The sequence below is a fragment of the Ruditapes philippinarum genome, unplaced genomic scaffold (assembly GCF_026571515.1).
Source record: "Ruditapes philippinarum isolate M1 unplaced genomic scaffold, ASM2657151v2 ctg2790_1_1_1_1, whole genome shotgun sequence".
Lineage (NCBI taxonomy): Eukaryota > Metazoa > Mollusca > Bivalvia > Venerida > Veneridae > Ruditapes > Ruditapes philippinarum.
In genome coordinates, this window is record NW_026855317.1 from 26,525 (window position 1) to 91,376 (window position 64,852).

The 64,852-nt window shown below is 33.3% G+C and overlaps 2 protein-coding genes across 2 annotated transcripts; both read left to right on the forward strand.

Moving 5' to 3' along the window:
* Nucleotides 1-11,149: 11,149 nt before the first annotated feature.
* On the forward strand, nt 11,150-33,450 carry LOC132742917 (glycerophosphocholine phosphodiesterase GPCPD1-like). The gene is made up of 4 exons (XM_060731425.1): nt 11,150-11,223; nt 29,784-30,099; nt 31,741-31,901; nt 33,368-33,450. The coding sequence occupies exons 2-4, from the start codon at nt 29,954-29,956 to the stop codon at nt 33,448-33,450; spliced, it is 390 nt and encodes a 129-aa protein (XP_060587408.1). The 5' UTR covers nt 11,150-11,223; nt 29,784-29,953.
* Nucleotides 33,451-33,755: 305 nt separating this feature from the next.
* LOC132742918 (glycerophosphocholine phosphodiesterase GPCPD1-like) lies at nt 33,756-56,044 on the forward strand. Its single transcript, XM_060731426.1, has 14 exons — nt 33,756-33,902; nt 34,968-35,030; nt 37,233-37,343; nt 38,429-38,591; nt 39,776-39,914; nt 44,895-44,949; nt 46,119-46,211; nt 46,738-46,812; nt 47,409-47,439; nt 48,514-48,641; nt 50,586-50,716; nt 51,909-52,044; nt 52,464-52,624; nt 55,570-56,044. The coding sequence occupies exons 1-14, from the start codon at nt 33,831-33,833 to the stop codon at nt 55,718-55,720; spliced, it is 1,509 nt and encodes a 502-aa protein (XP_060587409.1). The 5' UTR covers nt 33,756-33,830; the 3' UTR covers nt 55,721-56,044.
* Nucleotides 56,045-64,852: the final 8,808 nt, after the last annotated feature.

The window sequence follows — 64,852 nt, forward strand, 5'->3', positions numbered from 1 at the left end:
TGTTGGTATTGTTCTTCATGTTTGATGTATGAATACGGAGGTAAGGTGCGTGGTACTCGTTTGTTTGTTTGTTCCCAACAGTATTTCAGTTATATAGGCGGGTAGTTTCCTAACCATCGTTCCTGGAGAGTTACACCAGTACTAGACTACCTTCCTCCGCGCTAAACTACAACTTGTAGCATCTCCCGGGGATCGAACCCACGCCAGAGAGATAACTGGATTAGAATTCATCGACTCTAACCCCTCGACCACGGAACCGGTCTTACGCGGTACTCGTAATTCTAAGATATATCAGAAGTGTAATAAAAGCCTCATTGAATTATTTCGGGAACATTGGATTTCGTTTTTAAAACAGCCACTTTCTTAAGCATCTGTAACACAATAAACGAAAAATATCACTCTTTTATCATTACAGTTATAATTCATATGAAGTAGTACGCTAATAATGTTTATACTGTAATGAAACGTCAAAGGTCCCTTATGAAATAGTCTTGAAATTTAATACTTAGTGTTAACACTAAAAATTAAGAGAGGCACACTAGATTGTTTACAAAATCTTCATCGATAGGATAAGTAGGATCACAAAACATTATTTTTTCACATGGTCATATCAATAGACAGTAATTTTATTCCTATTACCAAAAAGATAACACTCCTTCGTATTCATACTCGGGAAAATTTCAAGTTGTCGAAAAAGTGTTCTTAATATTTTTATAGAAAGATTTTTTAAACTCCGGATACACAAATGTGGAACCTCATTTATTGGAAAATCATACATACAATTATGCATAATCATACAAATATATAAAGATATAAAAAACAAACGTGTGATATGATACAGTTTCAAATTTTCACATTACATTTATATTATAATTTTGAAATGCGATTATATAAATATTCGTTAGGAGAACATTTTAATACGATGGTTTGATATTTATATTGTATGATATTTATAAACAGATGGTTTTGTGAGATATTTTTACATTCATTTATATACAATTTACTGTTGTTTCGTCATCCTTTACACCACAGTGTCCACGACGTATATGTTAGTGTTCATCCGTGCTGTTCTACAGAAATAAGAAACTTCGACGGGAGCGATAGCGACAGGAGAATGTTTCTAATTTCCGTAGAACAGCTACGGATGAATACTAACATACTTAATTAGTGTCAAGCTTTATTTGGCCCCATTATTCTTCACTTAATTACGTCACTACGCGGTGAAAAATAGAAGGCAACTATGAACGGAATTCGATATAGTATCGACTTTTGTTCTATGAAAATTAACATGCACAATTTTTAAGAAATACAGCGTTTTCATCGGCTGACAAATAAAGCTGGACACTATAAACAGATTAGGTCTTCCCGTGGATTATGGTTTAGAAAATGAGTAAAAAAGTATAATATGAAAGTACATGTATAATGTTATGTATAGTTCACAAAATAAATTACATGGTAGGTAGAGTTATAACACCATGGACAAGGATTATCTCAATTAAAATAAACCACAATTCCATATCTCCTAACGGAATAGTTTATCGACATATTTCTATTTTCACAGAATCTTTATATGTATTTATAAGTGTAGCTTAAATTTTAAGAAGTTTCAAAATTCTTGTAAAAGAAGGACAACGAACATAAGCTATGCTTTCTCATAAAGAAGGATAACTACTATAATTTACCTAACATATGTTAACACATTTACTTCCCTTTATTAGAATAACTAAATTCCTTAGTTTTTCTTCCTGGTTTAAGGTAGTTTTTCAAAGTACCCAATTTACATATTACATAAATTTCTTTTAAACAAATAATATTAAAATCAGCCGGAACTGTCTCTGCTTACTCTATCGTGGACCTTTACTCAACCAGAGCACGACCTGGGACCTAGAAGCTCTAACGACAACGCGCGCCCCTTGCCGTGCCAGTTGCAATCCCAACCCTCGACCCCCAATGATGGTCGGGAGTCAGGAATACCACGACTTCACGATGAGTGAAACATGTATTTGACAGTTCCATCAATCTCTATATCTATATTATTTTGTATATTGATGTAAAACATAAATTTGATTGTTTGAAATTAAAGGGATACTCAAGCAAATTATTGACAAATGTATTAAATTAATCTCATGCTCTCAAATCACGCTAAAATGACATTTTTTTTAAAAGTCCCTGTATAAGTTTTTGTTAAAATTCTTTATACATATTAAACGAAAGAATAGACAGAATTTTATATACAGTAGTTCATGAAATAAATAAATCAGGGGTCACAATGCTACTTATAAAGTTATTTGACCTTTAATTTTTTTCTCTTTTAGATTATTATCAAGACTAGAAATCTGAAAAACCATACCGTATATTAAGACGTAAATATTATATGTTATTTTGGTTTTGGAGTGATATATGTGGATATATTACCTGTCAAGATTTTATATCAGGCGAGGGTGATATTTTATCTTGGCAGGTAATATATCCACATATATCACTCCAAAACCAAAATAATAATTTGATCACCCTTCCCCTGCCGAGTTCAGACGATTTTAAAATAAATCATTGCTACTACAAATGAAACGTCGAAATAAGATTCCCTTTAGGGTAACTCTTCATCACTACATGACGTCACATAAAAACATGACGTATTTTCTTTCGAACATAACGAATGTAAACAAGAGAAAAGGAGTACAGTAGTCAGTTGAACGCACTTTTTTTGGAATTAATATCAAGCTTTCACAAGGTCATATTTGTTTTCAATACTGATGAGAATATGTATGATTACTCTATTTTGGTAAATATTTATCATTTGACAGTTAAAAACTGCTTGTAAATCGGAATTTACATCGCGTACAATCAAACCGTATGCGCATCGCCACAGCGCATGTTGTTTAGAACGTGGGGTACCCAACGGGGAAATTTAGTGTGTATATTACCCGTCTGGCTCGGTAATATCAATTTCTTTCGGGTGATTAATATCCAATCAAAAAGGCGGAAAAAATCTGGAAGGGTAATAAACTGACATATAGAATTCATATATGACTAGCATGTATACCGTAAAACCTCGAGTTCATGGTCCAAGAGGACTCAAAATGATTATCGCCTTATACTGTGATTTATGTAATGTGGTATATTTCTGCCAATATCTAAATACATAATTATCTGGACAATTTTCAATACTAAAGCTTGAATATTAAAGGTTTATCTTAAATCGAGCGTAAAATAATGGCCGCGTTTGACCCTGTATACATATGTTTACGCCGTCAATCGGGCAATAAGCATGTGGTGTTAGGTGGTCATTATGTTGCATGGTCCTACTACAGGTTGATGATTTGATAAGAAATAAACACAAAATGTCTCTCAGAAGCAATCGTAATGCCTGATTAGAGACGTGGTCGGTATACTGATCATTTTTCTCAAAGCTGACAAATATTTTGTTCTTTTGAAAATTGCCCTAAATAGCGGCGTGGTCCTATTTTTGGCGTGGACGTTAGGTGGTATTTTACTGTAATTGTTAAAAAAAACATTAATGCGACGTGGCAGTCGGCAACATAAAGTTTAGGTCTTCTTCTATCCGTGCATCCAATTCATGTCAATCCCAATTCCTTAACAACCTGTATAATCACTTTCAGATCCACTTCCTTGAACACCACTTGCCCCTCACCGCTGTGGGTTCGAATCCCGACAGGAACTTTGGATTCTTTCATGTGAGGAAGCTATCCAGCTACAGTAGCTTACGGAACGTCGGTGGTTTTACTCAGATGCCCGATTGTGACTGACATACTGCACGGAAGGGCACTTGAGGTCTTCCTCCACCAGTAAAGCTGGAACGTCGCCAAATGACCTATACTGTGTCGATATGACGTAAAACCCAATCAAACAAACAAACAAACTTCCTTCAACAAGCAATTGCATATGAAGAGAGCGTGTTTTGTTTGAGCTGTCATAAGCTGTAAGCCTAAAGAAACGACATGGTGTTTTTTTTCTTGACTACTAAGTATTACCAGCTCGATTTATTATAGAAAATAAATTGGCCGTTTTAACAACATAATTTAACAAAAATTGTAAAACTATAATAAAATACAAACTCAAAATACGATTTCATACTTTATTTGAAAACACAATACAAGGCAAACATTCATACAAGAGAATCAATAGAATCAAACTCACTCAAAATGTGTTCAACAATTTACATTTTTCCAAGAAGATCGGGGATAAACACAATGACAGTCATCCAGTTTGAATTTCCATTCTTCGATAAACTTTGCTTTCCGCAGGAATCCTCCTTTCATTTTCAGTGTCACATAAACTTCCTCTTCTAATGTCCTTAAATAAGATACCATTTCAATTGCGATTTCTTTTCCAATCTCATTTTGCTGGCCAATTTTTTCAAGTTTCACTTTTTCTCGATTCTCCTTAATTCCGCCGGGAACGTGGATTTCGATATACATATCTTTTCCATTTTCTGGCAGCTGTCCAATCAATACAAACTTCAACATGAGTTTATTTTCATAGACATCATACTTGTATTCGGACCCTATCCAAAAATTGAAGCCACGTGGATTCTTTCGTAGCAAATTTGATGATGATTTCCGTTTGAAGAAAGTGTCCTTTGGTACTGGTGTTTCTGTTTTTGTACCTCGTTCCTCCTCATCTTTGCTCTCGTTTCTCTTATTGATACTGTTCACCAAGTCAAACATCATTTTATTCATATCAACATCTTTATGTTTCCTTCTATGGCACGTGCAATTCCTTCGTCTTTGCTCGACTATGTCTTCTGGAAGCATTGCATTGAATACCTTTTGGAAATTGTTGTCTGGCTGTGCCGGGATGTGTATCGAAGTAAGAATCCCACCAGACGCCATGTCTATTTCAGCGTTTCTATCTTTATTTCCTTTGCGATCATCATCTAATGTTTGAAATACGTCTAATTTCGATGGTCTCTTTTGCGGCGGTGGCCTATTTTTGTCCAAAATAGGAAGAGACTGATCGTAACATGCTTTCCTAAGTCTTTCAGTGCAAGGGGATCTTTGCTGAGGTGCAATCGGTTTGTCTTGCTGCAGGAACGGCCGCCGAAAGACGCGAAACGATTGCCGTCCAAAGTCTATCTCAATCTTGCAAACAGCCATCGTCTTGAAGAGACACCAACAATATAATATGACAATGGATTGAACATGCTTATTTATACCTGTCTTGCTCATCCTTGATGTTTGTGATAATTGCCCCATGAAGAATACAAATGTATATAAAGCAATTACCATTATCTCAAATACATTTCTAAAATGGCATTTTAGGATTGGAGCGGTAACCTTTTCGCATGTATTGGTTAAGGTCTTTGCCTCATAACCAATGGATTATGGATTCGAGCCCTACTCGGGTCACAATCATGTTTCCGCATTGAAATCAGTACTGGTAAGTTCTATGAAGAGGACTCGAAAGTGATTAATATACAAGTTGCAAGAACTTGTTATGCAATCGAGCTAAAATAAATATGTTTAAACTAAAGCCGACATGCAATATTCGATGACGTAGAACTATTTATCATCATACGTTGGATACTAGTTGCACTGCAAAAATGAAATATTATAATCCATATTTTTATATTATATATGATATTGCTAGATTACATACAACTATTTTTTTAATGAAAATTTAATATTTCATTTTTCTTTGTTTTTTAAATGAGATTTCAAAAATAATTGTTTTATTTTAATTACTTTTAAATAATAAAATGCATGTGTAGTTACAAGTTTATATTAAAATTGCGTTTCACTTTAGTTTTATTTTATGTTAAGCTGTCTTACAAACACATCTGCGGATGTTTCTAAAGTAAAAATTACACCATTTTCGTGTTTAAATGTTTGATTCTGCTTAAGCCGTTGCTAGGAGACGTTCACATGTACTTGCACTTTCCATTACCGTCCATGAAAAATCAAACCTAGCCTGCAACATTTTCAACATTGTAGTGTTGGGTTTTCTTTATGGAATCTGTTATTCTCTATTTTGTTAAAGTAATTTCTACCAAGCTTTACAGCCAAGATACAATAAGTGACAATTAAAACATGAATAAACAAGTCTTGATTAACAGTCAGCTTCCTCCTTCTTTCTTTATTGATTCTTATTTTAAGCTGTATGGTCATATGAAAAGGAAATCATCTAAGAACAATTTCTACATTAATGTTTATTTACATATGGTTTAACAGAGTTAAACAAAACTTCCAATTTCAACTGTCCCAGGTATCACTCGAAATTAATTGGACGTTGTAGAAATAAACTGGATTTAAATTAAAAGTGTTAACTCTGTTATTCCAGGTATATACTTTATTATACTTCATAAATAATTATTTTAAATTGTAGCAACTTATTGTATAATTATATGTAATTCGATATAATTTGCAATGTACGAGGGGTTATCCAAAAATTCGTGGACTTTTTAGATATCTCTTTAACGTCAACGTGTATTGTAATTAAATTTTATCAGACTATATTGTAGAATATGACCAACACATTTTGAAAGGAACAGTTAATTGTGCCAATAAATAATGATTTAATATTGCTTTTAAATAAGCACATACACGGCACCCGGCGCACGGTAGAAAAGCGCAGTAAGTCATCGTATATTTTTTGCTGAAAAACTAAAAATTTAACGTACAAAACCCGCTGAGCTCGTACTATTTTAATAGTAATATCATAATTATTTGTATTGTTAAAATGGTACCTCTTATGCAAAATGAGTAAATTATAACCCTTTAATACCGTAATTTTCCCATATCTGTTAACTGAAAGATCAAACTATTGTTAATTTAAATATTGTATTATAAAAATGATTAATTTGATAAAATTGTATAATGTTATTCCAGGGTTCCAATAAAGGACTAAAACCAGTTTGAAAATGATATAAATGATAAAAAAGCGGTATATGGTCCCCAAGTAAAAATTTGCATGAGTCCTGAACGAAATAAAAAAACAATAGATGGAGCTAAATAAAATGGAATTTTGAAAGGGGATCAGAGGTTATGAAGCCTGCATATCACAGACATGACGTCAAAAGACAAATTTAAAAAAGCTGGCCACATATCCTAAGGGTGATTAAATAGTATTCAAGTGAGGAATAATGGAACTACAAATAAAAACGAAAAGAAAAAAACTAAAATATCAAAAGCATAACAATAATGTTTTGCTGAACGATCTTTAAGGATCGAAAATATAACATCACTGATTGAATAAACGCTGCTGGCGATAGAATAGAGAGAGATATAGAATCCCTAAAGGAAGCACAACAAGACAAATTTACAACTTGGTTAACTCCAGGAAGTAGATCCGAAAGTGATTATATATGTTGCTATATAATTACGATTGACATATTCAAAAGAATAATAATAATAATAATAATAATAATAATAATAATAATAATAATAATAATAATAATAACTGTATTTTGAGAAGTTGACATATTAAGAGTACATAATCAACATACAACTTATTTCCAATATGGCCTACTATACATATATAAACAGAAAACAGAAATAACAATCAACAGCAATATAATTACAACAAACAGTCTTACAAAATACATAGCATGTTTGTGGATTGTAAATAATAACATATGGAAATTAGCATCTTAACTTCGTATGCACATACAATCATCAATCAGTGTTAAGAAACAAACAAAGCGCTATATATAGCAACATGTATATAAATTTCTGTTGAAAGTTCAAAAAATCAGTTTAATGTTTTGAGTGCTTTAAGCGTTTTTTTTTTAAATTAAATAATCTTTTAGTTTATCCTAAAAAGATCGTGCAATTTACTTTTATTTGTAGTTTTATGTTAATTGGAAATGTATCCATAAATATGCCGTTTTGTATGTAAATGTTTGTTGCGTATAATTTGTCCGTGGCCATAAGTGAATAAGATCATTATTCGACGAAGAGAGAAGATTATATCTATCATTTTAAGAAAAAAAAACTAGTAGTTCAAATATATATTTTTGTGCGAGATTATGTTCACTTTTAAAAACCAATAAGGCCATGTTGTAATTGCATCTGTTTTCAAAAGTAAGCAGATTTTGGGTTTTAAATACACTTTTTGTTCCATGCTGTTTCAGAAGAACTCGAAGTGCCATCTTTTGTATGATGTATATTTTTCGGTATCCCATTTGCAGTTTTGTCCCCATACGGTATTGCCATAGTCCATTGTTGGCACAATTTTTGAATTGAGTTTATTTATTAAGTTATGAAATTGAGTATACCATGTCACGGATTTATAAATCCGTGACCATGTTAAATTACTGTAAACACATATCCCAAGAATATTTTGACTTGATACATGTACGTTTTCTAATATAGTGTCATTTATAGCAAGTTCGAGGTTTCTAGCCCGCTTAGTTTTGAATGTTGAACCTAATAGCATACACTTGTGCAGAGACATATTATTATTTATACACCATTTGTTGACTAAGTTAAGACTTTTTTTGGAGATCTTTCTCAATAACGAGAATATCAGTATCGGATTTGTATTAAGTGGAGTCATCGGCGTACATGTCAATATTAATAGAATATGAAATTAATGTCATGTCATTAATATGTATAAGAAATGATCCATAATTACCACTGAGTTTTACATTTTTTATTACATACTGTTATTACGTAAGTAGAAGGAAACTTAAACTTTATGTTGCCGCGCCTCTTTTCATTAATGTTCTTTATTACAATAATTGAAAATTATAGAAGGTAAATGTCAAGATAATTCCGTAATTAAAATATTAGCAGAAATATAACACTATGCATAATTCAGAAAGAAATAACACAGTGTGTAAGGCGATTATCATTTTACGTCCGCTTGGTCTACATGTACTATGTACTTAAAGTTGCTGAGTGGCAGCTTTAACATCTAAACCTGTACTTTATGTGAATGTTATATCTGTTTGTGGCCCATTAGAAATATTGAATTCATAAGTTAAGTTTTGGGGGGGATGAATACGTCATTGTTGACACTTTTTAAATCACAATGAAATTTAATTGAATTTGAGTTCCGGAAAGCTCATTAATGTAAAGCAGGAGAAAGTTTCTCTCCCGAGTTTGGCTGTATTTTTCTTTTAGTTTTCATCATTTCGCACATGGACCAAACCTGCAGCTGACAAATTCGGAGTGAAGAAAATGCAAAAATGAAATAGTAAACGTTTCTACAGTTAAAATGTATGCAGAAACCACATATCATACAATGACTGCTATAAGTCTTTACTCAGAAATTGCAGATTTTTGAAAACATTTTTTTAGATAACATTTAAATTCATAACAACTGTTTTAATCTAAAAACTTAAACTCAAATTTATTATCAAGATCAGGCGGTAGGGTTGCTAGTGTGTGAAAAACTATTTGTCGTTTCTACCAATGTTCGTTCGTTGTTTTTTGTTGTTGAGAAAATTGGACTCTTAACGTTTGAATTCGCGTTTAAGCTTTTAACCTTTAATTAATTATTAAAGCTGTCTATAAATTCCAAATATTAACATCTTAAAGTATCTATAGCTGAATGTTAGTCATATACACATACCAGCTATTTCATTCGAGTTTTTTTTATCTTTTCTATCTATAAGAAATCTATAAATGATTCGGAGATACAACAGTTGTGTTAGATTATTTGATAAATTTATAAAATTAAAAAAGTCATGCAAAAACTTTCTAGCTATAACTGGACTGGATAAATCCGACACAGAGAATCTTTTATGCAGTCTTTGATATATTAGAGTAATTTGAAATAAAACATTGTTTGCGAAAAGAAAACTGAAGGAAACAAATAAACAAATAAGTGATTACATTGACTATGGTATGGTGATCATATACATTGTAGTACTGTTTATTATAATATTTTTTTTTAATTTTATGTACTGGTTGGAGAGATAACTCCGACACTAAATCACATACTTTTTGTAATATCTTAATTATCTTCCTGTATATTTTAAATATTGAACCACCTAAATAAAGTTCAGTTCAAAGACTTTACATTACACTACAAAAATTATGTATGAAAATGAGAATTGGTACTTCTTTAAGGTCCTGAAGGAGGTATACAAAACATGGTCTTTTTACCCCTCAACAGTAGATAAAGTCGACACTTAAATTTTTAAGTAAAAAATGACAGGAAAATCAGCATCATTAATTTATTTTTACATCTTAAATGTTTTATCTATTTTTTGTTGATGTAAAAACAAGTTCTCAAAAATATTTCCCAAGTCAGTGGCCTGTGGTCAATACAGTTCTGACTACCTCATTGTAATTTAGCAAAAAGAACGTTTTGAAGCAATTTTTGCCAACGAAAAGTTTGGGTTAATTGAAAAATATTAAAAAGTTTACCAACTTACAAAAAAATCATCACATTGTGTCCTGCTCCTATACTACTAGGTGACCATATGCTTTTTTGTTGAAAAACAAAGTTATAAAAATTATATTTATCAAGTGTCGGGGTTATCTATGCGTCGGAGTTATCTCTCAAAATGTTAGAGTAATTTGAAATAAAACTTTTTTTGCGAAAAGCAAACTGAAGGAAACAAATTAACTAATAAGTGATTACATTGACTATGGTATGGTGATCATATAGTACTGTTTATTATATTTTTTTTTAAATTTTATGTACTGGTTGGAGAGATAACTCCGACACTAAATCACATACTTTTTGTAATATCTTAATGTAACAAAAAGTTTACCAACTTACAAAAAATCATCACATTGTGTCTTGCTCCTATACTACTAGGTGACCATATGCTTTTGCTAAATTACAATGAGGTAGTTAGAACTGTATTGAACACAGGCCACTGACTTGGGAAATATTTTTGAGAACTTGTTTTTACATCAAGAGTAACAGTACTATATGATCACCATACCATAGTCAACATACTTGAAAAAGACCATGTTTTGTATACCTCCTTCAGGACCTTAAAGAAGTCCAGTACAGTAAAGCTATGGACATTTTCAAGAATTTTTAAATACATGTATTTTAAAACTTAATAAATGATTAAAAGTGTTTAATGTAATTCCATGAAATGTTGAAATATGTTACGTATAAGTCTTAAAATTACGGACTATAAAATTGATGTTACTGTACAGTAGAACGGGGAAGGAAAATAATTTAGTAGTGTCCAACCTGTAGAAAAACTTCGTGGCGTAAACCCTGTACAACAACAACAACAAATACAACAACAACAGACGTTTCTGAAAATAAACATAGATGTCAACATGGAAGGTATGTATTGGACCATTTGTGTGTGTTTTTTATCTCTTAAATTCATTGGAATCTACGCTATTATGTTTCATTTTAAACGTAGATCCTTAAACAAATCAGATTTCTACAACAAAAAGGAGAGTGTTTATAGCAGAGAGTGTTTATCAGCAAAGCCTTCGACCGCGTCCTACACAGTCGCTTGCTTGTCAAGCTCCATCATTATGGCATCAGAAACCATACCTTGAAGTGGATTGAGGCATTTCTCACAGGCCGCACTCAGCGCAGAGTTGTTGATGGAGCAACGTCCAACCCAACACCCGTTATCAGCGGAGTCCCCCAGGGAAGTGGATTTCGAGACATTTCGGCCCCAAAACGTATCGGCCCCAAACTACCCAAGACGTTTCGGCCCCGGACGTTTCGGCCCTTTACCAAATCGGCCCCAGAATAAGTAATGTATTCTAAACCGATATATTAATAGCATTTCAATAAAAAAATTAATCAATTAATATATATCCCTGTTTCTCGTATTCTCGGGGTTTCTTGTATTCTCGTGGAATATTTAAATTGGAAGCAACGCTCGCGACTTCCATCGATATCCGAAAACATGTCTATTTAGCAGAGCATTTTAACAAAATAACTGAAAATAATCGTAAAATCTAGAGAATAAACATAAAATTTATCAATTTTCCCTCCAAAATCATCAATTTTATAGTTTTTTTTCCATGTTGCAGAAACCTGTAGCGGGTCTCTGACGCAAGATGCTTCAAATGACGGTCTCACACTACTATTTATACAATACAGCTCAAAATATTTGTACTACGAATAGATAATATAAAAAAGATATGAACTCCAATTAAAAACCAATAAAGAAACATTGTTTGTCCTAAACACATTTCACTTTTGACAACTGCAATGGAAAACAGTAGTATTCATTGTTTAATGTTCATATAACTAATAAGTAACTAATAAATAAACGTAAACTTAATATATATTAGAGAGATAATGTAAATAACAACACTAAATGGAGTTCAAACTATTTTTGGAACAATCAAAATCATTTGGTACCAAAGAGGCGTCAATATGATCCTTAAAGTTTGATATGGCCTGCCAAGCTGTTATTAAAACACAATAAAATTATAGATTTAGGCCATTTAACACTTAATTAGGTGTGGCACTAATGATTTGAACTGGTATGTAGAATAAAATCATCACATAGCGACCAGCCTTAACAACCAATCAAATTCCACGAGAATACGAGAAAGCACCTGCTTCACATAGAGGGTGAAGGTCAGTATATACAAGCAGAAATATCTTTAGTTTTGCTTACAATTACGATCTTTCTTTCTTTGTATTTTGTTAATAAGGTATTTCTCTGTGTATCAGGCTAAAAATACTGTAACAGAATGTTTTATAAATATTATGCAACCAAGTTTAGTCCTTAACCCCCCGAGAATACGAGAAAACAGGATATATTTAATCATTTAGTATAAAAACTAGATTATTATAGTAGTAGGGGGAAAGTAATCAATACAAACAGAACAGAACATAAACTTTATTTGTAAAAATATAATACACACATACAAAAAAAATTATAAACCATATATAGATGATATTGTATTTGAATGATTAAGAAGCAAGACACAAAACAATACTGCCAATAAGCATAAAGTATAAACAGTTAATTAGTTACACTTTGAAGAAATTACGTATAGTTTAATTAAGATCAAAAGATAATGTTTTCTAAGGAAAAATTGTAATTAACTTTCTTAATCAAGAAGTTTTAGTGGTTTGTTTTATAGGTAAGTAACCGGCCTTTATTGTTTGTAACACCTTTAAAAACATTAACGTATATCTAAATGGTTCAAGAGATCATAAGATAATAAATAATTATTCAAAGAATTAAAGTGTCATAATTGTTTAATTGTAATTAATTGTTGTTAATCAATCAAGCAATACACTATAGTGGGGCCGAAACGTCTCGCGGAAAAGGGCCGAAACGTCCAGGGGCAGATTTTTCGACTGGGGCCGATTTGGTTTGGGGCCGAAACGTCCTGTTTGCGGGAAGTGTGCTCGAACCCATACTCTTCCTGGTCTTCATCTATGACCTACCACTTCATGTCACGTCCAAAGCCAGACTCTTTGCTGACGACTGTGTGGTATACCGGGAAATCAACACTGAAGAGGACTGCCACGTTCTGCAGGATGACCTGAAGAAGTTGGCATTGTGGGAGAAACGCTGGGGCATGAGTTTCCACCCAGAGAAATGCAGCATAATCAGGGTCCACAGGAAGAGGAACCCCATCATATACCCGTACTCCTTGAAGGGCCACACACTCGAGATAGACTCGATAACCAAGTACCTCGGAGTCCATCTGTATGGAAACCTCTCCTGGAATCAACATGTTGACAAGATCGTAAAGAAGGGCAACAGCACACTCGGCTTCCTTCGACGCAACCTGCCCATCAGCAATGAACAGGTCAAGAGCACAGCCTACATGTCACTCCTGCGACCAGGCCTTGAATATTGCTCCACCATCTGGAACCCTTATACCAAGGACCTTACATGCAAGCTCGAGATGGTCCAGAGGAGAGCTGCAAGATATGTGACGAACCGTTACCACAACACAAGCAGCGTATCCTCAATGATCCAACACTTGGAGTGGGAGACATTAGAGTCACGACGGACCAAAGCCCAGCTGACCATGATGTTCAAGATCACCAATGACTTTGTGGACATACCAGTCAGCCATTATCTCACCCCTGCCCCGAGCCGCACTAGAAGTGACCACTCCAAGAAGGTCCATATACCATCAACATCTACATCGTACTACAAGAACTCCTTCTTCCCTCGTACAGCCAAGATATGGAACAGCTTACCTGCCTCCGTTGCAGAGGCCCCTGACTTGGTATCCTTCAAGCAGGGGCTATCAGCCCTCACATTCTAAGTCGCCTTAGGGGCCCAGCTACAAGTACCCACTTGTGATATCCAAGGCTGTGCCGGCAGCGGCCACCGTAACCGGAGAGGTTTGGGTTGAAGAGGCGAAATATAGCTGGCCATACTTTTTGTCTATATCTCTACCTTTATACTATCCAACCTCTTCTAACTTTCTATCATTTCTTGTATATTTCTTTTTCTTGACCTAGCACCACCCGTCGCGTCATAATCAAGTGTGATTGCGCCGATGTACAATGTAGATGTAGAATGTTCTTTAAAACAAATGAATTTCATCATGATAAAGCTTAATTGATGAAAGACATCCATGGGTGGAAACTGAAACAGAAAGCAATGTACTGTTGGAGGGAGGTAAGAAAGCATTTGTTCAGAGAACTTTCAGAATCTGTCCGCAGTATTTTATCTTGTGTAAAATCCTGGAACACATTGTCTCCTCCAGTATAACAAAGTACTTTACTAGATCAAACTTGTTCTATGAATTGCAGCATGGTTTCCAAGAAAAACGGTCATGTCAATCCCATTTATTAATGCTTATAGATGATATCCTACTGTCAGTAAATCAGAGATACCAAGTAGACTTAATTCTTCTTGACTTCTGTAAGGCCTTTGGTATAGTCAACCATTAAAAAACTTCTGTATAAGCTGCATTTCTAAGGTATTAGGGGTTAAACTCTTGAATGGATCAAAGGTTTTCTTTATAACAGGTCACAGTCCATGGTAGTAAATGGCTCCACATCCAGCTCCATACCAGTCTCCTCCGGTGTTCCCAAGGGCTCTGTCCTCGGACTTCTCTTATTTCTTATACACTTCAATGACCTTCCTGAATATGTCCAATCCTCTAAAGTCTGCCTATTTGCTGATGACACGGCCAGCTATCTATCTCTGACTGTCGCTTCTCATTCTAATTTCTAGCTTGCTGCAACATAATTTACATCAACTTTAACAATGGAAGACAAAATGGAACATGCAATTTAATCCATCAAAATGCCAGGTTATCCAAATCACAAAACGAAAAACAGTCATTCCAACACAATACCTCTTACGTAACACCACATTATAAACAGTTCTATCTGCAAAATACCTTTGCACTAGGATATCAAATGATTTAACATGGAACATTAACACGTAAACAACATCACAGCAAAGGTGAGTCAAACACTTGGTTGTCTACGCAAAAACATCAAAGTTCTCTCAGAAAGGTTAAAGTCAACTGCATACAAGACACTTGTCAGGCCCCAGCTCAAGTACAGCTCCACGCTCTGGTCCCCCCTTCACAGGAACTCTCATTGACCAGATAGAGTCCATCCAGAGAAGGGCTGCTAGGTGGGCCAAACATGACTTTGACCGTCTGTCGAGTGTCACTGACATGTTGACTTCCCTTCAACGGAGGCGCCTTGACCCTCAGCGTATTGACCAACGCCTGGTCATGTTTCAAAACATCTTGCATGACCAGGTGGCTATCCCTTTTCCAAAGTATATCATCCCTCTTACAAGATCATCTAGAACATCCCATCTTTATGCATTCCAGCAAGTCCTAACTAAAACTGATTACTATAAATATTCATTTTTCCCAAGAACAATAGTCCACTAGAATGCTTTACCACCTGATATCATAAACTTGTCTGGACCCCAGTTCAGTCTGGCTGTAAGCAGGACTGAACATATGTCTCCCTGAAATACCTAAATTCTGTTTTTAACCTGTTTTTAACAATAATCTCATTTCCATGACTTTTATATTTTTTTATTTCAACTTTTATTATTACGTTTTTTATTTGGAATTTGTTAGCATTTAAAGTCGTATTTTAAAGACCATATTAAGATTTTGAATTAATTTTAACATTTAAGGTCTTACTTAAAATATCATAATTATCAAGATTTTGAATTTGTTTACATTTAAGGTCTTTTTAAAAAAGATCATAAGATTTTGAATTTGTTAGCATTTAAGGTCTTATTTAAAAGAACATGCTTATTAAGATTTGAAATTTGTTTACATTTAAGGTCTTATTTAAAAGGCCATAATTATAAAGATTTGGAATTTGTTAGCATTTAAGGTTTTCTTTAAAGATCATAGGATTTGGAATTTGTTAGCATTTATTTAAGGTCTTATTTTGAAGGCTATAAGATTTGGAATTGGTTAGCATTTATCTAAGGTCTTCTTTAAAGATCATAGGATTTGGAATTTGTTTAGCATTTATTTAAGGTCTTATTTGAAAGGCTATAGGATTTCGAATTTGTTAGCATTTAAGGTCTTATTTTAAAGGCTTTAGGATTTGGAATTTGTTAGCATTCAAGGTCTTTTTTAAAAGATCATATGATTTGGAATTTGTTAGTATTTATTTAAGGTCTTATTTTGAAGGCTATACGATTTGGAATTTGTTAGCATTTTAGGTCTTATTTTAAAGGCTATAGGATTTTGAATTTGTTAGCATTTAAGCATAGGATTTGGAATTTGTTAGTATTTAAGGTCTTATTAATGAAAGACCATAAGAGCATTTTAAGGTCTTATTTTAATGATAGTATATCATGTATATTGGAGGGATAGTTTTGTATACCCTAGCCTTATCTGTACTCAAGGTAACATCTTGCTTTTTAAAGGCCAATTAAGACTGAAATGGCAACTGTTAATATTATTTGGTTGACAGAGGACCCTTAGCAATTTATAGCTTTCTCCCAATGAACATTGAAATGTTAATACATAGATTATCAGACCATGTGAAAAAATGTTAATGGTTCATAAACCATTTGAGAATTAGAAATTATTCATAGCTCAATTGATCTGGGATCTTTAAAAAGGATGTATTCACATCAGCCTTGTATAGACAAGATTGTCATGGACAGTGAACATTATTGAAATATTTTATGAAAATGTTAATATGAACATTTATTTTTTTTTATCGGATATATGACAGTAGGTTGTAATTTACATTGGAAAGGTCAGTGTTGGCTTCTTAAATGTCAGCTGGAAAGTTTATAAAGATTATCATGGAGTATTGACTGTTTTGGAATATTATATATTTGCAGTCCAAAGTAGTTGTTCATTTTCAGTGTTGGCTATTTGAATTCTGGTAAACTAAGGATTTATAACTCTAAAAATCAACTGACTATAGTATATGAGTAAGGTAAAAGTTACAATAACTTGATAAAAGCTGTTATCCTGAACTCAGCAAATGTGGGTTTCTCCCACCGAATCTGTAAGTACAAACTCACTTTTACCATTACAGCTTCACGGTGCATTACCATTCACAATAAATTAGTCAACCTGTTGCGTTTATTTTGAAAGCTGTAATTGTTAAAGTTTGTTTGTACTTATATTTTATCTAATGATATAATATATATTCCCTTAAGAAGAGGATAAAATTTTGAATCAAATTAAAAAAATAAATTTGTAGAAGATACTTAATTTGTGTGCTCTGTCTGGGGCAATACACTTTTCCAATACTTCATTAAATATTCATTAACATGTCAGCTACATTAAATATCCGTATAAACATGTCCATATACATGTATAAAAGTACAGATCTATTATGATAATCTGTCAGAAGTTTTCCATTAGTATATCTATACTTTAATGAAGCAGGTGCTCCTGTTTGAATTGCATTATATCATTAAATAATGCTAGGGATACAAAATTAATGTACTCGTTAGTTTCCCCACTTTAAAAGCTGAGATATAACACGGTGATATTACGTAGTTGTTTGGGGAGCGATAGTGGGACAGTTTGATGCAGTTCAAATTTATGTTGCAAGTAAAATCTTGCATAGATGAATGAAATATATAGTTATAATTTCATGGGAAGAGTTAATATATTGATGTAAATACATGTATGTTTCTTAAAAGAACATGATATTTTATAAAAAAGTATTGAAACTTTTTACAGGTTGTTTTTCTGTTTTTGTTAAACAAAAGAATATTTTTGACAAAAAAATCATATTTTATGGAGGAACACAATTTTTTATTCACTGATATAAATGGCCACGGAAAAATAAAGTCAACGATTTATGACATTTACAAAATAAAATACGAATACTTAAATCATCCTGCCATGACTATACATGTACTTTAATTTGCACAATTTTTGTATTATTATATATTGAGATCCCTGACATGATAAATGGACTGTTCCATATTTAAATCTGGACAAGTCAATTATACACAATAAGAGGGGACTGGGTTAATATGGCCAGTATGACATAGCAGCCTTATGACATGACTGGACTGTCAACATACCATGATATCTGAATTTACATGTACCTTGGATACATTGTAGCTAAACGAATTTATAGAAAAAAAACGTAAGTAAAATCTTATTTTATTTTTTTTTTATATTTTTTAATTGGTTATTAAATTTTTTTAAATTTTTTAAAAAATAATATTTTTTTAAAAAAAGAAAAAAAATTTTTTAATTTTATTTTGGGAAAAGTCATGTTGAAAGGTTTATTTATTATCAGTAATTTATATTTTAATTCTTAATTTAATTCATAAATTTTTCAATTATGGAATATAGTGTTTTTTTTATTAAGCTAAGTGTAATAAGTTGGGGTTTTTTTTGCATAATATTTTCACTAATATACAAATCTCTTTCTGGATTGGATTAGATATAAATTTTAAATCTGAAAATAAGTAAGTAATCTTATTGTATTATGTCATATTGTGTTATATTTTATTAATTTTCTTGTAAAATGTGAAAACCACTTGTCATTGAGTCAATAATTTGTAAATTCTTAAATTGATATGGTTGAATGATATATATGTATATTGAAAATTTGATATATTTAGTGTTGTTTTGAGGTTTGTTTCTCTCAAAACAATTTATGTAATCAATGGTTGAGTTAAAGTCTCAGTGAAATTATTGCAAACACTTCATAGTATTCTATGGTCTTATAACACACATTACCAGTGTACCTGGCCATTATTATAAAAGGGACTCCACTGAGGTCTTTTTTGAGATGATGGGACTAAAAATATTTTTTCCAGATAAATGTACCATTTTGATGTAGGTAAAGACCACTTATCTTTGTGCAAAAATTCAAATCATTCAGGCACATCATTTTTCCAGAATAATTATTCAAATTGTAGAAAAATGACTCAAAATGAAAAGCGTTTAAATGCTTTTCACTTAAATCGGGCGAAGAAAAGCATAAAACTTAAAAATTATGATTTTCATTTTTTTTTCAAAGTATATTTCTTAACTATCTTTGCATGTATACATTATCTGTTTAAAGTGCCCAGTAGCTCATTTGTGTAAGAAATTCAAATCCTATGTTTTTAGGCTTTTATACCTCCATCCAGAGTCCCTTTAAGACAGACCTGAGTCTGTACAGGGTGGAGCATTATAAAAATGACTGATTGTTAACGTTAAATTTTGGATATAAAAGCACACAATTTGTAGGCAGTTGCATCATAGTTCTGAATATAAAGCTGGCATAATATACCATTTATCCTTAAACTTGAGAATGCCATATTATGAAGCTTTAATACAATTAACATTTTCCACCCTGGAGTCTATAGTATAGCAGACACTAGGCAAACATGACATAAATATAATGCAAATACTTGAATGATCAGTAGATGACATAATTTTAGCATAAATTCAAACAGACTTATACCTCATGTAAGTTTTTATTTGTTCATGTGTCTGAAATCACTGAGTTTTGATGTATAATTACCAGTATCATTTTGTTTCTGATTTAAGCTCCACTTTTTTTTTTTTTTTTTTTTTGCAAAAAAAACCCCCCAAACTTGTTGTTTGCTTTTTGATTGTTTTTTTTTGTGTGAAAAAAAGAAAACAACAAACCAAAACAATCTCATCGTCGGATACCCACGATTGATAAACATTTTACATAACATGCAATCTGATAAATGTTTATGGTTTGGCCGTGGGTATCCGACGATGAAACAATCTGAGCTATTGCTATAGACTTGTCCCGTTGCTTGCCAAAAACTTACTTAAACATTGGCCATTACATGTATTTTTATTTTATTTCTGAATAGATTGTCTTCATATTTAGACACAACACCCCTTCAAACAAGACCTTCAAGAAGACAAATTTGAATGTGACCTCTACTTATCTATGACTTTGATCTTTTAAAGGTTAAACTATTGAAATTTGCCTGAATTTTGCTATAATTGGCTAAAACTTTGTTATTTATGAATTGAATGTCACAACTACCTTAAGGAGTTTATCTTAAAAAAAGATCAAACTGAATTTGACATTGACTCATAAATGACCTTGACCCTGAAGGTCAAATTATTGAAATTTGCCTGAATTTTGCTAAATTGGCTATAACTTTGTTATACATGAATTGAATGTCACAATTACCTTAAGGAGATAATTTTAAAAAAGATCAAACTGAATTTGACATTGACTCATAAATGACCTTGACCCTGAAGGTCAAATTATTGAAATTTGCCTGAATTTTGATAAATTGGTTAAAACTTGGCTACTATGTATATGAATTGAATGTCTTCATACTTAAGAACAACTACCTTAAGGACAATTTTTGTCAAGAAGATTAATTTTTTTTTGCTATAATTGAGTAATAAATGGATTGTTTCCATACTTATTACATCATTTATGATTTGTTGTGTGTATGAACAGAATAATGTTGAAGTATTAAAGCGTGTTAGAAAATTTTACTGCATGTTATTATTGTAATGGTCAGTCAGAAAAAAAGCCTGTGCCATGTAAGGTTATTTTTAACTCAATGAAAAAAGTTTTTATAGCTATTTGTTATTACATACTACATTAGGTAAGAATAGCCCATTAAATATAATATAATAGCTTATGAAGTTATATGCTAACATAATATTTACAAGTGAAGACATTTCATGACATTTTAAACATTAAAATATCTTGAACTTATTTAAGCAAGGTTTTAAATGTGTATTTTAATCTGTGTATGAACTCATCTTTTAGTGGATTGAGAAGATATTTTAATTGTTTGTTATTTATATGAGGTTGGTATATAGCTGCATGTAATCATAACAAATTGTGGCAGGTAAAATAAATATTGCATCAACAGTTCTAGGTATATGAGGCAACAATTTTATGCTTCAATAATTATATGTGAAATTGAGTAGGTAGACTGGTTAACATATTTAATGTTAATATTTAAAGTGAATTAATCTATAATGGACAACTTGTTGATATTGATAAAAGCATTGATAGAAATGTATCATTTGGATGCAGATATTTTTTTGCAAATGGTGACATTTCTATAGAAGAAAAACTGTTGATCAAGTCCATGAAGTCCTAAGTGATTAATACGAATATTAATATATCATAAATAAGAATATCTCGTTTTAGAATAATATATTGTCTGCTATATAAAGATATGTAATGTTGGAACAATTGTATCCTGCACATATATGTACAACATACATTTATAATTCTTTCATGATTTGTTGTCATAATTTAAGACAACATTATAATTTTACGGAATTTTATACTATCCATTATAGACCCATTCAAATTGTCAAGATGAATTGTCCAATGAAAATTGATGTTACTGACAGGCACTTTAAATAAAAGTCTTTATGAGCCTCGTCACGACAAAACCAACATCCACGCAGTCTGATCAGGATCCATGCTTTTCGCCTACCAACCCTATTACAAGTGGAGAAACTGATAGCGAACAACATGGATCCTGATCAGACTGCGCGGATGCATGCTGGTGGCAAACGCACTATGTTGGTTTTGTCGTGACACGGCTCTTATTATTATTATTGATGTTATAAGATTTTAAGATACTAAATCAATATAATTTTGAATGTTGATTAAATGCTGAACTAAAAAAACAAAAAGAATGTGAATATATATTATTATGACTGAGATGTTGATTAATACAAGGTTTTGGTGTGACATGACAATAAATATTAAAGAGAACACTTTGCATTGTTTCTAGAAAATTATTATTGAACCATGTTTCACCTGACTTGCTCAGTGCAAACCAATAGTTGTTACTATAATTATATTAAGAATCTTAAAAATTTGGTAAGGTAAAGAACTTCACAGGTTGATAATTGTGATGATAAATCAAGACGTCATGTGTCTGTATAGTCAATGGTGATAATCAATCGCAGCCTAATTCAGGACTGGCAAAATCTGGTTTTGACTTGTTTGTCCATTTTATGTGAAGCAGTTGAACTTTATATATTAACCTATAGCTCTTCAGCGCTTCTTATGTAAAATACTTCCAAGTATAATTTCCAGTAACCGTAAATTATACCATACCCAGACTATGGTATAATTTTCAGTTTTTCTGGGCGGAGCAATAGGTTAAAACAGATACACCATTGGTGCGTTGGCGATTTCTGGGTTTGCGTAAATTATACCATAATCACGTGACCTTTCTTATGCAAGACTTCGTCTCGTGAGGTTAAGGCATAAGAAAGGTCACTTGATTATGGAGTGAGGTTGCATAAGAAAGGTCACGTGATTATGGTATAATTTACGCAAACCCAGAAATCGTCAACGCAGCAATGGTATATCTACTACGTAAATTCTTGAAAATTTCCACTTGCTGTGGGACAACCTGGGTAATATGGACAGATGATTTTGCCACCACCATGACCACTGAGTAATTGATTAGACCACATGCAGTTAGCCATTAATTTGTTGTACTGTCATGAATTTATCATGAACCTGAGTTAATATTTGGTTTAAATATGTATGAGAGTACATCAGTCAGCATCATTTATAATTTATTCTATATACAAAGTACAGTGTATATCTTTATGACTGAACATATAATTAAAAAAGGGAAATGGTTTGCGATTTTATTTTCTTTCATTTTAACTGTTGTTAACCAGGTTTTCCGAAGGAAAAAACTGGTTATTAGATTGAGGTATGTCGTCGGGCGGGCGTAAACAATTTCTTCTGTGCGCAACTCCTCCTACATTTCTCAACGGATTTTGACCAAACTTTCACAGAAGCTTTGTCATCAAGTGCCCTGGGGCATATTGTCGGGGTTTTGTGATTAGATAATATTTGACCTAATTATGGCCCTTTGTTTTTTTTCATTATAATAGAATATATAGTGAACAATTTCTTCTGTGTGCAACTCCTCCTACATTTCTCAACGGATTTTGACCAAACTTTCTCAGAAGCTTTGTCATCAAGTGCCCTGACACATATTGTCAGGGTTTTGCAATTGGTATATATTTGACCTAATTATGGCCCTTTGTTTTTAGCTCACCTGTCACAAAGTGACAGGGTGAGCTTTTGTGATCGCTTTATGTCCGGCGTCCGTCCGTCCGTCCGGCGTCCGTCCGTCCGTTAACTTTTGCTTTAAATGACATCTCCTCATAAACCACTGAGCCAATTTCATCCAAACTTCACAGGAATGTTCCTTTGGTGGTCACCTTTAAAAATTGTTCAAAGAATTTAATTCCATGCAGAACTCTGGTTGCCATGGCAACCAAAAGAAAAAACTTTAAATATCTTCTTTTAAAAAACCATATGAGCTAGAGCTTAGATATTTGGCGTGAAACTTCTTCTAGTGAGTGTCTACCAAGTTTGTTCAAATAAAAGCCCTGGGGTCAAAATTGGCCCCGCCCCTGGGGGTCATTGATTTTCCCTATATGCATATAGTAAAATCTTAAAAAATCTTCTTTTAAAGAACCGTAAGAACTAGAGCTTAAATATTTGGCATGAAACATTTTCTAGTGAATGTTTACCAAGTTTGTTCAAATAAAAGCCCTGGGGTCAAAATTGGCCCCGACCCAGGGGGTCATTGATTTTCCCTATATGCATATAGTAAAAACTTAAAAAATCTTCTTTTAAAGAACCCAAAGAGCTAGAGCTAAGATATTAAGCATGAAACATCTTCTAGTGAGTGTCTACCAAGTTTGTTCAAATTAAAGCCCTGGGTCAAAATTGGCCCCGCCCCAGGGGGTCATTGATTTTCCCTATATGCATATAGTAAAAACTTAAAAATATTCTTTTAAAGAACTCAAAGACTTAGAGCTAAGATATTTAGCATGAAACATGTTCTAATGGGTGTCTACCAAGTATGTTCAAATAAAAGCCCTGAGGTCAAAACTGGCCCCGCCCGGGGGGGGGGGGGGTCATTGATTTTCCTTATATGTGTATAGCAAAAACTTAAAAATCTTCTTTGGAAAAACCCAAATAGCTAGAGTTTAGATATTAAGCATGAAACATCTTTAAGTAAATATCTACAAAGTTTGTTTAAATAAACGCCCAGGGGTCAAAACTGGCCCTGTCCCAGGGGTGACATTGTTTTTAACTATATGTGTATAGTAAAAACTTTTAAAATCTTCTTTAAAAAATGCCAATGAGCTAGAATTTAGATGTTTAGCATGAAACATCTTCTTATGGGTGTCTACCAAGTCTGTTCAAATAAACAAATATAAGCCCTTGGGTAAAAATTGGCCCGGGGGTGGGGGGCCTATATACAGGTGAGCGACCTCAGGGCCATCATGGCCCTCTTGTTTTTCATTATATAGAATATATAGTGAACAATTTCTTCTGTGCGCATCTCCTCCTACATTTGTCAATGGATTTTGACCAAACTTTCACAGAAGCTTTGTCATCAAGTGCCCTGGCGCATATCGTCGGGGTTTTGCGATTAGATAATATTTGACCTAATTATGGCCCTTTGTTTTTTTTTCATTATATAGAATATATAGTGAACAATATCTACAGTGTGCAACTTCTCCTACATTTCTCAACGGATTTTGACCAAACTTTCACAGAAGCTTTGTCATCAAGTGCCCTAGCGCATATTGTCAGGGTTTTGTGATTGGATAATATTTGACCTTATTATGGCCCTTTGTTTTTTTTCCTCATACAGAATTGAACAAATTCTTCTGTGCTGAACTATTCCTACATTTCTCAACGGATTTTGTTCAAACTTTCAAAGAAGCTTTGTCATCAAGTGACCTAGCACATATTGTCGGGGTTTTGTGATTGGATAATTTTTTACCTAATTATGGCCCTTTGTTTTTTTTCCTTATACAGAATATATATAGTCAACACTTCTTCTGTGCGCAATTCCTCCTACATTATTCATGGTTTACATTGCACATAGTTACATTGTTTGTTGCTTGTATTTGTATTTCAAATACAACATATTTATCTACAATGGTGATAATTGAAAACCTGGTTTCATGGCATTGCCATGTTTCTTGTTTTTATTATGCCCCCGGGCATATAGTAATTGAACTGTCTGTCCGTACGAGGTTAACCTAGAACGGCAAGTTGGATTTTTCTTAAGTTCTACCTGTACCAATGGCTTCTTAGTTTACACACTTACTTATCAATACAAAGTACATGATCTGGTAAAGTTACATAACTGTGGCTTCCATATTTACCAAGTTATTGCCCTTTTCAGCACTTAGAAAATGAATAATGGTTAACCTAAAACAGCAAGTTGGAAATATCTTAAGTTCTATCTATACTAATGGCTTCATAATTTCCACACTTACTTATCAATACAAAGTGCATGATATTGCCAAGTTATATAACTGTGTCATCCATATTTCCCAGTTATTACCTTTAATGGTCTTCTAATTTTTTGTGGAGTAAGTGGTCTCTAGGGTCAAGGTCACTGGTTTGGAAAATAAATTTAAACATTTTTGTTAATACAGCCTTTATTTTTTGGTTGATGTCTTTCATGTTTAATACAAACATGCCAAGGAAGGTCCTCCTTCTTTGGGTAAAGTTAGGGGTCATTTGGGTCAAGGTCAATGTCACCAATTTCAAGGTCACCAATGTTAAAAATAGATGTTTACATTTTTACAGCTGTATTTACCATATATTCTATAGACAGATGTTATTTATAATTGATAGGAACATAAAATTTGATGGAGTTAGTGGTCAGTTGGGTCAAGGTCACCAGTGCTAAATATAGATTTTTACACTTTTGCCCATACAGGCTTTATTTATTGACAGGTGTATTTCATATTTGGTAGGAAGACAACTTGCATGATATTCTATAGGTGTCATTGGGTCAAGGTCAATGGTGCCAAGTATAGATTTCTTACATTTATATATTGATAATGTTGAATATTTATCACTTCACAAGTCATACCAATGAGTGTCAAGGTCACTAGTGCTAAAAATAGATTTTTTTTTACAGTTTTGCCAATACAGCCTTTATTTATTGACAGATATATTCATATTTGGTAGGAAGATAATTTGCATGTTATTTTACTTTGGATGGAGTTAGGGGTCAGTTGGGTCAAGGTCACAAGTGCTAAAAATAGATTTTTACACTTTTGCCCATACAACCTTTATTTATTGACAGATTTATTTCATATTTGGTTGGAAGATAACTTGCATGGTATTCTTCCTTTGGATGGAGTCAGGGGTCAGTTTGATCAAGGTCATCAATGCTCAAAATAGATTTTAACATTTTTTGCCCATACAGCCTTTATTTATTGACAGGTGTATTTCATATTTGGTAGGAAGATAACTTGTATGATATTCTATAGGTGTCATTGGGTCAAGGTCAAGGGTGCCAAGTATAGATTTCTTACATTTATATATTGATAAAGTTGAATATTTATCACTTCACAAGTCATACCAATGACTTGGCAACTTATATATTTCACAATTACAAAATGCCATGACTCTGTCAAGCTATATAACTTGTGTTTACAATTTTTAGCTCGACTATACGAAGTATATGGAGAGCTGTCCTACTCGCCCCGGCGTCGGCGTCCGCGTCCGTGTCCAGATTTTAGATTAAAGTTTTGGTACAGTAAAATATTTTTCACTATAACTTTGTCATTTCTTAAGGTATCAACTTCAAACTTCAAATATATGTTCCTTATCATCAACCACATCTTATGTGACAATGTTCATAACTCTAGCACCAATATTTTTAGATTTATCTCCCCTTGAACTTAGAATTTTCCTTAAAAAATACTATTTTTTACTGTTACTTCTTTATTTCTGAAGGGATCAACCTCACCCTTCAAATATATGTACCTTATCATCATCCCCATCTTATGTGACAAGGTTCATAACTCTAGCACCAATATTTTCAGATTTATCTCCCCTTGAACTTAGAATTTTCCTCAAAAAATGCTATTTCTTACTGTTTCTTCTTTATTTCTTAAGGGATCAACCTCATACTTCAAATATATTTACGTTATCATCATCCCCATCCTATGTGACAAGGTTCATAACTCTAGCACCAATATTTTCAGAATTATCTCCCTTTGAACTTAGAATTTTCCATAAAAAATATTATTTTTTACTGTTACTTATTTATTTCTAAAGGGATCAACTTCATACTTCAAATATATTTACGTTATCATCATCCACATCTTATGTTACAAGGTTCATAACTCTAGCACCAATATTGCAAGAATTATCTCCCCATAAACTTAGATTTTTTTACTAGAAAAATGTTATTTTTTATTATAACTTTTTTATTTTTAAAGGTATCTACCTCAAACTTCAAATACTTATTCCTTATCATCAATTACATTTTATGTGACAATGTTCATAACTCTTGAAGCAATATTTACAGATTTTTCTCTCTTTGAACTTAGGATTTTCTTTAAGAAATATAATAACTTCTTTACTTTTTAAGGTGTCTACTTCAAACTTCAAATATATATTTCTTATCATTACACAAATGTTGTGTGACAAGGTCCATAACTCTAGCATGACTATTTCAAGAATTATTCCCCTTGATCTTGGAATTTATGTTAACAAATGTTATTTTTTTACTATAACTTAATACATAATTATACATAATTGATTTTTCTTTCGTATTTTGTCCTCCTTACTGCGTCCAGTATTTTATTAGTCGAGCTTCGCTGTCTCTTGTGACAGCTCTTGTTTATGCCCCCCTTCGAAGAAGAGGGGGCATATTGTTTTGCTAATGTCGGTCTGTCTGTCTGTCTGTCGGTCCGTCCGTTGGTCTGTCCGTCGGTAGACCACATGGTTTCCGCTGATTATCTTGAAAAGTATTTATCACAAAGTCTTCATATTTTACATAGTGATTGGTCATAACTAGTAGATGACCCCTATTGATTTTGTGGTCACTAGGTCAAAGGTCAAGGTCACAGGGACCTTAAATGTCAAAATGGTTTCAGCTGAATATCTTAAAAATTATTCATCACAAAGTCTTCATATTTCACATAGTGATTAGTCATCACTAGTAGATGGCCCCTATTGATTTTGGGGTCACTAGGTCAAAGGTCAAGGTCACAGGGACCTTAAATGTCAAAATGGTTTCCGCTGATTATCTTAAAAAGTATGTATCACAAAGTCTTCATATTTCACACAGTGATTGGTCATCACTAGTAGATGACCCCTATTGATTTTGGGGTCACTAGGTCAAAGGTCAAGGTCACAGGGACCTTAAATGTCTAAATGGTTTCCGCTGATTATCTTGAAAAAGTATTCATCACAAAGTCTTCATATTTCACCTAGTTACTGGTCATAAGTATTAGATGACCTCTATTGATTTAGGGGTCACTAGGCAAAAGGTCAAGGTCACATTGGCTTTAAATGTCAAAATGGTTTCTGTTGATTTTTCCATAATTGAACACTTCCATGTACCCATTTTTGGCAAGTTTCTTTAATAAAATTACCAATTATGTGAGTCAATGGCTAGAAAGGGGGGTATATGTGTCGTTCGACATTCTTGTTGGCAATGTTTCTGTCCATAACTGAGTGAATGGGGAAAAATTTTTTGAAATATTGCTACTGACAAGAATCGGAGCCGGGGGCATTTGAGTTTAACAAACACGTTCTTGTTTTTTTTTCCATTTTTTTTTTTACAAGGTGCAATGTAAAAAAGTTGCACTGTACTTGTATTTGATTTGCTGTAACATTTGGTAACATTGAAACTTAGTGTAATATAGTTATAAAATGTTCATAAAACTAAAACAGTACCTATTGGGCTCTACTTGCCATAGCATATATTTAAGTAACATATCTTCTATGGTTTTTGAAAAAAATTCAGCCCAATTTTTGCCCCACTTTTTCCTTGGGGTCGCTTGACAGCCTTAAATTACATAATAAATGATTCATTTCCAAACGATGATATAATTATATATAATGAACTTTTTTGTGCAATATGTAGGTGAAGGCAAGTTTTGAAAATTTGAACAGCAAACATACTTAAAGTCCTTTGGTTAGCACTGTGTAATTTGACACCATAATGCACTGCACTTATTCAGTGACAGTTAATTCAATGCTTGATTACTGAAAAGGTAGCTAAATGGTTCTGGCAAGAGACCAAAATTATACAAACAAACAAATTTACAGCAAAAAATTAGTTGAATGAAATTGTTTTCAAATGCAGATGGGTATTCTGTGTAATATTTGTCAATGTGTAGGAGGAGAGGGCCCTCGATAATGTTGTTGTAACTTTTGGCCCAACCCTTTTGTATATTTACATTAATGTATTCATGTATAATTGTGAAAATTTATGTATGTATATATATATATATATAATAAAATATGTTTAAACTTACTAATTTACTTTATAAAGTTTTATAGATTTGTCTGCTAATATGCTTGATTATATACATACATAATTATTTCTGTATTGTAAAATAATAGAGCAGCTGCGCTATAAAGTAAGGTAGTGTAAAATAGCAAAAGTTAGATGTAACAATTTCTCTTGTTTCTATTTACAGAGACTGGTATCAAACTGTTAGTGCTGGAACAGTCAGAAGTGAATGACAAGCTGGTAATACTCTGTTAAATTAAAGGTGTAATTTATTGCTAAATAAGACTTGACACCAGAGTCAAGGTCTGTGAAAAAGGGGGACTGCAGCAATCATTTAATCAAGGTAGAGAGATCACCATGTTGAAGTCTGTGACATATGAAGTGCTGTTTAATGTTCAGGGAGATACAGATGCTGGAGAGGTGATCTGTGTGACGGGAGAATGTGATGAACTGGGCAACTGGGACCCTGATAAAGCTTTAAAGCTGAAAAAACAAGGAGATACGTAAGTGATCATTACATTGTATAATTGATAGTAGGTATGTAGGTAGGTAGGTGGTAAGGGTATGGTAGGATAGGGGTGGGTGTGGGGGCAGGGCAGGGCAGGGTAGGGTACTTTTATTTCCTCCAGAATTGAAGAGCAAGATGTTAGAGATTTAGAGGGTATAAAGCTGTATTTGACTGTTTATTATAAATACATTTTGCTTTTATCTTTATAAAAATCATACAAGAGTACATATGAATTTGAATCTAAAAAAAAAAAAAAGTTGTTGGTGCATGTGCAAAATAATCATTAAATAATTCATGTGTGTTAAATAAAATGACTCATTTACTAAAAGTTTCTAGATTATGATATTGATATATTAACTTACTAATGACATTTAAAGGCCTTGAATATATGTGATTATACCCCTGCACAACAAAGTTGTAAGGAGGGTATACTGGAATCAGCTTGGCCGTCCCGGCGTCCGGCTGTCCTGCCGGCCGTCGGTTTTTCCTTGTCAGCCCAATAACTTAAGATACCTAAGACCCACAATCTTCATATTTGGCATGGAGGTTAGTCATGATAAGTAGATGACCTATATCGATTTTGAGGTCGTTGGGTCAAAGGTCAAGGTCACAGGGGCCTTGACTGAAAAAAGCTTTTCCGCCCAATAACTTAAGATTCCTTTGACCCACAGTCTTCATATATGGCATGGAGGTTAGTCATGATGAGTAGATGACCCCTATTGATTTTGAGATCACTGGGTCTAAGGTCAAGGTCACAGGGGCCTTGACTTCAAAAAGCTTGTCCGCCCAATAACTAAAGATTCCTTTGACAATCAGTCTTCATATTTCGCATGGAGGTTAGTCATGATTAGTAGATGACTGCTATTGATTTTGAGGTCACAAGGTCAAAGGTCAAGGTCACAGGGCCTTGACTTCAAAAAGCTTGTCCGCTCAATAACTTTTAAGATTCCTTTGACCCACAGTCTTCAGATTTGGCATGGAGGTTAGTCATGATTAGTAGATGACCCCTATTGATTTTGAGGTCACCGGGTCAAAGGTCAAGGTCACAGGGGCCTTGACTTTAAAAAGCTTATTTGCCCAATAACTAAAGATTCCTTTGACCCACAGTCTTCATATTTGGCATGGAGGTTAGTCATGATTAGTAGATGACCCCTATTGATTTTGAGGTCACTTGGTCAAAAGTCAAGGTCACAGGGCCTTGACTAAAAAAGTTTGTCCGGCCATTAACTTAAGATTCCTTTGACCCAAAGTCTTCATATTTGGCATGGAGGTTTATCATGACTATAAGGTCACCGCTATTGATTTTGAGGTCACTGGGTCAAAGGTCACAGGGACCTTGACAAAAAAATAAGTTTTTCCCCTCAATTGCTCAAGAATGCCTGTCGGCAGTGTATTGATTTTGACATTTTCACATTTGAAGCATTTAGAATACATAACTTAGCAATTCACTGGCTTAGTAACCTCAGATTTGGCAGGGAAGTTGTCATTGAGCTCTAAATGGCCACTGTTGATTCTGACAAAGTGGTATGCGGAGGTATTCACGCCATGACAATGGCAGTTCTAGTTATTCTCTTGTCCAAATAAACTGTAATTATTAACAAACCATTATTTATTTTATTTCTGTTAATTTTTGTAGAAATGTGTGGTCAAAGCAGTTGAGGCTGAGATGGCTGAGGCAATCATTAAAGTACAGGTACTTTATCGCTCACCTGTTTCAATCTGAAGATCATGAGGAGAAAGCCACCTTCGTTACATTGTGGGAAACTAGCATTAAACCCAGAGAAATCTCTATACAAGGTATATATACAGGTTTCATATAGAATACAAGGTATATATATGAACAGCGCAGTCTGGTCAGAACCCATAGTGTTCGCTTACATACCCTTTAACAAGTAGAGAAACTGATAGCGAACAGCATGGATCCTAATCAGACTGCGCTGGTCTGGATCCATGCTGGTCGCAAACACACTATGTTGGTTTTGTCATGACGTAGCTCAAATGGTTTAATGAATTGATAGTTGACAATAACTTGCAGCATTTTACACCAATGAAATGGTGTCCGCAGGTGAGCGCTTACAAGCCAATATGTTTGTTTTATTTTTGGCTTACCTGAGCATTTTATTTTTTTCGCCTAGGTGAAGGCTATTTGTATGTTGTGTATTTTTATACACATTTTCTTAAAACAATTAACATCTCCTAAACCACAAGGTGGATCTTAACCAAAATTTACTGTGCAACTCTTCAAAGTTATGTAAAGAAATTTAGTTTGATGCATCAGTTAGTCATAAAAGCTATAAAGAGACTTAAAAATAAAGTCTAAAAATATAAATACTCAAAAGAAAATATACATGTAATGACAAAAGTTTAGAAATTGGAAGGAAGTTCATTTTGTGGTCCTCTACAAAAAATAGATATTATGCATTTGTTCACTGTTGTTAAAATTGCCCTACTGCTGAGGATCATTTAGTTTATATAGACTTATTCATGTATAGTAAAATAACTTGTCTTAGAATTCTTCCTATCTATAACTTGAATGCCCAGAGCATAGATACTTGCCATGTAGCATCACCTTGTGGTCCTCTACAAAAGGTATATGTCATACCCCTTGGTTAAAAATTGGCTCCACTTTGGGGTCAGGGTCCTATTTTATACAGATTTATCTAGGAAAACAAATAAATCTTATGTGAAAATACATTTTAATTTGCTTAGATATTAGATATTTGGCATGTTACATTTCGAAGTTGACCTCTACAAAATTAATATTGAAAAAACTATAAAGCTGGGTAAAAAAAATGGCACACCCAATATGAGATAATTGAGATAAACACAACTTCCATAAGTGAGCTTGATAGTTACATGTAATGATAGTATTCAACATTGCTCTCAGGAGTCCACTATATTGTATAGTGAGATGGATGTGATTTGAAATGAGGAACCTTAAGCACTAGGTCATAAAGGCCCATTTTGTGCTTTAGTTTGAAAAGAAGGATATATCATTAGTGCATTCTGACAGGTAAACATTGGCTCAAAACAAAACTGCTGGCATTCTGTAAGCTGGTTGAATAGATAGATTACAGTCCCTGGCTGGAGTCGAACCACAGGTTTGAGGAGCAAGTGTTCAGATCTCTGTGACTTGTAACCAATTGTAGACTGTATGTCTTTAAATAGATTTTACAAAAGGTCGTCCTCAGGTTTATAACTGAAATACTTCCTTGTATTGTTAGCCAAGACTTCTTCATACAAGCTTTAATGCTTCTTTTCAGATTTTCAGAAAGAGAATGGTACAAACAGTGCAGACGTTTTTGGGTTGAATGGTGAGAAATATTTCTTAAATCAAATCATGTAGACATTATTCTTTTAATGAATTTTTATTAGAATTCAGAATAATACGATTTTCCTTAAAGAAAACCTTGGTTTTTAATTTTTATATTGTTTATTGTTTTGTGAAAATTTCTCTTCTTTGTTGCTAATTAATTTACTCACATATTGAAGCCAATGTTGTTTGTTTTATGATCCATAACAAGTGTATTGACATTTGTAAATTTACCAAAATTGGTAATTTTTGTTAGTCTCACCATAAAAGGTAAGAAGAAATCAAAGAACATGTAGTTGCCTAGCAACAGTTTCCTTTATTATTTTTCGTCAGGTGGTTCACAGCATGTGACCCGAGGCTGGTTAATTGATCAATCACAGATAAATCTACGTTTCCATGGTAACCCAATAAAGATGTGGAGTACGAAATATAAGGACAAGACATTTAGTATAAAATGTACACCTATAGACCATGGCTACAGAAATGCAAGTCGAGATTTGACTAGTAACCAAAAATAATATCTTTCAAACTGAATTGTTATCATTTAATTAAAATAGAAATTCAGTCTTTAATACAATTATATAACTTTTTAAGACTATAGGGAGTAAGTCATGTATTAGCTTGTAAATTCAAAGAAAAGTTGTCAGAGAAACACTTGGTAACAGTTTTGCTTGTTTCTCCCTAATTCATAAATGACAGAATGTATTCTTTTGAACTTTCTCATGTGTCTGTGGGATGATAAATGTCATTCACTGACTTTATGTTAATGTTGTTAAGAGTATTTGTTTGGCTTCTAATAAAGGACTGCCAATTGTTCAATTAATGGGTTTTATCATTTTTGTAGTGAAATCAAGCAGTCAGCAGTTTACAGGCTGATCTGTCTAACAGTTTTAAGCCCAATTTGTCAGTTTACCCGTTAATTTGCCAGACAGTGTTCAGGCTGATCTGTCTAAAAGTTTACTGGCTAATTAGCAAAACATTTTACAGACTGATCTGTCTAAAAGTTTACCGGCTTATTAGCCTAACATTTTACAGGCTAATCAGTCTTAGAGATTACCAGCTAATCTGCCTGACAGTTTACTGGCTAATCTGTTTTAGAGATTATAGGCTAATCTGTCATATACAGATTAGCCTGTAAAACGATAGACAGATTAGCCGGTAAACTTTTAGACAGATTAGCCAGTAAACTCTTGGACAGTTTGGAATGTTTACAGACTAATCTCATGATTAGCCTGTAAGCCGTTAGACAGATTAGCCTGTAAAATGATAGACAAATTAGACTGTAAAATGTTAGACAAATTAGACTGTAAAATGTTAGTCTGCCTAACATTTTACAGTCTAATGTGTCTATCATTTTACAGGCTTATCTGTCTAAAAGTTTACAGGCTAATCTTACTATCAATTTGCTGGCTAATCTGACTATCAATTTACTGGCTAATCTGTCAGTATGTGCAGACTGTCTTTACAAAGATTTTTTTCTTGGGGTAAAATTAAACAGGTTGACAAAATGTCCTAATACTGTATAAAAAACATAATGTTATTCTTCACAGGAGCATATGGATGAGGATGGGGGAATTTTGCCTCAAGCTTCAAATTCTTTAGTTTGGATATCAGTAAGTTATGTTTATATAATTACCACTATTTTACTGAAGTTAAAAGATAAAAAGAAAAATACTTAAAACATACGCATTATACCCCTGAAATGAGGTTTGGGGGGGTATATAGGAGTCACTAGGTGGTTGGTCGGTCGGTCGGTTGGTTGGTCGGTCTGTCCAGCCGTCCATTGCATTTTCTTTGTCGGGAGCATAACTTAAAAGACTAATGGTTGGAAATCAATACAACTTCATACAATGATCAAGCACATTGAGAGGAAGTGCAGTGCACAAGAACGATAACTCCATCTTGACTAATTATAGAGTTATTGCCCTTTGTTACTTTTCCTTTTCCAGAGCATAACTTGAAAACTGCTGGTTGGAATTCAAAACAACTTAATACAATGGTCAAGCACAATAAGGGGAAGTGCACTGCACAAGCACCATAACTCTATCTAAAGTAATTACAGAGTTATTGCCCTTTGTTACTTTTCCATTGCTTTCATTTGTGGGGACCATAACTTGAAGAGTAATGGTTGGAATTCAATACAACTTCATACAATGATCAAGGACATTGAGAGGAAATGCAGTGCACAAGAACCATAACTCCATCTTGACTAATTACAGAGTAATTGCCCTTTGTTACTTTTCCTTGTCCAGAGCATAACTTGAAAACTACTAGTTGAAATTCAATACAACTTCATACAATCATCAAGCACATTAAGAGGAAGTGCAGTGCACAAGAACAATAACACCATTTTGACAAATTACAGAGTTATTGCCCTTTGATACTTTTCCTTGTCCAGAGCATAACTTGTAAAGTACTGGTTGGAATTCAAAACAACTTCATACAATGGTCAAGCACAATAAGAGGAAGTGCAGTGCACAAGAACCATAACTCTGTCCAGAGTAATTGTAGAGTTATTGCCCTTTGTTACTTTTCTATTGCTTTTTTCTTGTCCAGAGCATAACTTGAAAAGTACTAGTTGCAATTCAATACAATTTCATACTATTGTCAAGTATATTGAGAGAAAGCGCAGTGCACAGAAACCATAACTCTTTCTTGACTCATTTAAGAGTTTTTGCCCTCTTAATGGTTGGAATTTAAAGAAACTACATACAATGGTCAAGGGCAGTGAGATGAAGTGCAGTGCACAAGAACCATAACTTTTTATAAAGTAATTACAGAGTTATTGACCTTTGTTACTTTTTTGTCCAGTGCATAACTTGAAAACTAGTAGTTGGAATTCAATACAACTTCATACAATGGTCAAGCGCAATGAGAGGGAGTGCAGTGTACAATAATCATAACTCCATCTTCAGTATTTGTAGAGTATTGCCATTTGTTCCTTTTCCTTGTCAGGTGCATACCTTAAAAACTAATGTTTAGAATTCAATGAATCTGCATTAAATGGTCAAGCGCAATGAGAGGAAGTGCAGTGCTCAAGAAGCGTAACTCTTATTACAGAGTAATTTAATAAAACTTCATCAATAGTCAAAGAGATTGAAAGGAAATGCATCATACAAGAACTACAACTATCTTTAATTGCCCACAACTATAACTCTATTTCAGCTGCAAGGTATTCTGTTGCTAATAACTTCCTCATTTCCGAAGCAGTCTTGTGGGGGTATTAATCACATTAAGTGATAGTGCTAGTTTGGTAATTATAATCACATGACTGTGTAGCCTTTCCAACCTTTTTATAGAACAGTATGATACAGCTATGCATATGATATACGAAAAATCCCAATTACATAAATGTCACTATAATTTTAAGTTGTGAGGCTGTTGTAGTTGGTTGCAGTCATTTAGTTTTGAATATTAAATATCATTGTATCAGGAGCAATAAGATGCTGCATTTTTCATTGGATCTGATGAATATTTTTAAAGCTATTTTTATCTTGTCTTTTGTCCTCTTGTGGCTGAGGGGTTGCCTTTAAGAGTTGAAGCAAAAGAATTACAGCCACGGTTTATCCCTGCATGATCATCAGAGAGGCAACATAATTGCTAGTCTATGCATCTGTAACATCCTACAGGTGAGGTAGTTTTGACCCCTAATGTTGCTTTAAGTTTGTAACACCCGAGGAGAGCCAAAATCATCTTTCCTGTTCCGTGGCCATATGACCGTAAAAAAAAAAAATTAAAAAAAAACCCAACAAAATCTTCCTTGTCTGGATTTGTATATTATTTGTTTAAGTTGATACAAATTATGTATGCTACAGGTTTTGGAGAAAGGACGTTCAGCACCTCAGGCACAAAGTGAGTATGGAGCGGTATACACTCCAGACTGCTACATGAGCTTTATGATACAGACTTTAGAACCTGAAACCACTGTAAGTATGCCAAATATGATGAACATTAAAAAATACAGATCAAATTTGGTATGTTGTGTGTACATTAACCAAATACCTGACAAAAGACTTACTGGAGTTTGATGGTTTAACACAGGTGCTTAAAGGACATCTTTATTCTTCATTTTGCAGTACATATGTAAAAGCTGGAAAGTTATCCTACTACCTTACCAATATCCAAAAATAACCCCATACTTCAGAGCCAGAGAAGTGTTATTTTCCTGGATGGTAAAGAATTGCAGTTTATTTAAGAGTGTATATCAACCTGGGTATTGTGGAATCCATAATGTTACATTACACTTCAGGTGTTCTGTGTAATGATGGGTATATACCACAAAACTATATCAGGTATGTTATAAATTTCCACTGTCTTGTCAGTACAGGCTACAGGTGACATGTAAGTATGAGAATGGTGAAAAACCCGTAACTGTAAAGAGTTACATCAGGAAAGCCATGTTTATTGTCCTCGGGGTATATGCATTTAAACTAAAAATGCACATAGTTATGGTATTTCATCTTTCCTGATATAAATGAACTTGCCTTCTCTTAAAGATATACTATGCTCATCTTAGAGTAAAATATTTTTATACCAAAAATTAACTAAAATCAATGTAATTCTTTTTGAATTAAAAGTCTAATTTTAATAACTGTGTGTCGGAAGCTGCATATCCTATTCTTTAAAAACAAACTGCCATTTTTTTAAATGACTTTATATATTCTTTTTGTGTCCATCTATAGTGTGTAGAGTTTAAAACATAAGATATTAATTTTGTGTGTAGTCAAAACATGTTTATTCTATACTTACAAAGGTATTGTGTAGCAATTATCAATACATGTATTTAAAAATATAAAATTTGAACATAAAATATCTTAAATCTTGACAACATCATAAATCATTTTGAAGGGAAAGTTTTTCAAGATATTTAGTGACTAAATAGTGCACAGTGCAGGCCATGATCAGATATGAAGGCTGTTTTTATGATTATTCTGGTGATGACGATTATGTTGAAGATTAGTATTATGATTTTTATGATTATGTATTATTACGTATTTAATCATATTGACAGGGATTTCAGCTAGATTTTTATGTGTATGATGGCTCGGGGGAAGAAAACGTGCCTCGTCACCTTGGATATTCCTTCCTTCTACCATTAGATATAGTTCATAGTGTCAACACCAGAGCTGTTCCAATAACCAGTCTTCAGCATAAACCTCTTGGCCAGATCAAATGTAACTATTTTTTTCTTTTCTTTTTTTGAGAACATGTGATTAAAGGGGAAAGCAACAACATTAAATATATTTATAGGATTAAAGCACACTCTCTATAAATCACTTAGTCAATGTATACATACCCCAGTTTGCAAAATTTGCATTTCTATCAGAATTGTATAATTATTGTATTGTAAATTATATTTCAGATATATTTCTACATGTATTGATCAAGTTATTTGCAGTATGTTAAATGATTATGTTAAACTTTAGCAATACATACCATCTTCTGTCTAAGGGGTTGCCTTTAATGGTTAAGGCATCAGCATTGAGGCACTGTTTATCCCTGTGTGTTTGTAAGAGGCGACAAATGGTTTTGATTACTGGAGTCTATGCTATCTCTTAGCTCCAGCAGTTGTGGTGTGGTTTTGACTCCTGGTGTTGCTTTGAAGTTTGTAATACCTGAGATTAGCCTAAATCATTTTTCCTGTTTCTGCGCTATATGACCTAAACTGTGTTGGTGTGCCGTAACACTAAACAAACAGAAATACATATTTCTAGATCAATTTTTCATGGTTTATACTCATTTATTATGTATAGGTCGAGTTACTTTGCCACAAATGTGTACCGGTATAATATTTAAATCATAAGTAATAATAAATATGATAAATAAAATAATATTAATTTTTTTTGATTCATAATAAATTATCAACAACCTACTATCTGGTGTGAGGCAATATTATTCTTTTTTTCGACTATATGTAACTATGTAATATTACAATGCAATCATCATTTAGATATGTACAAGTGTACAAAATCATTGTTAACTGTATAAACATTTTTTTCTTTTTCTTTCTTTTACAAAAAGGCCAGACTATATATATAATGTACATGTATTTTAGAGTACAATGGAGATATGTTTCTCAACAATGTTAGTTACTAAATGCTGCTTAATTGAAGATACATAAGATACTGAAAATCAATATACACATGTAGTTTGGATGTGATAATAAAGTCCTAGAAATTACTTGAGTAGTAATTGACCCCATACTTGTAAAAGTACTTTCACTTTCTTATTACATGGTATATTTATTTTTAACTACCATAGCACAAAGTAAGACAAAAAAATTGTCACTAATCTATCCAATATTGGACCATCTTTAAGTAAAAAAAAGGTTTAATACTTTTTTTTATTCAAATTTTAGTTGCATATATGGTAGTGAAGCCAATGACTGGTCACAAGTTTGACATGAGTGTATCCTACCAGAAATACTGGAAACATACAAGAGAGCCACTTGATATAGGGCATCGTGGGATGGGAATTAGTTACCATGGTAGTCACATGTAAGTTGTCTCCTTTATTGATTCTATATTATGTTCTGTAATGAAATACATGTGATAATAATAATAAAAAAAAACTACTAGTTTTAGATTGAGAATTTAGTGTTCTATGACTGTTTTTGAGTGAGTAAGAATTTGTATGAATTTGTATTTGTAAGAATACAAATATACATGTATTTGTATTTGTAAGAATACAAATATATATGTATAAACTATTTTAGTTCCCAGTCAGTACACAGACACTTGGGGTGTGGAGCTCAAAATGCTTTTAAAATCCAAATTAAATGTATATTTATCAATCCCAGCACATGTACGGATCATATACATGTATATCAAATTAACTTAAAAAAAGTGTTCTTTGTTGTTTCATTGCAGGTTTGCTCATTAAAAATATTATTTTGCTGTTCATATTACGTTACAGTGAAATATCCTTTTGAAATAACCACCCAATGAAAAGGCGTCATTTCATATGACTGTAAACAGCAATGGATGCCTCCACAGTCTGTGTACTCAAGTACAAAACTTAACTGATTTTAAATTTTTAACAAACATAAAAATGGTTTGCAGTGATAAACAACATGCCATAGTAACTTTATATTGTATATTATTTAATGATCAAGTTCAATATAAAAAATTGCACTAGTTAAACAGCTTAAGGGCGTCAAAACTAATGACTAGGATAAATTATGCAGTTAGTGAAATTGGTTTTATAATACTTAATGAAGAAGGGGCATCCCTGGCTGGGTGGTTAAGGTTATTGACTTCATACCACTTGTCTGACACAGCTGTCCGTTCAGATCTCCCCAGGGACTATGGATTCATTCATATGAGGAAGCTATCTAGCTAGCATGTCGGAGGTTCTACTCAGGTGCCGGTTTGTGCCTGAAATAATGCATTGAGGGTCACCTAAGGTCTTCCTCCACCAGTAAAGTTGGAAAGTTTCCATTTACAACCTTTACAGTGTTGGTGTGACAGAAAACCCAACCAAAAGTAATAATAATATTGATTTAAGATATACTAAGCTCAAATTTCATCAGAAGATATTGATAATTGCTACACAGTCTCTTTGTAATTATAAAATAAACATGTTTTCACTTCACACAAAGTAGTGGTCACAATATGAATATGCATTGTCATTTTTGTGTCGCCTCTACGGAGTAGTGGCGACATATAGGGATCACTTCTCTGTTGTCTGTCTGTCCGTCTGTCTGTCTGTCTGTCCGTCCGTCATAAAACTTGTCCGGACTACACCTCATAAACTACTGGTGCAATTTCATCCAAACTTTACAGGAATGATCAGTACCAAGTCTAGTTGTGCATATTGTCAGCATTTTCCGGTTCAATGATTTTTGTCAGAGTTATGGCCCTTTAATAATTTTTATTTTTAAAGTTTGTCTGGACTACTTCTCTTATACCACTTATGCAATTTCAATGAAACTTTACAGGATTGATCTGTAGCTCAAGTCCTTGCGCATATTGCATGGGTTTTCCGGTTGAATGATTTTTGGCCGAGTTATTGCCCATTGATAAAAAGGTGTTTTTTTCTGTGTGTTGCCAGATACACAAAAGCTTGTCCGGACTACTCCTCATAAACTACTGGTGCAATTACATCCAAACTTTACAGGAATGATCAGTACCAAGTCTAGTTGTGCATATTGTCAGCATTTTCCGGTTCAATGATTTTTGTCAGAGTTATGGCCCTTTAATAATTTTTATTTTTAAAGTTTTTCCGGACTACTTCTCTTATACCACTAATGTAATTTCAATGAAACTTTACAAGATTGATCTGTAGCTCAAGTCCTTGAGCATATTGCACGGGTTTTCTGGTTAAATGATTTTTGGCCTAGTTATGGCCCTTTGATAAAAAGGTGTTTTTTTCTGTGTGTTTCCAGATACGCAAAAGCTTGTCCGGACTACTCCTCATAAACTACTGGTGCATGATTTTATCCAAACTTTACAGGAATGATCAGTACTAAGTCTAGTTGTGCACTGTCCGTCTGTCTGTCCGTCTGTCACAAAATTTGTCCCAACATAAAATTGGCCATCATGAGGCGACACATGTGATTACTGATCGCTCTTGTTTAAGAAAAGATCAAGTTTACTTGACCTGTTATATAGAACGCAGCTTCCCATAAACATAACATAAACATAGTTTTTTCGTTCTTTTATTCAAGTGAGACATATAGAGTAAGAATTCCATAGATTTCAAAAAATGTCTGTGATTAAAATAATTTACATAAGAATGAACATAGTATATTTTTAAAGCCTGGAATTACAATATTAGGCATGATATAAAGAATTGGAATGATATCCATACATACGAAAATAACATTATGATATAACATGTTGTATGGAGCTTAAAGGGAAAGACAAGGTTAGAATAAAAACTTGATTTCAGAAAAAGAATACTATAAATAATAAGTCTTCAAATTTTCTGCCGCCAAATAATAATATTAAACGAATGATAACAAAATTTAAATCGCTAAATCACCGATTTCTACAAATAAGTAAGCGCGGCCATGTTTGTGTATAGACCGTATAAAAACAGGTGCGCGTGATGTCATTTCCCCACATCTTTAGATTCATGATAAATCTAGTTGAATCGTAAGGAAATATTAATTAATGACCAGACAATTTAATTTTCACAGGAGGTGTAGAGGAGATTTTTTATGGTTCAAAATACGTAACAATATCAAAAAAAATATATATAAAAAAATTAAAGAAACGTACGGCTAGCAAAAAGTTCTAGCCGTATGTGAGTCACGAACGACTAGCCAGGACGCACTGTACGTATCGTTTAGCCGTACGGCACTTTTCAAAATTATATGGAAGTCAAACATTATAAAATTGTTGATTTTCATGCTTATCATTTGTTGTTTTATTTGTATGAATTATTAAATCATTTTTGTTAATTTTAAGCACATGGATCGAATAAAAAATGATCGGAGTGGAATAAATAAATAAAAAGAACATTGAATGAAAAAAAACAAAAAAAAAAAAAAAACGGTGAAATGCAAAAATAATTATATAATTTTCAAAACAGTAGATAAATATCGAACATAAAAGCACAGTCAAACAATTAATTAGCCTTGATTAAAACCTATCCAGGGACTGACAATAGAATTTTAGAATGCCTTTCACGGAACATGCAAACTTTCCTTGATGGACAAACTTCTATACAGTACCGTCGGTAATTGTCGCAATTATCAAGAGCCTAACAACAATCATTTTCAGTGTTTGTTGTTTTTTTTTTTTCATATAAAAGGTGTAGAAAATTAAACTTAATGAAACAAAAAAGGATTATTATCAAAAACTATTTCAATTGGTGTAAATGCAAGCAATGGCTATTTTTTTTCTCGACATCTTGCGATGACAAAGATCGATATATATAGCGATCAAGGCGATTAATCTCTAAAAAGTAAACATCCAAAGACAATTAATGCTGTTTCTTGGTTAAAATCCTCGCTTAAAGTCATAAAATAACATATGCATTTTCGACTTCCATAAAATTTTGAAAAGTGCCGTACGGCTAGCCAATACAGCGTGTCCTTGCTAGTCGTACGTGACTCACGTACGGCTAAAACTTTTGGCTAGCCGTACGGGCCCGTACGTTAGCCACTTCCATTATAAAAACCCTACTAAAACGTGTTCTTAATAGTACATATAATTAAATTTTTGCAGTTTGATTCTGACTTTCAAATTTAAAGGTGTGAACATTTGTTATAATTGATGTAAACATTTCAATAATATAAGCAACTCTTTTGAAAAGTAAATTGTTAATATGTCTGTGAACGTATGATGCTGCGCATCGTAATCGTAGCCTAATATTAACTGCAGGCAAATCATTTTTATTGGCTGCTCAAAAGTCTAATTTGCATAATTTATTCACACAATTGCTGGTTCTTACTACTTATGTCTATTACTGCGCATTGTCCATTTTAATTGTTCCTAATTTGCACCAAATGCTCCTGTCACACTGTGTACTGACGATTTTTATTGCTCCTTGTATGCCTCTGTGCCGACAGACCTTTTGATCATGCACCATGTTACCCTGATTGGTTAATCACCCTTGTCAAATATTCTAATGACGAAATAGACATCTATTTTTATACGCTTCATCAGTGAACTGAATGACCTTAGGGGAAATTAAGTTCCGCACCTGTCAAGTTATACTGTAGTAAATTACAGCACATCATAAAATAGCAACACATTTTTTTCAGTTACCAATAATCATTTTAAATATTAAGTAGATTTATGATTTTTTTTTGTTTTATTCAATATTGGATTAAATTTACGGTTGTAGAAATGCGTTTCTGTCGGGGAAAGGAATTTGGTATGTAGATATATATTGGATTTAGTTGATATTTTACCTGAAAAAAAAAGATACATGACCGGCGATGTACCCTATTTGGACAGCTTGTCTAGCGAAAATTAAGTACAAAATAAAAGGATATATCGTCAATTTGAAGAAGTTTCTCATAGTTCCCAAATTAAATTTATGGTTTATCTTTGAAAATTAAGCAGTCATTGCTTAAATCATGTGGTGGGATCATCAGCAAGCTTGAATATCGGAGAAATAATAATTAATGTCGCGGCGTCTTCAATTAATTAATTAAAGCAATTCAGTTCCATATGATGTTTTCATAAATAATATATAATGTACTCAATAAAATTAATAAGTTCTTCATCAAGATATATTTCAGTTGTACCAGCGTGTACACCTATACCGGAAGTGGGTATTACACGTCACAATCTCGGTCTCATCTGTCTCGCGAGAATGACAGAACGCCAAAATGGCGGCGCCCATGAACTTATTTCTCAAGTAAAAAATAGTGTCTTAAAACACGAATTTCTCTCTTATAGGGTTGATGTCAATAGGAAAACTGTCATGGTTCCTCTTTTTAAATGATGAATATTTATATTAGACAGACATCAATCCATCCATTCCTATTCCTTTAATAATAGTTTTATTGTAATTTCCAGGCTAGCTACTGTACCAGAAAACACAGTACATTCTTTGAGGGAGGCTGCAAATCATGTAAGAATTTTACATTTTCATTTCTGTTAACTTAAGTATTCCCAGGTTAACTTTATTATTCCTCTGTAAAAATAATGCAAATGAATATTGTAGAATACCCATTGTCTGTCCATCTGTCTGTGTATGTGTATTATCGATTTTTTTGCATGTTTATAAATTAAGTGTAGGTCACTAATTTCTGAAAGTTTTACTGTATGCAGTTTGTGTTTTATGAGTACGTATGGTAACTTGTCAATATTAATAGAGCCAAGACAGCACAGCCATGCTGCCTGACTTAACTTATGACATGTGCATTACATCAACTTTGGGATATCAAGATAAAAATTTGAAGTTAGTCAGCCAACAATATAGAGCCTAATATCAGGCTACACATATGTGCCGCGTCATGACAAAACCAACAAAATGGGTTTGCGACCAGCATGGATCCAGACCAGCCTGCGCATCCGCACAGTCTGATCAGGATCCATGCTTTTCGCTTACAGACCATATAACAAGTAGAGAAACTGATAGCGATCAGCATGGATCCTGATCAGACTGCGCGGATGCGCAGGCAGGCTGGTCTGGATCCATGCTGGTCGCAAACACACTATGTTGGTTTTGTCATGACACGGCTCATATGTGCAGGCTATCCTGGCTCTATACTTGTGATGAAGGCTAAACGATAGGTTCTAGCAGGGCAAGGGTTAAAAAATAGGGGTGTCGCGGTTAGAAAAAAAATGCTAACAGTTTAAACGGCGACGTAATAACTGTGTTAAACGTTTAACTGACCGTATTAATAAAATTCTTAGATTTCCAACATTAACTTTGTTTCTTTATGACAAGATAGGCTATTTTGTTCATAATTTGTTGTACTTAAAATGATTACAATACATATCCAAATATAGATAAATATATATAAACTATTCTCCGCTCGGGTATTACCGTATTCGATCAAACTGGAAAATATACATTGTAGAGAACAATTAAAATATAAACAATTGTCATATCTTGTCATTAAAAAAAAACTAAAGGAATATCTAGAATCATTTAAAACTTTTTCGTCCCTTAATCAATTACTAACCAGGGTTATTGAATTTTCTAACCAAATTATAGGTTGAAACTGCTGTACCCATTTAAACGTGACACCCCTACTAAAAATCTATCAATGAATTTTTTATATTTATCTACAGGGTGCTGACTTTGTCGAGTTTGATGTACATCTTACAAAAGACAAAGAAGTAATAGTGTACCATGATTTCAAAGTGAAGATAACTTACAAGAAGGTAAATGCACATTTTAATATACTTGAATAGGGGCGTCCATGGCCGAGTGGTTAGGGTCATTGACTTCAAACCACTTACCCCTCACCACTGTGGGTTCGAATCCAGACAGGGACTTTGGATTCTTTCAGTTAGGAAGCTATCTAGCTAGCTTATGGAACGTCGGTGGTTCTACTCAGGTACCCGTTTGTGCCTGAAATAATGCACAGAGAGCACCTGAGGGCTTCCTCCACCAGTAAAGCTGGAATGTTGCCAAATGACCTGTACTGTGTTGGTGTGACGTAAAACCCAAAAACAAAAACAAACAAATATACTTGAGCATTTGAACATGCACTCAAAAAAAATGTTTGTTTATACAAAGAACATTTTTGTTAAATTAAAACAAACTCATTAGAATATGAAAATGCCTCTTGATGACAAATATCAATTTTACTTCTAGAAATATATTTAGTTACAGCTCTTACTAATGCAGTCGCTAAATTGTTAACCTAACCACTGTGCTTATTATAATACTGATGATATATTTTAGAAAAAGAACGGTGGATTGGAGCTGTTAGAAGTTCCTGTGAAAGATCTCAAATTAGAAGAGCTTCAAAATATGAAGGTATTAAATTTTTAGTAATTACAGCATAAAGAAACAATGACCTTAACATTTGTGTCAGACCTGATTATTCAGAAGTGAACTATTGTGATTTTTAGATGTTGCCATCTATAATCTGTTTGAATTAGAGCTGTATTTGATTCAGTGGAAAGCATATTGACAATTTACCAATATTGGATGACAAATATTGGCGATACACCAAAATATTGATAAATACTCCTAATTTCTTGCATAAATTACTTTTTCATACCTGTTTAATTGATTTTAGTAAAATAAATATAATAATAAAAAAATTAACTTAAATCAGACTAAGAATCATGCTAAAAACAATTATTCAATTTACTTCTGAGTATATTTCTTTAATACTTTTTGCATATATTCTGTTTTAAATGCCCCCACTTGATCTATGTAAAAATTTCAAAATTTATGTTTTTAAGCTATTTGAGCTATCAGTGGAGCTCTTTAAATGAGTTATAAATGGTCATTTGGACATGTTTAAATTGTTTCAGTTGTGTAATTGAATTGTATAATGTATTTTTTAGTATTATACATTTGATTCTTATTATGTGTAATTGAAAACTGTGATAATTGTTTTACAGTTATGGCACAAGCCAAGGCCAGCTAACCCTGGTAAGTTCAGTAACTCATGACATTAATTAAAGCTACATGCCTCAAGATAAGCCATACTATTTTAATAAAATCAAACTTAAAAAAATATATATCTTAGACTTTAGGAATGTAAAAATATTAAAGATTCAAGTAATAATTGACATGTTATATGTGGTTAATGACTGATTTTTTTCAATATTATGAATCTTACTAATGCAGTAAGGACTTTTGCACATTTTTACCTCATTTTAGTTATTTACATGAGATATTGTTACAATTAATTAGCTGTAAATTGCTTCCTTTTGGTCGCTACACATTATTATACGATTTCACATACTAAGTTAAAAAAATCATGAAAATTGGCATAAATCTGGAGGCATGCTGCTTTATAGCCATGAGTAATGTTAACATAATTTTACGTTTTCTATATGTAAGATTCAAATAAGCATAGACTTCCCTGCAAAATTGTTTATATTTTAAGACAGCTTTTAAGTATACAAATGTTGCTGACCTTTGCTCTAATAGGATACAAGTATTTGTGCCAAAGGATACAGTTATCAAATATATTGTAAAAACTTAATCCCATTGTCTTCTGAATACATGAACATGTGAATACATGAACATGTAAGTGTCAGGTTACTGGACTTTGACATTATTTTTACATATAAGTTAATGGTTAAAATTTTGTCAATTATTGAAATATGGACTGAATTCTTCATAAACACTAATTTTATTATATGTAAAGCTAACATCATTGGATATTTGTCAAATACTGGATCAGTAGAATAATTATATTTTTGCAAATGTAAAATGCTTTTTGTCAACTAAGGAAATTACCAACCTAAATTCCACCCTGTTTCTCCAACATGGTTGTAATGTGCATAAAAAGTAGTTGAACTGATGTTTTTAATTAGTTTCTTATGTGAAAGAGTGAGAAAAATAACCAATCACTGGGTTTATAGATAGAGAATTGGGAAATTCCAAACCGATCACCATTTTATTGGGTTTTCCGAATCCTCTGTCTAACCCATTGATATTAACCTAGTATATTAGGAAAGTAAACAAAATTGAAATAATATGCTGTATGATTTACAGATGAAGTGAATTCAGAGGATGATTTGCCTGCTGACCTTGAGACATTTCCCACGTTAGAGAGTTGTCTTAATGCTGTAGACAATCATACAGGCTTTAATATAGAACTCAAATATCCTCAGGAACTAAGGGTATGTCAGCTTACCTGTTTAGCTCACCAGTCACAAAGTGACATGGTGGGCTTTTGTGATCGCTTTTCTTCCATCGTTGTTTGTCCATCAGTAAACTTTTACTTTAAACGACATCTCCTCATAAATCACTGAGCCAATTTTCATCCAAACTTCACAGAAATGTTCGTTTGGTAGTCAACTTTAAAAAATGTTCAAAGAATTTAATTCCAAGCAGAACTCTGGTTGCCATGGCAACCGAAAGAAAATAAAATATCTTCTTTTAGAGAACCCAAAGAGCTAGAGCTTAAATATTTGGCATGAAACATCATCTAGTCAGTGTCTACCAAGTTTGTTCAAATAAATGCCCTGGGGTCAAAATTGGCCCCGCCCGGGGGGTCATTGATTTTCCTTATTTGTATTTTGTAAAAACTTTAAAAGTCTTCTTCTAAAAAACCCAAATAGCTAGAGCTTAGCTATTAAGCATGAAACATCTTCTAGTGGGTGTCTACCAAGTTTGTTAAAATAAAAGCCCCTGGGTTAAAATTGGCCCCGCCCGGGGCCTAAATACAGGTGAGCGATTTCGGGGCCATCATGACCCTCTTGTTATTTCAAGGATGAGTAATTATAAAATAGAAAAATAGTCATGTCACAGTTGTTAGATTAGGCAAAACTCTATCAAAGTGACCTTTTGTACATTTTTTTATCGTCAACTTGAACTGAATTGACTACACTTCAGCCTCATTAAAACGCTCATGTTGGGGTCCAATGTCTCAACACCGCGTTCTAACGAGGCTCTCATTAGAACGCTCATTGCGAAATTACCGCATTACCCCACCCACTGCATATATATTTAACGCTGATTTTTTTACTTACTGTTCAATGAATATCGACATTATCTTTTTCTAAAACCATTCAATGATGTAAACATATATTATATTCACAAATAATACTAATTATATTTAAAAGAAAGGAAAAACTTTCGAAAGAAAATTATAAATCATGAATGTAGTGTAAAACAGGTAGCCATTACTGTAATGACGTTTTATTAACTAGGGGACACAACTAAAGCTGGACTGTAAATGACACTGTAATTTACAGTCCAGCTTTAGTTGTGTCCCCTAGTAAATCAAACGCCAATTACCACCTGTCATGGCCGCTCTATTTACAGTGCAGGATTTTAAATTGATTTTGGGCTTGTGGGTTATTTAATTCAGCGAGGTTTACATGTCAAAGATATGTGTGTGAATTTCAGTTTATTTCTACTCGCCACCGAATGCCAATGTAACAGTTATGATATGAATTTGAGATTTTGGAAACAATTTGATGCATGACTGATGGACAGGTAAAACAACAAAAGAGCGGATAAACGCTTACCTGGGCATGTTTTTCACACCTTTGGCGATCATAAATGTCCTAATAACAATTGTTTATTGTACTTGACAGTCAAATTGAGCAAGCGTTATAGCGCGCTATAAATCTAGGTCTACTTAAAAAAAAATTTTTTTTTTTTTTGGGAGCCAAGGTCTATGAGCGCTCTACTGAGATTAGCGTTATAGTGAAGAGCGAGTTATCGAGGCTACAGTGTATATATTTCAAAAGATTGACGGTTATAATGGTGATTAACCAACCAAAAGTTAAATATGTTTAGGGTAAAATCCAAGTCTGTCTTAAATATAAAAAGGTTGTCCCACTCTTTTTATAAATTGAATGTTACAGGTAAATTCCAATGAATATTTACAGAAATATCCATTAGCATAAATGATTTTATTTTTTTTACAGACTGGAACACATGATTTTATTTTTTTTACAGACTGGTACACATGATTTTATTTTTTTTACAGACTGGTACACATGATTTTATTTTTTTTACAGACTGGTACACATGATTTTATTTTTTTTACAGACTGGTACACATGATTTTATTTTTTTTACAGACTGGAACACATTATTTTATTTTTTTTACAGACTGGTACACACGAGCAAGAAGGGTACTATGATATTAATGTATTTATAGACACAATATTACGTGTTGTGTTTGAACATCATGGTGGTAGACGTATTGTGTTCTCAACTTTTGACCCTGATACTTGTGTGGCGTATGTATTTATATATACTTTATATCTGTGTTTGATCAATCTGACTAAAGTTTAGATCTACTTATTTCTTTTATGTAGATCTGATGACGACCATATTTTTTTATGTCAAAGTTGAGCAAAGAATATCTTTCATGTGATGTCAGTCCTGACCTAAGTAAATCTAAAAAAGATCACTCTTGTATGAAACTTGAAATGTTGATAATGGATTTTACTAAAAGAAATATTGTTGGCTCAACTATTCATGGACTTATAAGGAGAGCTTTTATACTTATCTAGGTGTTGGCATGACACATTTGTTTAAGCTTTTGCATGCAATGGTGTCACAAAAACTATGTGGAAATTATTTAAAACACAAAAGGAGGTCATTGTCCAAGGCCCATAACTCTTAACATTGATTAGACAGAATTATGGCCCTTTATGATCTAGGGATTTTCTACATAAGGCTCTTATTTTACTATCCAGCACTGAGGATATTCGAGCAAGCTGTCCCACTGACAGCTGTTGTTTTTAACTATTTCATTCAAAAAGCTGTATGGTGTATTAAGAACAATGAGTTAAACATATCTAGATTAGCATGTATGAATAACAAAGATACTTAACATTCAATACAAAATGGGCAATAATGGTTTTGTTATGAATTTTGTTCACTGTTAAGATAAAGAAAACAGAATCCCTTAAGAAAGCCCAACATGGCAAAATTGAAAATGTTTCAAGCTCGGTTTGATTGAGTCTATTCACGGACGGTAGTGGTAATTGCAAGCTACTGTCAGCGCCCCCTAGTACAGGCTTAAACAAAATTCGACAATTTTGAATTTTTAAAGTTATATTACTTTAAAAAGACATAATGTTCATATTTTGATAGTCAAGTTGAGCTGAATTGACTTTATATTTCAAAAGATTGACTGTGAAAATGGTGTTTGACCAACAGTTGATATTGGAAAATGTTTAGGGTAAAATTAAAAATCTGCATAGATTTTAAAAAGACTGCCCCACTCTTTTTATAAACTAAGCATTATACGTAAATTCTAATGGACATTTATAGAAATTTCATTCTGATCTGTGTGTTATTTATTTTTTATGTGAACTTAATTATTTAACATATTTTGATCTTCACCCGTTCACTCACTATAAACCCTTGGATGGGCATAATGTCACTTTAAGAAAATTTCAAATAATTATTTTTCATTTTAAGCTTACGTCTGAAGCAGAATCGGTTCCCAGTGTTGTTTCTGACACAAGCTGACACAACAATGTATGAACCCTATGGGGATATGAGAACAAGATCTGTTCCTATGGCAGCAGAATTCTGTATTGCTCACGATCTGTTGGTCAGTATATTAATTATTAGGATTTTGTTATTGTAATTATGAGGGTTAATCAAAATGGTTGTGATCTTGAACTTTTTGTTTTACTGGATTTGTTTTGAAAAATTTATACAATAAAAGGTAAATATAAATTATGAACTAAGAGGTTGACTTCTTTTATATTTTATGCATTCTGTTATTAAGTGCTTCAAAAGCTGATAAGTGGGGTATCTTTCTCCAGCAATTAAAGCAACCATGGAATCTACCAATTTGACATCTATAGGGTTGTGATTAAAACTCCTACCAAGCCTGCACCTCTTTCTTTTGTTTTGGTCCATAAAAGCTTAAAGATATTATGTTTTTTTGTGTTGTTATATATATATTTACAGTACCGGTACATGTATATATAATTTCTTAAAGGTGTCATGTATTTATATTTTCAGGGTGTAAACCCAATGTCACAGGTTCTGTTGAGAGATTTATCTCTGATTGACTATGTCAAGAATAGTGGCCTCATTTTGTTCACCTGGGGTGAGGACAACAACAATGCTGATGTTATTGATAAACTCAAGAAATTGAAGGTGGACGCTATAATATATGACAGGTATGAGCTTCTTGTAGTGTTTCAAGTGTACTTCTTACTATGATCATATACAGGCATTAAGATTAGGTTAATCAGGAGAATGGGGAGGCTTTGTGTGTGTGTGTGTGGGGGGGTAGCTTTTAGATACCACTTTTGTCCATGAACAGGCTCAATTAAACGGAGCCTGTAACTCCTTCAAGGTTTCCATTTTTTATCATTTTCTGGATACAGAACATAAAACATTGATTCAGCTCTCTTGTCTAGAACTAATATTTTCACTATTGCATTACATTCACATGATCAGACAGCCTATTCAGTAGCAGTTTTTCATTTTGTTAATAGACAAGCTACAGTTGCTGATACAGGCATTGATTTTCCAGATATGTATAAATGGGATTTTCAAATAAATAGTGAAAGTATTATCGAAAAAGATTTTAAGAATAAACTGAAATTAAAAAAAAAAGAGATAAAGAAAAATATTTTTGATTAACTGTCAAATGAGCAATTTAAAACAAACAAAAAAGAAAACTTGTCATGAAATTTCAGTTATCCCAAATCTAGAATGGGAATATAGTCCTTAAATAAAGCAGACAAACATTAGTTTTTTTTCTAAGAAGGCAATACCCTGACCCAAAAAATGCCTTAATTTCAGCTACACATAGACAAAACAGACATATTCATGGAAAAATACTGTATAAAGAAAAAACTTAGAGATACTAATAGAAGGTTGTAGGTGGTGAACCTTAACCATGCTAAATATCTTATAAATAAGTGGACTTGTCCCACTTACAATCTTGACAAATCTGTAAATCATTTTAAGGGAAACTTCAAAATATGTATTGACTTTATAGTGTACCATGCGGACCATGGTCCACTGGTAAGATGGCGCTGCTCATATTGCGGTCTCCACATGTTGTCTCCACTTGTTGTCTCCACTTGTCGCATAGGTAGATTAAGCAGGCTAAAGGTTAAAGTCAACATCTTAAAAGTCAATATCAGGTCACTGACCTTTAGAGTGGTCAGTAACATTAATGACAAATGCTTTCCGGAAGCTTTGTGGTGGCTGTCTGGGAAATCAAATTGATAGACATGATAAAGGTCAGTAAACAGAAAGAAAAAAACAACATTAATTGGTTGGGAATGGAAGCAGTTCACTGTACTATCAATCACATGTTTCTATATCCCAAAAACACACATGTTTTTTTCATAAAAATAGACACTGCAATATTTGTACAGTATAAACAAACAGGATGGAACAAAGTCCTAAATTCTGAATCAGAATACCTGGAATATATGGCAGATATTCCTAAGAACAAAACCAGTCACGAGGACTGCCAATGTGACGCGGAAGTTGAACGTTCTTGAGACCTGTTACCTTCCTGTAAAGGCCAAACCTTAAAATTGTTTATCGAAACACATGTTAAATTTGACTGCATGGCTATTAACAAAAAATCTTTTAGAACGGAGGGATTTTCAAAGAAATCTAGAAAACTTCTCACAGCAGCCTCATGGTGTGAAGGTATAAAGCAAGATACAGTGAGTGTAGTTGCTGGGAAAGGGAAATTGACCCATGTTAGGCAATTTTAATTCTGTAATGAAGGTTTGCAGTGTTATACCACCTATTAATGTGACCTAAAGCAGATTACAGATCAATGCTGTCATCAGTTTTACCATCAGTTGACAAATTTCCTATTGGTCAGCATAGATTTATTATAAGACAGTTAAAGGTTGTTTTCAATTTAAGACCTCCCATTGGAAAATAAGTTCCAGAGTAGGTCGCGCCAGGTCTTGTTGGTCTCATAAAAGATATGAGAAAACAGTGATAAAATATAGCTTGTAATCACATTATTGTTACTAAAGGAGGGTAAATAGTGTTAAGAAGTATCTTAACATTTATTTGTATGTACATGTATATGTATAAATAGGATTTTTAGTAATGTATATTGTTTGTATATGTTAATCTTATGAGCAATACTGAAAACCTTCAACCCTGTAGAAATTCTTATTGTTATCATCAGATTAGTAGGGATGTGAAATAAAATTAGAAAATTTAAGTATTAAATTGAAATTAAATGAATGTATACTTACCTAATGATAACACTATTATACCCTCTTAATTTAACGTGCCTTGCATGTTTCTCAGTTAATCTGGTGACTCATTAGACTGCCAGAACATATGGACATCTTTCTTTAAAAGAGGGTAAAGTTATTTTTAGAACAGACAAACAAGTGAATTACAGGTGACAGTTCATGACTAGTTAATGCATATGTTATCACCACCTGGTAAGTATACTTAAAATTTTCCAATTAACTATATACATTCAAATTGTTTCTGTTAGATATTAACCTTTTCCCTTATATAAGCGTGTTTCGACGGCTTTTTGCCCCTCAAACAGTGAAAAAATGCCCTATTTAGGCCCCAAACACTGTCTTTTGTTTGAGAAATGTTGTTAAAAAAAGTGAACAATTTTTTTGGCGCCGTCCCCCATCCAAATATTACATCAGGGGGTTGCCAGAAGGGGGATGTGCCCCCTTTGGGGGGTTTGAAGGGGGGCGGAGTCCCCCTCATTGCCAAGAAAATTTTGTACTTGTGAGAGGCTTAAAATGACCCCAGGTTGATCATAAGGTAACGTGTAACCAACGCTGAAAAGCCTTTGACTCTATCTCAATCCCTTGAGAAGTTGCAGCACTTTGAAATAAATTTTGATGGAAAAAATGGAGGCAAAAAAGTGATTTTTGGCAATTTTGAGATGTCCCCTCGTTGCCATGGTAACAGGAAATTTAAGACTGAGCATGTCGTTACAAAGGCAATGGTCCAGTCAACATTTGTGCCAAGTTTGATTAGTATTGAAGCATTTTTCATAGCAGTTTGAACTTGTAACAGGAGGCTTTTCAGTGAAAATGGCCATTTTTCACAATATGCTCATGGGGGGAAAGGGTTAAACAAGTTTTCATATATATTTCAGAATTGACTGTTTCAAAACAACAAAAGAAAGTATATTCAAACTGGAGCACAAGAAAAAGTTGGAGAAATTACATGACCAATATCCATCAACAATTGATCTGGAAAGTCCAACGAATAACCTTGATAGTCCTGGAACAAGTGCTCTATCATAGCACTATTGATGTGAAAAATGTGTCGTAACCATAGAAACTTATGACATTTAATTTTTCATGCATGGCAACAAGATACTTCACTTATGCAATTCTTTCTTTACTGGGAGAATTATTTTATTCTTGTTTGTTATTTTAACAAACATTCCACTGATCGTTTTCAGAATTTTGATTGTTTTAATTCTTCTTTGATTAATTTTCAAGTAATTATTTTGGCATATATGCTGAATAATTGAATCTTTATGAGCTGCTATGTGGCATACAAAATGGAGAAGGTCCTCTGCTTATTTTTATAAAACTTCATTGACTTAAGGTTTAGGGGGGTATATAGGAGTTAGCTTTGTCGGTCAGTAAAGTTTGGAATGACCCCCCAGCGATCAAGGTCACTGTTAATGAAAATAGAAAAAATGGTTTTTCGGACAATAACTAGTTAGGAATGAAATGTTGTAATCACACTTGATATTAAGCAAACTCATATGAAGACCATGGTTGTGATTGCTTTTGTACTTTCTGTGTTCAGGGTCACTGTTACTAAAAGTTAAAAAATCATTGCCGGATGATAACTAGAGTAAGCAATGAGAAATTAATCAAACTTTGAATATAGCAAGCTTGTATGTTGACCCTAGTTGGGATTGCTTTTTTGATCCCCTATGGTCAAGGTCTTTGTTACTAAATATAGAAAAATAGTTTCTGTATGATAACTAGAGTAAGGAATGAGATATTGCAATGAAACTTGGTATACAGCAAGCTTATATGATGACTCGGGGTTGGGATTGTTTTGACCACTTTGTGTTTAGGTCAAGGTCACTGTTACTAAATATCTTTTACAAAAATAATGGAAAACAGATGTTTATACTCTTTAACAACACAATTTATCGTAATTATTGGTACACAGATGAAATATCATAAAATATAGGTCGAGTTCCAATTTTACTTCAGACCACTTATTTTTTTGGTAAGAAGTTAAGATCACAGGCGGGGGTATGAATCACATTAAGTGATAGCTCTAGTTTGTACTTAAAGGCCATATTGGTTTTTTGTTCCCAGGCTGGATAGTCATAATGTGACTTTAACACTGTTGGTATGACTTTAAATTATTACCATACCAAAGTGAAAGTGTATTCTAAATGCATCGTATCATGGTATATTGAAGCGCATTATGATAAATTACTACTTTTGCTACTATGTAGCATAAAATTGAGAAAACATTCTCCAGCTACTATGTAGCAAAGAGTCCCTATGCATATGATAAGGCATGTAATAAAATAGCTTTTTTTTCTTTTTTTTTACTTGTAAATGTATGCTCATTGACAAATACTGGTACACAGTAAAACAGGGCCTATTGTATTATATCACCATTGTTAATGGGTGGTTCTCTAATATTGTATGGCCTTTCCTATATGAATATAGGAACTGTTAAACTGGTAAACATTTATGTTATAAGTGATTTATCAATTTGAAAGTTAAATTTTTCATCAGGTTTTGTGTGTTGTTGTTGTTGTTTTTTTACATAATTGAAGACCAAAATGATATTGACTGGTTTTTAATTCACATTGTTAAAGGGTTTTAAAACAGTTATTAAATATTTATATCTTATCTATTCTATAGAATTTAGGTATCAAGCAGAGGTCATTTTTAGGTATTTGAGGTCAAGGCCACTGATTCTAAAAATAGATTATTACTAATATAACATTAATTTACAGATATGTAGTTAGCTTGATAGATATTTAGTATGAATGTACATGTAGCTTGCATGGGCATTTATACTTGGTTGGGGTTTTGAAGGTTGCAAGGCCAAAGTCTGCCCTGGCATTGATGCTAGAACAGATTGTTTGTTTGTGTGTGTGATTGTTTTCCTCATTCAACTTTATCATTGTAATGCAATGTTTTAACTGTGTGTAAGCAGCATTGGCAAGTACATGTGTTGATGACTCTTGTATTCTTTTATACCAGTATATAAAACCTGTACAAACCTTTGATGGTATAGCTATATCTGTAGAATACTGGTTCAGATTATACCAGTATATAAAACCTGTACAAACCTTTGATGGTATAGCTATATCTGTAGAATACTGGTTCAGATTATACCAGTATATAAAACCTGTACAAACCTTTGATGGTATAGCTATATCTGTAGAATACTGGTTCAGATTATACAGTATAAAAACCTGTACAAACCTTTGATGGTATAGCTATATCTGTAGAATACTGGTTCAGATTATTCCAGTATGCCACAAATGAGAATTGGAAATATTTAAAGAATCTCTGTTGCTGTTATATTTGTGTTAGTAGTGTTGCAGTTGTTTGTTTGTACCTTTAGATGTTATTTATAGGCTCACATAATATTTATTTATTGTTTTTACATGATATTTGTAAACAAACAAGTTTTATCAATTCTTTATAGCCAGTTTTAAGCAAATAATATATATTCAAGTTTTTATTAAGTTAAAGAGTTTTTCATTGTTGTTTATGTATTCGCACTATTCTGTGTTGGACTTTTTCACACCAATTTTAAGAATATTTAGTATGTTTTGTTGTCTCCTGTCTCAACATCATGTTATTTTGTACCACAATGCTATTCAGAGGCATCTAGTGTAGTAACACCTTGTTGGATCTCCCACAGTTTGCTATTTTTTCTGGGTCATTTTTATTTTCTTATTTTAGCTATTTATAGATAAAACAGGGATACGTTAAGATTTAGTCAAATAATTTTTAACCAGGTTTTCCGAAGGAAAAAACTGGTTATTAGATTGAGGTATGTCTGCGGGCGGATGGGCGGGCGGGCGTGCGTAAACAATTTCTTCTGTGCGCAACTCCTCCTATATTTCTCAACAGATTTTGACCAAACTTTCACAGAACATTTGTCATCAAGTGCCCTGGCGCATATTGTCGGGGTTTTGTGATTGGATAATATTTGACCTAATTATGGCCCTTTGTTTTTAGCTCACCTGTCACAAAGTGACAGGATGAGCTTTTGTGATCGCTTTTCGTCCGGCGTCCGTCCGTCGTCCGTCTGTCCGTCCGTCCGTAAACTTTTACTTTAAATGACATCTCCTCATAAACCACTCAGCCAATTTCATCCAAACTTCACAGGAATGTTCCTTTGGTGGTCACCTTTAAAAATTGTTCAACGAATTTAATTCCATGCAAAACTCTGGTTGCCATGGCAACCGAAAGAAAAAACTTTAAATATCTTCTTTTAAAAAAACCATAAGAGCTAGAGCTTAGATATTTGGCATGAAACATCTTCTAGTGAGTGTCTACCAAGTTTGTTCAAATAAAAGCCCTGGGGTCAAAATTGGCCCCGCCCCGGGGGGTCATTGATTTTCCCTATATGCATATAGTAAAAACTTAAAAAATCTTCTTTTAAAGAACCCAAAGAGCTAGAGCTAAGATTTTTAGCATGAAACATGTTCTAATAGGTGTCTACCAAGTTTGTTCAAATAAAAGCCCTGGGGTGAAAATTGGCCCCGCCCCGGGGGGTCATTGATTTTCCCTATATGCATATAGTAAAAACTTAAAAAATCTTCTTTTAAAGAACTCAAAGAGCTAGAGCTTAAATATTTGGCATGAAACATCTTCTAGTGAGTGTCTACCAAGTTTGTTCAAATAAAAGCCCTAGGGTCAAAATTGGCCCCGCCCCGGGGGGTCATTGATTTTCCCTATATGCATATAGTAAAAACTTAAAAAATCTTCTTTTAAAGAACCCAAAGAGCTAGAGCTTAGATATTTGGCATGAAACATCTTCTAGTGTGTGTCTACCAAGTTTGTTCAAATAAAAGCCCTAGGGTCAAAATTGGCCCCGCCCCGGGGGGGTCATTGATTTTCCCTATATGCATATAGTAAAAACTTAAAAAATCTTCTTTTAAAGAACCCAAAGAGCTAGAGCTAAGATATTTAGCATGAAATATGTTCTAATGGATGTCTACCAAGTTTGTTCAAATAAAAGCCCCTGGGTGAAAATTGGCCCCGCCAAAGGGGGTCTTTGATTTTCCCTATATGCATATAGTAAAAACTTAAAAAATCTTCTTTTAAATAACCCAAAGAGCTAGAGCTAAGATATTTAGCATGAAACATGTTCTAATGGGTGTCTACCAAGTTTGTTCAAATAAAAGCCCCTGGGTGAAAATTGGCCCCGCCCCGGGGGGTCATTGATTTTCCCTATATGCATATAGTAAAAACTTAAAAAATCTTCTTTTAAAGAACTCAAAGAGCTATGGCTAAGATATTTAGCATGAAACATGTTCTAATAGGTGTCTACCAAGTTTGTTCAAATACAAGCCCAGGGGTCAAAATTGGCCCCGCCCCGGGGGTCATTGATTTTCTTTATATGTGTTTAGCAAAAACTTTAAATCTTCTTTGAAAAAACCCAAATAGCTAGAGTTTAGATATTAAGCATGAAACATTTTCTAGTAAGTGTCTACAAAGTTTGTTCAAATAGAAGCCCTTGGGTCAAAACTGGCCCGGCCCCAGGGGTGTCATTGTTTTTAACTATATGTGTATAGTAAAAACTTAAAAAAAATCTTCTTTTAAAAAGCCCAATGAGCTAGAGCTTAAATGTTTAGCATGAAACATCTTCTTATGGGTGTCTACCAAGTTTGTGCAAATAAAAGCCCTTGGGTTAAATTGGCTCTGCAACGTTGGGGGGGGGGGGGTGGGGGGGGCCTATATACAGGTGAGCGACCTCAGGGCCATCATGGCCCTCTTGTTTTCCTTTAACAGAATATATAGTGAACAATTTTTTCTGTATGCAACTCCTCCTATATTTCTCAGCAGATTTTGACCAAACTTTCACAGAACCTTTGTCATCAAGTGCCATGGCCCATATTGTCGGGGTTTTGTGATTGGATAATGTTTGACCTAATTATGGCCCTTTGTTTTTTTTCCTTATATAGAATATATAGTGAACAATTTCTTCTGTGTGCAACTCCTACATTTCTCAGAGGATTTTGACCAAACTTTCACAGAAGCTTTGTTATCAAGTGCCCTGGGGCATATTGTCGGGGTTTTGTGATTAGATAATATTTGACCTAATTATGGTCCTTTGTTTTCCTTATACAGAATATATAGTGAACAATTTCTTCTGTGTGCAACTCCTCCTACATTTCTCAAGGGATTTTGTTCAAACTGTCAAAGAAGCTTTGTCATTAAGTGTCCTGGCGCATATTGTCGGGGTTTTGTGATTGGATAATTTTTGACTTAATTATGGCCCTTTGGTTTTTATCCTTATACAGAATATATAGTGAATTCTTCATCTGTGTGCAATTCTTCCTACATTATTCATGATTTACATTGCACATAGTTACAATTTGTTTCTTGTATTTGTATTTCAACTACAACATATTAATCTACAATGGTGATAATTGAAAACCTGGTTTCGTGGCAATGCCATGTTTCTTGTTATTTTTAAATTGTTTTGTATTAATAGGTTTTATTTCTGTGTTGAGAAATTTTACTTTCACTTCGCATCATTAACATGAGGTAACTTCTAACACTGCTAGTATTTTACACAACTGAGTGGTCATCAAACTTTAAGCATGAAATAAAAAATCACTTTATTTATTTTTATTGGCTTGATTTTTCATAGAAAATGGAGAGCTATTATACTCACTCAGGCATCGGCAATAAGTGTTACACTTTGGTTACATTTTTGCTTCCAAGTTGGTATCTTTAAAACTATTCAAGAAATGGATTGAAACTTCACACACTTGATCTCTGGCATGAATTTGGACAGAATTAATTCTACCTTATCCAGAACTGAAAATAGTCCAATGCTGTGCTATCCTATTGACAGCTCTAGTTTTTAACCAAGTACTCTTTAACTTTTAGCATGATACTACATTTTTGTACTTCTGTTTTAAGTTCAATTTCTTTTACTTGAAATCAGAAGCTTATTTGATATCATTTGGTCAGGAAAAAAAATTATATTTTTCTTATTTAAGACCATTGTACTTCTTATATGAAATATACTTGAATTGCTTTACATATCTTTCCATTTATAGATTTTCCAGCCGCCAGCTCATTTTGTTAGACTTAGGATATTTATACATGTATATACTTTATTCAAAAATAAGACATGATATTTCCTTCATTTTATTTAGGTAAATTAACATTAACACACAAAAGATTGTAATATCTGAATTTCATAAATCAAATATCATCACAAGGAAATAAACAGTAAATAACAATTGTAATCATCAATATGATCTTTTCTGATGTCACCTGAAAAAAACCTGACTGATCTTAATTCACAAATCATTCATTTTTAACATGTTTTATGTGTCCTTCCACTTCGTCTACTAACATTGTCTATGACTGGCCCCTCTACTTGTTACCCAGGCTTTCATTCAAATTCAATTTCTTCATGTCTCTCTGGATCAGTGGTATGGATAGTGCGAATAGGTCAGCATTTCTTCCCCTCTTTTGTAGTTATTTAAACTAAGGGATAGGTCAGTGTTATTATCAGTTGAACAATACACAGAACTGTACATGTATTTGAACTACTATTTGTATTACTATTGAACTACTTTTTGAAAACAGTCAGCAAATAGTAGAAAAAAAACATGTTTTTTGTTTTGTTGATTTTCTCTTGTTCATAAATATGTGGAGGTTGTGTGTAAGGGGTGAATTACGTACATGATGGGAATGGGGTGTGATTTGAAATAATAATTTAATACCTCATTGTCAGTCAGTTGAATCAAACTTTTCTATGTTATTTTTTTTTGAGATTTAGGACGTTGATTAAGTATTTCAAGTTTAAAGTAGGTTTTGACTTAGAATTTTATTGTGAGTTTTTAGCTATTCCTGTTTGTAACACTGTTGATTTATATTCGTTTGTGTATACTGTATTGTATATCTATCACCATAGATAACCAGATAGGTAGTAAGTATTTGCATAATATGAGCCTCGTCACGACCAAACCAACATAGTGGGTTTGCAACCAGCATGGAACCAGACAAGCCTGATCAGGAACCATGCTGTTCGCTATCAGTTTCTCTATTTGTAATAGGGTTGGTAGGCGAACAGCATGGATCCTGATCAGACTGCGCGGATGCGCAGGCTGGTCTGGATCCATGCTGGTCGCAAACCCATTATGTTGGTTTTGTCATGACGCTGCTCAAATATGATGATGTCATCTGTACCAAATTTTTATCAACCTTAGACTCTACAAATGTATGATTGACAATCTCTATTTTTATTATTTGATTTTTTTTACATATTTCTTTTTAAATCTTGATTCGTTCACATGAAAGTTGTAAATTGAAATATTGACTTTTATTTTTATTTTTTTAGTCATATTTTTCAGCAAAACTTTTTAATGAAATACTGCTGTGCATGCCTTATATCATAACATTTGAAATTTATTTCTGAAAATATTTGTTGAACAATCTGTTGTTTTTGTGTAATCTTGTTTTTCTTTTTGAATTTAATGTTCAAGATTTTTAATGTTGTAACATGGTGGTTGGTCAAAGAGTTATATAGGTTGCCGTCCAATACTATCTTTAGTTGTTCGGTCTGTTTACTGGTATTGTTTGCCGCTTTCTGATCTTCACAAACCTGTACAAGATTAAAACCAAGTTATTATATAACAAATAATAACAAATTCTATGCACACTCGTAGATAAGGTAACCGTCTAGATGTAGAAATAGGTTTTTTTTTATGTGCGCACTTCGGCTCTTCAGGGTTATATAAAGGCATTGTATACAAAGTGTTTCAGCCAATTAAATTCCGAGAAATTTATTTGCAATATTATAAACATCGTTATACGGTACATGTGTTCACAATGTTACAATATTCTATGTTACTAGCGCATGTCAGCATCTTCAGATTACAGCTATACTGTAATAACGGCGGAAAGTTTCAATATGTTTTTTTTTTTAGCTTTTGCAAGTACATTGTGCACAGTAGTGTCATAGTTGCAAAATATCCCCGAATTTCAAACCGCTGAATTTGATAAGATAATGTAGAAATTACTCTGACGGATTCGGTTGGACTACGTACGTCAGAAATTTTTTAATGAATTTATTATTACATTAAAAGGTGTAGAAACAAAGTTTCAAGCCAAATTATCAAATGACGATCTTAAAGTGTCTTAACCCTTTCCCCCATGAGCATATTGTGAAAAATGGCCGTTTTCACTGAAAAGCCTGCTGTTACAAGTTCAAACTGCTATGAAACTATGAAAAATGCTTCAATACTTATCATACTTGGCACAAATGTTGACTGGACCATTGCCTTTGTAACGACATGCTCAGTCTTAAATTTCCTGTTACCATGGCAATGAGGGGACATCTCAAAATTGCCAAAAATCACTATTTTGCCTCAATTTTTTCCATCAAAATTTATTTCAAAGTGCTGCAACTGCTCAAGGGATTGAGATAGAGTCAAAGGTTTTTCAGCGTTGGTTGAACGTTACATTATGATCGACCTGGGGTCATTTTTAGCCTCTCACAAGTCCAAAATTTTCGTGGCGATGAGGGGGACTCCGTCCCCCTTCAATCCCCCCTAACAGAAGGGGGCACATCCCCCTTCTGGCAACCCCCTGATGTATCTTTTGGATGGGGGGCGGCGCCAAAAAAGTGCTCAATTTTTTAAGCAACATTTCTCAAACGAAAACTTATGTTTTGGGCCCAAATAGGACATTTTTTCACTATTTGAGGCCTAAAGGGGGGGGGGGGTCGAAAGTGCGTTGTTTCGCGTATATATGTGGTAAAGGGTTAAGACATTTAAGAATGAGAGCGAAGTTTGAAAAATTGAAGTTAGATATATTGAAGTTTGATATATTGCAAGCGAAACTATGATATTTTACCAAAATTTAAGCTCTTTAAGTCACTTTTTGGACAACGTTTAACTTCTCTGATATTATATATATGTTATTTTTTTTAGTTATAATATTTATAAGTGTACAAGTTTATATATTGATGTTAATGTGTGCTATTTACCAAATCGGATTGTTTAGTGATCTGGATTGTTTAGATATCAATTTCCTATAAATAAAGGAAAAAGGTGTATTCATCAATTCATTTAATTAAAAAAGACCTTCATAAAAATTCATTTCATATACTTGTTCTGATCATTATTGAAACCAATTAACGAATTTTGATATTTTTTCAGTTCTTTATTATTGTTAAAA

Excerpts from the sequence above, each read along its gene's own strand:
- LOC132742917 (XM_060731425.1), top strand. The coding sequence starts at position 29,954 with ATGTTGAAGTCTGTGACATATGAAGTGCTGTTTAATGTTCAGGGAGAT. Across the intron at positions 30,100-31,740 it reads CTGAAAAAACAAGGAGATAC|AAATGTGTGGTCAAAGCAGT; the intron begins GTAAGTGATCAT and ends TAATTTTTGTAG. Across the intron at positions 31,902-33,367 it reads CAGAGAAATCTCTATACAAG|ATTTTCAGAAAGAGAATGGT; the intron begins GTATATATACAG and ends GCTTCTTTTCAG.
- LOC132742918 (XM_060731426.1), top strand. The coding sequence starts at position 33,831 with ATGTGGAGTACGAAATATAAGGACAAGACATTTAGTATAAAATGTACA. Across the intron at positions 35,031-37,232 it reads ATTCTTTAGTTTGGATATCA|GTTTTGGAGAAAGGACGTTC; the intron begins GTAAGTTATGTT and ends TGTATGCTACAG. Across the intron at positions 38,592-39,775 it reads ACCTCTTGGCCAGATCAAAT|TTGCATATATGGTAGTGAAG; the intron begins GTAACTATTTTT and ends TTCAAATTTTAG.